Here is a 70534-nt window from a genome sequence, read left to right on the forward strand (position 1 = left end):
AACTCAAACCTGCGCCCAGGGCAAGTTGCAGGCTTTGAGACAGGATTTCCAGTTAGAAAAGGAAGCCCTGGCTAAGCAAGTACCAGTCCTTCAGGGACTTGCCAAAATTTAACTATTTGTGCTCAGTCGTAACAGCAGTGTGTTTGCTACAAGAGGAAATTAAATAATTAAACACCAGTGGGCCATGTGTTTTGCCCAGGTGGCAAGCCTCATAAGGGAGGACTCGGGTAGTCTTGTGTTAAAATGTTTTAGGGAGAAAAAAAGACCAGAAGGGTGGGGGCTAGTTGAGAAGCCAACCCCTTAGTTAAAACTGGCAGTGGAGCAAACTGGTGTCTAGGGAAAGAACGGTTCAGCTAGAAAAGAAGGATCGGGCCCAGGCAGGCAAGCAACAGACGGAGAGATTGGAAAACGGGTTGGAAACTTTTGAGGGTCTAGTGGAAGAAAGGAGTACATAGGTATAAACATGGGGATTTCAAATACCCAGGAGGATACTTGTAATAGTGATTTAAGTTGAGAAAAGTGGTTGTTGGAGAAAACAAGTGAGTGATTTTAAGGCAGTGTGAAAAGTTAACTCTGTAGTTGCTGGAGGGAACAGCAGTTGAACTTTGTAAAAATGCTAAAGAGAAAAATTCTTGGTGTCTTTGAAATGTTTGTAAATAAATTCAGGCAAAGAAATTATTAGATTGCAATCATTTGGTTATGACCCATTTAGTTGAATTATCTAAAAATGTATATAGTGCTATGTAATTGAAATCTTATTAGGTTCTAAAGGCACTATAAGTGGTGATGTTTCTTTCAGTGTTTAAAAGCAGGAATTAAAAGTACAAAGCAAGTCAGGAAGCATCTGTATTGATGCAAGTTATCTAACTGATAAAGTAGAAGTCACTGAGACCTAAGCTGCCTATGAAACATATATATGAAAATATGGGGTAATTCCCCTGTTTTGCCTGAAATCAACTAAGGTACTTGTATATTTTCAGTGATGATTGATTGCCCAGAAAGGGTAGACTTCTGTTTTTGTCTTTCAGATAATCAGAGAAAACTGATGCTAGCTGAACAGCATTCAACATACCATGCCTTTGATGGCACAGTAAAAATTATGTTTTGTGTTTTATGTTCTGTCTTGTCTCGTGGCCAAAATTGTTTTGTTTATGGGATGGTCTGGATTGGAATACAGATACTTGTTTTGTTCAACTTGGAATACAAAGTGCTTGGATAAATTGGGAAAAATGTGATATACTAAAGTCTAATACATCTCCTTAAGTAAGAGAAAGAGAAACTTTATTGGCCAAATCTTTTAATTGAAAATTGTTAGTAAAACTTGCATACTAATAGTTTTTGGAAGCAAGGACATGGAAAGTTAACCCACTCCCCATATTGTATTTGGATCCTTCTGGCTATCTCAGATTTCTAGCCAGAGGGCTGGGGATGGTGGGAAACTATTGGACTAGAGGCTCTATGAAATAAACTCGTCAAAGTGGGTGTGCTTGTCCTAACTTGTTGTCCCAAAGCTCTGGAAAAAGTTATTTTAGTAAAAGGATAGATGTGACAAACTTTAAATAATAAGACTAATGTACTGTATAAAGGCAATGTATATGTGTTCATTGTTAGAAAAAGATGTATAAGTGAAGGCTAAGTTTCCTTTGTAGGTTAAAAGAAGCCAAACAGGACAAAGGAAGAAGAACGAGTTAACTGAGGAAAAATAGCTAACATGCTGAGTTTAAAGATAGGGCATTAGCCCCATTTCAGGACACTGCTCTCAGCTAAGACTTAGCTAACAACCAAGACAAGGGGGGCTTAAATGTGCCCACACAGCTGTAGAGTCTGCAAATCGCTGACAGGCACTAATGAAATGTGTTAGGTATCTTTTTTTCACAGGTAAAACCGCACTACACAAAGACCCTAGGAGGCCTGCCACTTCTTGGAACCAGGAAACTGGATTGATGTAAAGCTCCACCAGCGAAAGACTGTTTTGGCTCTATGCTGGAAAGACCCTTATTAAGTCCTGGTGACCACCAACAGCGTTGTGCAGTGTCAGAATCCAGGATTTCCTGACCAAAAAGGACATTAAGGACTGACCCTGGTGTAGAAACCAAGAATTATACACTGGCAGGAAGAAATCTGTGGGACCCCTGTTTGAGACTGTGGTATTGATTAGATTTTGGGGTTTATTCTACAGGCTGCGCCCTGTGGTTTGGATAAATCCTCCAGCATGTATTGCTCACAAGGGGCTGCCATTAGATTAGCACAACAGAGAGCCTAGGTTGTTTCCTCTGCAAGAAGAGGGAATTGACCAGATCTCTGTGGACTCAGGCCAATAATACAGCAACCATTTAAAATATTTTTAAAAGCTGGGAACATGATAAGAAATTGGGCCACCTAGAAAAAGGCCACTAGCCTTATTTTTAAAGCTCAGCTATCCCAAGGACAGGCTGGAGTTGGAGGGTTACATGTCATTTCCACCCTTAGTTCTATGACCCAGAAGTTGCTGACGGAGATGGTATTGAGAATCACTGAGACTGGGAAGGTATTGCAGTGGGATCTGGTATCTTTAGATGGATCTTGAGCACCAGACTTGGCCCACTGCCCTTACAGACTATCAGGAACCATCTGATCTGTGGTCAGGGGGATGACATACTTGGACACTTTCTGGATGGAAGTATGGACATTCACAGTGCTCCTTCCGGGCATGTGGACCGGTTAGGGTGGGTGTGGGCTTCCACATACCGAATCCTACCGGGTCCATAGGGCGGATGAATGTGGAACTGAATACCCCAGCTCCCTAGAGTTTAATTTTTTTTTGTCTTCAAAGTATGAGAAAACTCAGCCAAATGTTTGTTGAGTATTCTCAAAGGGGGGGACTGTTGGTGCCATTAGGCATATCCCTAGATAACTCAGGAGGGTAGAAAAACAGTGTCTTAATGAAGCTTTTCTGTACCAGGCCTGAATGGACCAAAGTTATTTTATGCTTGTCCAAAGTGCCTCCATGTCTAAACTCTGATTGAACTCCCAGGTTAGAAGTGAGAATGGAATGTGTAACTGCTCCTTATCAGTACAACACGGACAGCAGGAGATAGTAAATAGGGGCCCTACTTGTGTTTAGTTTAGAAAGAGGGGAGGCAAAGTAATAAATTCAGAAGTAAACCAAGGTAACAGCCTTGAAAAGTTACGAGATAAATTGTTTGCTGTCAAGGATGATTTAACCTGTTTGATGTATACACTATATAGGAGTGGGGAGGAGACTAGTGGGGGGTAATGAGGATGCCTTGTTGAAGTGATGTATAAGAAGAGACACACACAGCTTGTATCTGTGTGCAGGATTTGAGATTGTAAATATCTCCCTGGCACCTTACTTGAGCTCAAATAAACTTTTTCTGCATTCTCCACCCTGGTGTGATAATTAGTGCGACGCACACCGGGCAACGAACCACTGTTTGCTGCCTCAGGCCTTTTTGGGCCGGCAACAATATCCTTTCCCCTGATACCATACAAGCCATGCTCTATATGTAAGATCACAATTATATGAAAATGAGGAATATGGGGGTTACAGCCCGCTCCCCCAAAGGTCTAGAATGTCACACTGAGATTCTATTTTCATTTACGTAACCAACTTTGACCTCTCTGCCTAACACTTATAATCACTTACAATCTATCTTTCTGTAGTTAATAAACTTATTTTAATATTTTAAACTTACTTGTGAAATTGTCCAAAGTGCTTGGGAAAGCTGCTCAGATTAAAAAGGCTGGTGCATGTTCACTTTCTTTTTGAGGAAGAGGTGAATTAATTAATGAGCTTGCACTTTTCAAGAGGTTTTGAGCAGTGTAAGACGGTACATTCTGAGGTGCAAGGCTGAGGGCTGGGGAGCTATGCTGGTGTCTCTCTACGTATAATTGAGGAGTGGCTTATAGAGCATTCATGCAACTTAGTTGGGTGCATTGCTGCATGTTGTTGGCTGAGTGATCACAGCACATGGAGGGGGTTTTGCTGCTTGTCACTAGTGCAGCATTGTAAGTCACAGCCCAGGCTGGAGAGATAAGAGGACAGAGCAGTTCCACAGTTTGGGATTGTACCCCGCGGATCCCACCACACAGAGATCCTGCTGTGACCAGCCGTGGTAATACTGTGCTTAGTGCTCTGTCTTGTAGCTTCAACAGCTGCACATGCAAGATGAGTTACAGTGACCTTGACCTTGTTTCCATGTTTATCCAAAGCCTCCTTTTGACAGTTGTCAGCAAAAAGACCCGTTTCTGTTGCAAGCATTTGTATGGCTAGCCAGAGTCGAGCTTCTCCGTTAACAAAAAAGATTGACCAAAAGGGGACAAGAGGAGGCACGTTCAGCAAGGCAGCACTGGATGCTGGATCCTGAATCTGCTCTTTATCCAGCAGCTCTCTTGGCAAGCTCTGCCATGGTGCCACGCTCTGGGACTTCTCCCCTAACTGCTTCATTTTTCATCAACAATAACATGAAAAGTGAAAGGACAGTCATTCTCCATTTCCTGCAAGCCCTGCAGAGAACCCTCTAGAAGGGGCTCTGTGCACAGATATCCCCAGTGAATTGCATGGCCGCACAACACAGGGTCTCCTGTCACAGCAAATTGCAGCGGAAGCAACCTCCTTGCCAATGCCAATAGCCTTTTCATCAACACCAGACTGAGGATTTGATTCTCTCCAATGCTCTGTTGGAAAGAAGCCTTTTCCTTCACAAGCAATTACTTGGATTGTCAAGGGAGGTCTCTTCTGTTTCCTAGGAAGACACAAGATAATGTGAGCAGAGGAGACAAAAGCTATAGAACAAGGCACCATTGGAAGTTGAACCCAGGATCTCCTGTTTACTAGACAGGTGCTTTAGCCTACTAAGCCATGGTGCCTTCCCCAGCAAGCTGTTTGCAACCACTCCACTTGATGGTTCAAGAGCTCACCTTCAAATTCCAAAATAAAAATGTTCCCCATTTCCCTCAAGACTTGCAGACCTTGAGCAGGCTGGCTCAGTGCACAGAAAGCCACAGCTGAGCTGACAGAGGGCTTCTAACATGCACTTCTCCCACAAGCTGCTGTGATCAGATACTGATTAGTGCTCTGTGTTTCAGTCACAGCAGCTTCAGCTCAACTCTGAGTCATGGTAACCTTTCCATCAGCTCCAGATTTACCACTTAACACTTTCCAAGACTTAGCTGCAAGGAAGGGTCTCTGTATCTTGAACAAGCACTTACAAGGATTGTGCAGTGAGGTCTTTTCTTTTCATGAGAAGAAATAAAAGAAAGGAGCCTGACAGACAAGCCAGGTTCTGCAAGGAAGAACTGTCAGGCCAAGCCAGGATCTCCTGGTGAGTAGGACGGCTCTTCAGCCAGTTCTTTCCAAAGATCACTATCCAGAGGCCACTTCCCACAGAGACCGATTATGGTTACAGACCCATCCTGAAATTAGAGCAGGATATTTTAAAGCTTTATCTCATAGTAAAATAACACAATTCAGCCATGTCGGCACAGAGGAGAAAGCACTCTGTCATTTCACAGTTATTGCAACTGATCTCACTGACAAACTTCCTTTTCTCGGGGCTGCTCCCAGCACTTAGGGAGTTTTTACTCTTCTCCCTTCCAGCTGTGGTGACGGGACTGCAGCAGCTCCCCAGGGCCAGCTTTGCTCTTTCACTTACATCCTTCACTGCTTTGGCTGAAGCTGTGTTTGCCACCAGTTTAATCCACAGCTGAGACCACAGGTACCAGCAGCTAGTTACAAAGGCTCAGTTCCCATCACCATCAGTGGGAGGTTCTCCTGGGCTGCCAGGGCTGCAGGATTTGGCCCATGGACAGTCAAGGTACTACAGCAGTTACATTCTTACGTGTTGAGTCCTGCAGCCTATTACCAAACTGCTCTGCCATAGTCTGCAGGGGGCCTGACTTGCTGAGAATCTGGCAGAGGAGAGACCCTGGAGCAGAGAAGGAAAATGTCCTCAGCAGTCACAGCCAGCAAGAGCAGTAAAGACTGAGTATCGGACACACTTTTTCACCAGGACAATAAATGTGCACAACCCCCTGATATATTCTCAATTCAGTCCCCCTTCTCTGAAAACACCCACTCAGTGTGCAACGACAGTCAAAAAAGCAAAGAGAATCTTGAGAATCATTAAGAAAGGGATAGAGAATAAGACAGAAAATATCATATTGCTTATGGCCGACCACATGCATTGGCCTCCCCTCAGGCAGGGGACTTATAGGCCCTTCTGCCAGTTGGCGTTGGCAGCAGCAAGGGCTGGGTTCAATGGCTAGGGGAGGAGAGCAGCAGAGACGCAAGAGGAGAGAGAGTCCCGAGAGGGAAGCAATGAGTGCAGAGTGCAAACCAACCAGCTAAAGGTATCACAGAAGTCCTGAAATAACAGTAACTCCAGGTCCCATCAGGGCCACTGGGGGGGGCGAAGGGTAAGTGAGGCAATTTGCCCTGGGCCGCAGTTCCCTAAGAGTTTCGGGGTTCCTGGAGCGGGGTCCTTCACTAACTCCGGGGGCTCTGTAAAACTCTCGTGGGGCCCAGGCCCCTGGAGATTCTTCCGCTCCGAGTCTTCAGTGGCAATTCGGCGGCGGGGGGTCCTTCATGAATGAAAAGTGACTTCACTGAAGTGTTGAAGTGCCTTAATGGAGAGAAAAGATTGGCTATTAAAGGGCTCTTTAATCGAGCAGAGAAAGGCATAACAAGACCGAATGGCTGGAAGGTGAAAAGAGACAAATTCATATTACAACTAAGGCATAAATATTCAACCGCGACGATGATTCACCACAGGAACAAGCTACCAAGGAAAGTGGTGGATTCTCCATCTCCTGATGTCATTTAATGAAGACTAGATGCCTTTCTGGAATGTGTTTGCCGAAAAGTAGCTCTTGTGTCATACAGGAGGCCTGTGATATGTAGGAGGTCAGACTAGATGCTCTAATGGTCTCTTCTGGCCATAAAGTCGACTAATTTCTGAAAAAACTGAGTGTAGTATTGGGAGCAGTGTCTGATGTTTTCCTGTCTAGCCGGCTTGCTGCCTAGAACGAACGCTCCTTGAGTGGGGTGACCACAGGGAGTAGCTCAAACCTGCAAAGTGCCTGGCCAGGGGCAGGACATTGGCACAGCAAGGGAGGGGTGTGGCAGTGACATCACAAAGGCCTTTTGCAGGACCTCAGACTATTGGCCAAAGGTGGTGGGGAGGTGGTGACCTCACAGAGAGATCCTGACATCAGCCAGGCAGGACAGGGGCGAGGGGCCAGGGAAACCTCAGAGACCCTGTGGCTTTGCTTCAGCAAGTCTCCTTCTCCAGGTCTCTCTTTGAGGACTGAGAGAGTATTCGGGTTCACGGACGTGAGCGCCAGGAGGAACCTCTTTCGAGTTTTCTCCTTCCCTTTTAGTGATTTTACTAGAAAACAGCCGTCCTTGTTTAGAAGGTAAGAGCCTCCTGGAGGGAAGGGGTGTCATGAAGGCATCACAGTTCGGATGCCGGTGAGCAGCAGGCTCAGCTGTCAGAACTTCCCGGAGCTATGAAAGGGGAGGGGCCCATGGCTCTGTAGCAGGAATGCAGGGCAGGCGAGTTCACGGCAGGCATTGTGGGATACTGGAGGAGGCCAGTTATGGTGATATAATGAACAGCAGCGTCTACTCTGTCACTTTAAGTTTGCTGCAAAAAGCTCTAGACCTCTCATTGAAGTCGTTTTATTTTGTCACCAAAACAGGGCAGTTTTGTCGCCAGACGTGGTATTGCAGTGTGTGCACCAGCCACAAGCTGCTGACTGAGGGAGCGTTGTGTGTTTTTCACGCATCTGAGCAATATAATGATGCTGAAGTAACCTTGTAGTGCAGACCTGGCCAAAGATTCTCTCTCTCTCTCTCTCTCTCTCTCTCTCTCTCACACACACACACACACACACACACACACACACACACACAGCTTGCAAGGAAAACCTCACCTGCTCCTCTGCTTTGCAGAATCCAAACACAAGCAAAGCTTGTCAGGCCCCTGTAAAGATGGAGGGAGTCAGGTGTGGGCAGGGCCGGCTCTGCCTTTTTTGCCACCCCAAGCAAAAAAAAAATGGGGTGGGGCCACCGGAGCAATAAAACAGGGGGGAAAAAACGGCGCGGGTGAAGTGGCAAAGCGGGGGGGACACGATGTGGCTGGAGTGGCAAAGTTGGGGGGGACAACACAAAAACGGTGGGGCTGGAGCAGCAGAGCAGGGGGATGAGGGGGAAGAACAACGGCGCGGCCGGCAAAGCAGGGGAAAAACAAAACAAAAAACCCCACAGGGCGGCCGGAGCCAGTGGACTCCCTGTGCTGCACAGTGCGCACCCGGTCTAGTGGGGGGGAAGGGGAGGGAGCGGGGGGGAGAGAGAAGGGGGGCGGCCAGCGCTTCAGCCGGACACTCACCACGCGGCCCCGACCGCCACACTGCCTGGTACCCTCACTCCTTCTCTAGACTAACCAGTCCTGATATACTGTAACATGGTTATATTCCACCTCCTTCACTGGTTACACCCAACAAAATTAATTATACAGCAGACAGAAACAATCACAGACCCAGACAGAGACCATGCAAATAAACATACAAAACAATACAGAAGGGAGGATTTCACAACTACATCTATACAGACATAAGGGTTTTCCAGCTGTGTCTATTGATAAGTGAGTTCTTGCCAGACAGGATGCTACCAAACTAAGTTTCCCTTTCTCTGGAGGTGATGGAATATCAGGGCAGGATTGTATTCCTCACAGCCCAATAGCACCTTATTTCAATGTGACTAGTTGGGAATGTGAGGATGTGACCATACACTTCCCAGCTTATGGCTGCCTTTGCTGCTTAGCCGAAGAACCAGGCCTCAGACTGTCACAGTAAGAGAAGGCCATTACACAGACAGACAGTGATTTTTTATTCTTTCTTTTATATCTTTATAACTAGCTAAGTGATAAAAATACACCTAAATTCTTAAAGTACAGGCCTTTGCAGACAGGCCTGAATCTCTGTATCCTAACAGTCCTTGAGGTCAGGCAGCCTCTGGGTAAGGGGGTGGGGACTCAGATCCTTCCACTGGCCAGTTCCACCAGGGTCATGTATAAACCAGGGAAGTTCCCCACAATAGCCAGACCAGATGCCCCCTTTACACTTGTGCTCTGTCCTCATTGCTTCTCTGTCTCTCTTCCCCTCATCTCTGCTGCTCCCTCAGCACCTGGCCCCACAGCACTTCCTGCCAGCCAGAGACTGCATGTTCTAGGCCTGCTCCTGCGCTATCTGCACCTGCAGATGTGGCCGCTCTCCTGATTGCAAAGGAAAGGAACCTTTCCAGGAAATGGCCACAGCTTCTGGGAATCCCTGTGTGGCTGTAAACAGAGTTTGGCTCCTGGCACAGGAGGCAACTTAAAAGCTGAGCACCCAGACAGGAGCTTGAACCCTGGACCCTCAGATTAAGAGCCTGGTGCTCTACCAACTGAGCTACCTGGACTTGTTAGGAAACATCTTCACCATTCACCACAACAGTGATTATCCCTGTGTTCAGGCAAGAGTGAGCAGGCAGGCAAAAGAGAGGCAAAAAAAGTCCCAGGAACCCCTCCTCTTTTTCTGCACAGCCACTGCCTGTCAGCAGGATTCCTCCTCCTCCTCAGGGAGACTAAATCTCTGTGCCCAGACAGCCGGTCCATCCACTGCACCTCAATCCCCCATGCCCGAGCCTCCCTGCCAAAGCCCTGCACCTGGCCCCATACAGTTAAGTCTCACGTGTCGCTGGGAACTTAACTTCTTGTGCCCAGAGAGTCTCGGCCCCCTCAGCAGATGACCCGAGAAACACAGTGTCCGGCTTTTCCAAAGAAGTGTTTAGACCCCCTCATCATGTGGCCTAAAGGATAAGGCATCTCCCTGTGGATCGGATGATTCAGGATTTGAGTCCCCTCGTGGTTGTGCTCACTTTGTGCTGCAAGTCCTGCTCCCTTCAGGGCTGGAACCTCTTCTTGGCCGCTCAGACCAATGCTCCGGCTTCAGCTAGAGCCCCGGGAAGGAGTTGGGGGGTGGGCGTCACAAAGGCTGGGGCATGAGCCCCAGGTGCTTCCAGTCTCGCCTTTGCCCTTCCTGACTTGCCAAAGAAAATGGGCGGCTCCACTTCCAAAGTCAGCACCATGAGTGGGAACGGTCAGAGGCCCCACCAGGGGGGCTGGCCCTGCTTTCCTACCCTCTTCTGATGTTGGCCACAGAGCATCAGCAGCCGCCCTGCATGCTGGTCTGTGGGTGGCCTTCAGCACAGCAGGGAGCAGGCTGGCCCTGTGGCTGTCTGCTGGCCACACATAGGCATGGTCCTCTCCTCCTCTTGCCCTGGCCTCTGTGGCTTTTAAGCCTTCCCTTGGAGCTATCAGCACCAGCCGCCTCTGCTCCAGGTGCCCAGAGGAGGAGAGGTGCTGGGCTTCCGCCTGCCCAGCCCTGACTATGAAGCCTGGCCCTGGCCCTGCTTCTTTCAAGCGCCAGGTGGGCAAGAGGGAAAGCACAGTGGCAAGTGCCAGACTTGTGGGCACCAGGTGAAGCCGTGAGAATCCCAACCCTCAGGTGCCAGTTCTAGAGCCCTGACCCATCCAGCAGGAGGGGAAAAAATGGCTCTTGCAGAGCTGGAGACAAGGAAGTGGAGCAGTGTGAGCTCCAGGGCTTTACCACAAGGTCCCACTGAGATTTGAACTCAGATTGCAGGACTCAGAGTCCCGAGGGCTACCCATTACACCATGGGACCAGCTCATGTTGTCTTCTCAGGCCATCAGTGACCCTTACGGGGCTGGCTTGTGTAAGGGACTGTTGGCCCCTTACTAAAGCTTAGTGGGGGGTTTGGTTGTCTAGTTCCCAGTCCCAGTAGAAGGGGGAAGGGCCAATGGGAAATCAGGACCCTGAGACTGACAGTCCCCTGGGGCAATGGGGAGAGGCCAAAGCTCCAAGTTAGCCACACTGACAGGCCAGGCAGTGTAATGAGGGAGTCACCAGGCCAGGGGGTCCCATCCTCCCTGGGAGCTGGACCTGCCTGGGGCAGAGTGGGGCGGAGCTAAGGAGAGAGCAGGAGCCCGAGAAGAGCCGGGGAGCAGAGCTGCGCAGGTGTAGTGCCAGAAACTGCTCCCTGTAGGACTTTGCTACCTGCAGCAGTTACTGAGACCTGAGGTTTTTCTTATTTGCTGACTTGTCCAAATTGGTTAAAACTTGACAGTGGTGGGAGATGGAAGCATAAAGGCTTCGTCCTCCAAACGACCCTGCCTGGTGTCCATCTGTATCTATTACCTCTTAACACAGGATAGTAAAAAATAGAGTGAGGTCATTTAAACATCATTTATTTTGCAGCTTCATTTACTGTGCTAACAATGTAGCATCCTGACACCGATACTTCTGCCCATGTGACCTGTGGGTTGGATTCATTTTAGTGGGATGCGGGACATGTGGAGGATAATTTAAACTCTTAATTTCCTTAGAGTTTCCCTGCAATATACTTCTATGCTGGTGCAATTTCTGACCATTGCACGTCTATTGTATTTATTACAATAGCACAAGTAAGTCACACAAGTGACATAGTCTAGGGGCTTGGCTACACTTGCAAGTTAGAGCGCATTAAAGCAGCCCCGGGCGCCCTAATTCCTGAGGTGTCCACACTCGCAAGGCACATGGAGCACCTGGGCTCTGCAGCTGGAGCACTCTTGGTAATCCACCTCCATGAGAAGCATAAAGCTTGCTGAGCCCTGCTGAAATACCCGGGCATCAGTGTGGATGATGTGTTGCATCACTGCACTGTGTTTGGCCTCAGGAAATGTCCCATAATCCCCTGAAGTCAAGTGCCCACTCTGGTCATTGTTCTGAAATCGGCTGCAGGCATGCGGATATCCCCTTTCAAAGCTCCGTTTCTGACAGCCGGCTGCTTATCTGCTCTGGGACAAAGCAACCATTAGTGTGGAATGCTGCTGCTGTGAGTGTGTGTGAGGGGGGGGGTTGCTGCTGTCCGAACACACAAGACAGCATGCTGACACACTCTCAGCCCCCCAAACACACTGTCACTCCCCCCACGTACACACAACACACTCCCTGTCACACTCCACCCCCGCCCCCCATTTGAAAAGCACGTTGCAGCCACTTGCACACTGGGTTAGCTACCACAATGCACTGCTCTCTGTGGCATTGCCAGAGCTGCTAATGTGGCCACTCCAGTGCGCTTGCAGCTGTCAGTGTGAACACACGGCAGTGGTTTCCCTGCTGTGGTTTAACTCCCAGCGCTCTACCTCTGAAAGTGTAGCCAAGCCCTAAATTTCCTAAACCAACCGAACTCAGTAACTGCCCTCCACCACCATGTGCAGTGAGTAGGGGCACAGTGAAGCACAAACCACACTTGCTGGCTCAGCCTTGTGCATGGTGGGGTGGCCGCCTCCCCATTGATGAGACCTGGTCCCACCATCTCCGCGGAGCTCCAGTCTGCCCTGCTGCCATCCCTGTCTGTGTTGTCTTCTCTAGCAGTTGACTGGAAGGTGAGCACTGGCTGCATGCCATGTAGCCATGTTGTCTCGAAGGGCGAAAGCAGGAGGAATGATGCCTTCATAGCCCACCCAATATTCCCTAACATAGTTAAGGAAAATATTTCTCAATGAATTCTCAGTAAAAGATCAGTAGCAGCCACTGTCCGCATCAGTCTACGAGCATTGGTATTTTCTTGAAATTTGTCAGACCAACCTATCTAACACCTAACACACATTTGAAGTTCTTCTTTTCACACTGTTGCTCATTCTCAGGTTCTGCTTTGTCTCCAGACAGATCCATTCTCTTTCAGGACAGCCTTGTTCTTTCTGTCTGTTTCACTCACTGAGGTGTTGGAGTAAACACTCCCCTTCCCTCTAGTCTCAGACAAACACTAGTATTAAGTGTTTGCTACCGATGGGTCTAGAAAGCATTTGTCAAGTGGAAGATGCTGTTTCTGGGGGATTGCTCCCAAGATCCAGTACTTTGGGTTCAAACGTCTCCCAGCTTCCTTGGTGAAAATAACACCAAGGCTTTGTTGCAATATACAAGAAGGAAGGAGTTTTCCACCCCAGATGGGACTTGAACCCACAATCTTTGGCTTAGGAAGCCAATGCCTTATCCATTAGGCCACTGGGGCCCTGAAGAGCAGTAGAAAGAAGGATGGAAATTCGCTCTCAGGATTGCACATTCCTCACATTCACTCAGAAGCCAAATACCCATTTAATGGCCTTACAGAAACGTCTGCATCCCCTGGCAGCGAGGCACCTGGGCAGGTCGCTGACAGAGCTGAGCACCACCTTTCTGCCAGCCATCGTTAGAGAAGAACCCCACCCTGGAGTCACCCCTCCCTCCTTCAGCACCTCCACGGCTGTGGCTCTGAGTGGCAGTAGGATGATTAGGGGGCGAATCCGGGGCTGGAAGGGGGGTAAGGTCGGCCTGTAAGGAGTAACCAGGTGGGGCAGACCCAGGGGGAGGCTGTGGGCTGCTGGTTGGTTGTTGGGATCTGAGCTCTAGATCAAAGCTGCACAGGGACCTGACACCCAGGATTATAGGGCCGACATAGTGACCCCCTTACTGGCCTCGGTGACCCCCAAACCCTTGTTACTAAGGGCATTGAGGAGTCTCTGTCCCTTAATAACTTCTGGGAGCTCCCAGCAGGCTGCGGGCGTCAGCCGCCTCCTGCCTCACAGGTTAGACTCTTGGCACCGTGCCAGCCGCCCCCTCGCTTGCAGGCCCAGTGTAAGAAGAAGGAGGCCTGGTGCTGGCAGAAGAGGGTTTTGATTGATCGACCTCTGTGTGATGGGCACAGGACGCTTCCACTCAGTAGCATAGCTGGGGGGGAGCAAGGGGAGCAGCTAAGGGCGTCGGGTTCCTCCGGTGGGGGTGTGGAGCAGCCGTTCGTTTTCCTGTTCGCACTCCTCTGCGGTGTGAAAATCGGGGAGGGGAGGCAGAAGCCCCACGTCCCTCCAGAAATGACACTCAGTGGGGGAAGCCAGGACAACAGGGTGGGGCGGCAAGTGGTGGCCAGACTCTCACTGCCAGGGTCTAGTCTAGCTCAGGGTCCAGCTCCACTTCCTCCCCGCACCACTGGCCCCCAGTCCCCTTCCACCACCAGGTCAACCCGGGCACTAGGGCAGGAACGGGGTGAGGCAGCAAGTCAAGCTGAGCAAGGCAGGCAAAAGCGAGTCTTGTCTTCATGGGCTGCTCACAATGACGTCCTTTTTGTGTGCAACTGCTGCAAAAACATCCCGGGCAGAGAAGCAACAGGCCAAAATATAACCACATAACTGCCAAAGTAGCTCAGTTGGGAGAGCGTTTGACTGAAGTTCTAAAGGTCCCTGGTTCAATCCCAGGCTTTGGTTGGCTCTTTTATCCCTCTTTGTGCAGTGGTGGCTTGTTTTCTGGGAGCACAGTGGTGCCTGCACCCCAGGTGAGTCCCTGAGCTTGGGCTCTGCAGTAGGAAAAGATATTGTGGGCTTCTGCCCCTAATTGGCTGGCCTGACCTTTAACAATGAGGGACAGGAGCTGTCTCCCTAAGTGAGTTATTGGTGGACCCAATATGGCAGGAAGAGAGTGCTAGAGGGGGTGCTGCGCAGTGACAGGCAGGTAGAGAGGATGGAAACTCTTCTGTGCAGCTGAGCGAGGGCAGTACCAGGGAAGGGGCATCTGTGAAAGTGGCCCTGTGGAAGGGAGTTGGGGGCCCAGGAGGAGGCACTTGATGTTCAGTGTCTTGGAGCAGCTGGACTTGGACATGGTGGGTGTTCAGGAAATGCACATTAACAAGTCTAGGGTAGCTTGATGGTGATTGGTGGAAGGGCCATCTCTCTGGTCCTCCAGGCCAGGGAAGAATGATGGGGCTGGAGTCACATTCGTGGTGCGAGTACAGAAGGTGCTGGAGCTCCAACCAGGGAGGGCATTACTGGTGGGCTTTGTGCTCCATGGCACTGGTTACTGCTATATTAGTGTGTATGGTCCCCAATTAAGGCATGAAAGGAAAGTTCTATGAAGGAACTGGCTCCCTTCTTCTAGACCAGTGGCGGCTCTAGGCACCAGCAAACCAAGCTGTTGCCTAGGGCGGCCAAATCTAGGGGGCGGCAGGCTGGGCCGGTGGACCTGCTGCAGTCATGTCTGCGGGAGGTCCACCGGAGCCGCGGACGACCGGACCTGCCGCAGGCATGACTGCGGAGGGGGCGGTCGTCCCGCGGCTCGGCTGGACCTCCCGCAGGCATGTCTGCGGCAGCTCAAGCGGAGCCGCCGGACCCGCGAACCGTCCGCAGTCATGCCTGCGGCAGGTCTGCTCGTCCCGGGGCTCCGGTGGACCTGCCACGGGAGCTCAACCGGAGCCGCGGGAAGAGGGGACCCGCCGCGGGACCGAGGAAGGGCGGCGCAGCACACCGCGCTGCCTGGGGCAGCCTATTTTCTAGAGCCGCCCCTGTTCTAGACCGCACGGTGTTTGGTGTCGGGGGGGATTTCAATTGTTGCACCGGCCTGAGGACTGCTGGTCCTGTTTTCCCAACCGTCAGAGGAAACTCTTCTAAGATGAGCACTACCTGGCGCAGGTCTGTAGTGAGGTCGGCTTAGAGAACGTGTTTCTGCACAGTGAACCAGTGGAGGGTGGGCAGTAACCTCCTATTCCTCTGACCCGAGCTCACACCAGCCGCAGAGGGGATACACCTTTCTGCGGGGACAGGCCAGGAGTCGCACTGACCGGATTTACGTGAAGGAGAGCACATCGACAGCCCAGTGCAGGGTGGTGCCAATGGACTGTTCGGATCACTCAGCTCTCACCGTGTGCTCAATGTGGGCAATTCCCTGACCCAGGGCAGAGGATACTGGAAGCTGAACATCCAGAGCTTGCAAGATAAAGGAGCAGGGGGGCGAGGCCTGGAGGTGTTGGCAGAACGGGAAAGCATCAGAGGGTTCTGTGGTTACCAGGGGGACTGGTGGGAGTCGGTGAGGAAGGAGTTGGCGGCTTTGTTCCGGCGGCCGGGGAAACACCACAACATTAAAGAAACCAACAGTGCAAAGTCCTGCAGTGTCACCTGTGGGATTTCCACAAGAGCATCCAGGCAGGGGAGCCAGTCAGCCTGTGACTGTACGACCAGATCAAGCGACAGCTGCCCGAGTTCCAGGAGATGAGGCTGCAGTTGGCTGATATGAGCGGGAGCATCGAGTGAAGGGAGGAGCAGACTCCCCTGACATTTTTGCAGCCTGCAGGGAATGGAGACAAAGCAGGGGGATGCAGGGACTCAGGGCAGGACCCATGGATCCGGTAGTGCAGGACCACAGTCGCTGGAGGAGGAGAGAGAGACCTGCGAGAGGAAGCTGATGGTGGGAAGCAATAAGTGCAGAGTGCAAACCAGCCAAGAGTCACAGGGATCTAGAAAATGAGCTAGTAGCAGGTCCCATGGTGTAATGGGCAGCACTCAGGACTTTGAATCCTGGAATCTGAGTTCAAATCTCAGTGGGACCTTGTGGTGACATGCTGCTTTGCTACAAAGCACTGGAGCTCAATGTGTTTGGCTACCTTCTTTCAGGGTCAACTAGAGTGAGGTTTTTCTCTCCTGATGGGTAACTGATGCCCACTGGAGATAGGTCTTTGGTCTGGCTGGTTCAATGGGCTGGCGGCTATCGGTTGGAGGTCCCAGAACTTAACAGTCTGGCTAGAGATTCCTGTGGGTTGACTGGATGGTTGTTTCTCGCTGCTTCACCTGATGTCCACATCTTTGGTCCCTGTACCTGCAGCTGCCACCCTCTTCCTCTTGCCCACATGGCACTTGAAGGAAGGAGGGCCAGGGCCAGGCTTCCCAGTCAGGGCTAGGCAGGAGGGAGGCAGAGTCCCAGGCTGGAGCCCAACACACCTCTCCTCCTCTGGTCACCTGGGGTGCTGTTCCCCCCTGTTCAGGCCCCTCTGGGGCCCTGCACTTCACACAGCTCTCCCTGATTTCAGCTGTTAGTGACGGAGCCTCACTGCTAGCGCAGACTCGGCAGTTTGTTGCATGAGAGACACTGTCCCAAAGCAGGACTAATGCTTAGAGCTGGTTGTCAGTGATTTCAGATCTGTTGGTCTGCAGCAAGACTCTCCATTGAGTCTTAACCAGCTCAGTTATTACACAGGGAAGAACAAAAGGGTCAAATGGGGCCTGGAACCCTTAAGAAGAATCCACCCCACCGAGTACAACACTTGTCGCTACCTGCTCTCAGCCCCACTGAGAATGTTTTGGGGTCACTCCTTGCCTGTATCAACCTAGGAGTCTCAGAGAATCTTAATTAACAGGTGCTCCAGTGGCGCAATTGGTTAGCGCACAGTACTTATAGGGCAGTGCTGAGAGGAGCTATGCTGAGGTTGTGAGTTCAAACCTCACCTAGAGCACTGGTTTTCATTAACAACATGGCATCACCCCCTCATTTGCCCCTGTGGAATGTAGAATTCAAGCCCTGGGTACCCTCAGGAGGGGGCTAATAAAAAATGCCCCCTTCACTTATTACCTCCTCTCCAGGTCAGAATCTACCATCCTTTCTACCCCCCAGCCCCTGTGCCAGGATCCCTCAAGCAGAGCCTGGAGTCCTGCCCCTGGCGTCTGTACTATTGACACAGACTAAGTGACAGGGACAAAACACTCAAATCCCGCCTGGTGCGGGGAGCCAGGTTTGCTCTTCAAATTCTGTCATTGGTACGTTTCCAGGCCTGGGAATGTCCCACAACAGCATTTAATGGGAAGCTGCCTGCAGAACAGTGACACTGCACAGAGCTCCTGTGGAGGAGGGGTGGGAATTAGTAACATTTTGAGGATCGTTTGGGAAATGAGCCTTTGCTGGCAAGGTTTGTCTCTGTTCATATTTCACCTTCAGGTGTTATGTTGAGGGATCTTTAGTGTATTTTTGGGAGGTTAATAACTATCTCCTCAACTTTATTTACTCAACTTAAAAATTGGTGTCACTTGATTTTTGCATCTCCCTGTGAAAATACAACTGACACGTGTGGCTTTCTACAGGGGGTCATGATGTTAAAGTTAAGGAATTCAGTCTCTGTACTTCTGGGGGGAGTGGGTTGCTTTTTTACAGCTGCCTCAGGGCCAGGCACACTGGGCTGTTAGTTGCACCCACTGTCCTTGCCAGGGGCCCCTGCTGAATCCTGGGCGGCTGCACTGCAGTGCTGGGGTGACTCTGCAGGTGGAGAAGCTGCTGTGGAGCAATGTAGAGCAAGTGCAGGAAGGAGACGGGGTCACTATTCACATTCTGAACTGCACAGTTTTCCAAATTTGGGACTAGATTCATAGACTTAAGGTCAGAAGGGACCATTATGATCATCTAGTCTGACCTCCTGCACAATACAGGCCACAGAATCTCACTCACCCAGTCCTGTAACAAACCCCTAACCTATGTCTGAGTTATTGATGTCCTCAAATTGTGGCTTAAAGACCTCAAGGTGCAGGGAATCCTCCAGCAAGTGACCCGAGCCCCATGCCGCAGAGGAAGTCGAATGTCCGAGAACAATTCTGGTGAACGCAGAGCAATGACACTGGAGATGCCCAGACCTCCAATAGGGGCAATGTGGAAATTAATAATGGGAAGATCATTTGTGAAATTAGTCGTCACTGACAAGATTTGTCTCTGTTCCTATTTCACGCTATGAGGAATCAGTACAGATTTTTACTATATTAATTAAACACTTAATTTTATTTAATCAAGCCAAAAACTTAGTATCACTTATTTTTTCTCTGTCCTAGCAAGAATGAATTGAATTTTGTGACTTTCTGGAAAGTGCAGCGAGATTAAATGTGGGAAATTCAGTCTCTGTGTTTGTGAGCTGATGTTTTCCTCTCACAGGTCAGTGCCTGCATTGACATACCCAGAGGGATCTAAGGGCTGGTGTACGCTGGGCACTGAACTGGCAAAGCGACGTCTCCCAGGGGGTGACCCCCCCACAAACCCATAGAGTTAAGGTGACCTAAGCCCGGGTTAGATAGTGCTAAAGAAAAGGAAGAATTGTTCTGTCCATGCAGCTATTACAGGGATGGGAAAATCCCTCCAGTCACTGTCTACTCCAAAGTGCTATAGCAGTGCCACAGCAGCGTTTTAAGTGTAAACAGAGTGAAAGTAGATCTGGCTCCAGTTTGCACTATGGATGCTCAGGCACTAAGACTACAATAATAACAACAGCAGCGCAGCGCTTGCGTAGTTGGCAGGATTCGAACATGCGCAGGGAGACCCCAATGGATTTCTAATCCATCGCCTTAACCACTCAGCCACAACTACTTGATATACATCCATTTCACTGCATGATGATTTTGTTCTCACTGAATTGTCACTTCAAATTGTTTGCTCAGACCAGCTTCCCCGGCTGCGCATCAGTGTAAGTGTGTCCGTGGGTGAACAGCGAGAATTCCTGCCCATTTTCCTTCTGGCTGGAGCAGCATGAGAGTGTGTTTGTGTGAACGACATTGCTGTAGATTGTTGTTCATTCCCCACTCTGACAATTCAGACAGTCCCTTTCCTAGTCAAATCTCCAGCACATCGTTCCAATAGCAGGGGGCAGGATTTCTCTGGGGCACTGAAATTTTTCAGAGGGCTGGTGCATGAACTCAGTGTTGCATTCCATCCCTGATGTTTCATGGACTAACAACAGCAGCAGAAAGAAAGAGCGGAGCCAATATCTCCCTGGCAGGGATGCAGGTGCCACGTCCCCTCTGTCTGACCATCGCCATTGCAGGAGAGAAGGGTTCACTGGCATTGAATGCCCTGGCTCAGACCAGAGACACAGGGAGGTTTGTGCGCCTCCACTTTGCGCGCCCGAGGCAAGTCCCTCACTCGCCTCACCCTTGTTACAGCGCTGCAAACTCCATCCCAGAGCCTGCCCCCCAGAACCCCTCCCCCACCCAAACTCCCTCCCAGAGACCAGCCTCTCACCCCTTCTGCACCCAAACTCCCCAGAGCCTGCACCCCAATCCCCAGCAGGGGTGGAGTGGTGAGGACAGGGATGGGGGAGGAGGAGGGGGGCAGGGTGCTGAGGACAGGGATGGGGGGACGAGCAGGGCGGGGGGGCGAAGGGAAAGGCCGGGCAGAGCGGACAGGGTGGGGAGGGGACGCCGGGGCGGGGCTGGCGGGAGGGTCACAGCGGGGGACGACACTGCGGGGCAGGTGGGGCGCTGAGGGGCCCCGCGGCCCCAGGCTGCCGCTTGTGGGGCTGCTCCCAGGCAGCTCAGCCCCCCCCCAGGCCCAGCTGGGGGGGGGTGAAGCCCTTTCACTCCGCGCTGCCTCTGCCCTGTGCCCCCCCCAGCCCGGATCCCACGCGGGATTCGAATCCCAACGGCCGCAGCGCGCACCGGGGGGGGCAGCGAAGCCTCGGGGCGAGGGAACCGGGGCCTCCTCCCACGCGCCGAGTCTCTTTCCCGCGCTCTCTCCGCCAATCAGGGAGCGGGGAGGGGCGCGGCGAAGTGACGCGTTACGGCCCCTCCTCCAATAGGAGGCCGCGTGTGAGAGAGAGAGAGAGAGAACTACGCTTCCCAGAGTGCACCGGGAGGGGGGCGTTGCCTGAGCAACTGTCCGTCACTTCCGCTCTGAGAAGAGCCAGCAACTACAACTCCCAGCCTGCCCCGGGGCGCCTCCGTCCTCTCGAGCCCAGCTAAGGGCGGGTCCCTGGGTCCACCTGACACCTCCCCCAACAACGGGTCTGGGTCTGTGCGGGGACTGCACCCTAGACCTCCTCCCCCGACCCAAACTCTCTCCAGAGCCTGCACCCCAATCCCCAGCCCCAGCCCAGGGCCTGCACCCTAGACCTCCTCCCCCGACCCAAACTCCCTCCCAGAGCCTTAGGCAGGTGGAGGGTGGAGTTTTGGGGGGCGGGGTCTGGGCGGTATGAGTGACATTATTGGCCCACTGGGAGGACTGGAGGACTGGCCCTGGCCCTAAGGTAAATTGAGGTTGAGACCCTGCTTTAAGGGATTGGAGCAATGCTGGAGAGACTGACGGGCAGGGAGCTGGGGAGCTGTGTGTGCTCCAAGGAGAGTTGTTGTTGTGCTCTGGTGACACAGAGCGGGGGTGGGGAGTTTATAAGCTGTGGTGTTTGTACAGAGATAAAGTTTACTAACCCCCAGGTTAAAAACTGTTCCTGCTCTGGGCAATACAGGACACTCCTTGCTGTGAGTATAGATCAGTCGTTCAATGTTTCCCTGCAGGGTAATGGCTTCCTAGTTCCAATCCAAGTAATTCCCTTTAAAAACTTTTTCGAATGGAAATCAATTTCCAGACCCATCTCCAGTATGTTCAGGAGTTCGCTGAATGGGGGCAGGGGGCTTGAAATGAATTTAAACACTCAGCATTTTCCTGTGCAAATGAATAAAGACCTAGCAGAGCTGTCCAGCAGCTGAAATCAGTTCCAGTCCTCGGCGTCTCTAAGAGGGACACTCTGTATCTGAGGCATGTGGGACACCTCTGTGGTGAGGACAGGTGAAAAAATGCTGGATTCAATGAAAGCTGAGACCATAGGAGGGGAAGGTGAATAGCAGCACCACACAGGGTCATAACACTCAGACACGGGGCTTCGCTGTAACTGCCCCTGTGTTTTCCATTATTTCTATCCTAAGGAACACACCCTCCCCCTCCCCCACACACTGTCACACACAACCTTCTCCCCTTGAGCCCCATACCACCCCAAACCCGCACCCCCCCACACCCCAAGGGACCCAGCCTCTCGGTGACTCACCCAGATGGGGGCTTGTCTCTGCATCTCCCCAACGGAGGGGAAGAGAGCCGAAAGGGCCACAGGAGACCAGTGGAGCTAGGCAGGGATAGAAAAGACTTCCCCTCCCTTCTCTTCCCCTCTCTTCTCTTCTCAAGAGTCTTGTTAATCTCACCCATGGGACGTTCCAGCACCGGGTGGGCTCAAAGCACCAACCTTCCCCTCAGCAACAGAAGGGGGAACCAGATCTATCACATGGAAGGAGGCTCCCCACCTCTGCTGCTGCCATCCTGCAGCCTTTAATATGGATTTGTTTTAGCTAATGCAACCCCCTCAACCCCTAATTCATCCATGAATCAAGGAGAAAAAACTCTTAATCAGGCACCAGAGGTGCAGTGGGTTAGTACACAGAACTCATAATAGTAGTGCTGAGTGGAGTGATGTTGAAGTTGTGAGCTCACCTGGAGCACTAGTTTTCTTTAAGCAAATGGCTTCTGCCAATCATTTTGCCCTGCAGAAAATACAATTGCAGCTCAGAAGACACCAGGGTCCCCTTGCTTTACAGAGAGCAGGGCAGATTCCACAGATCTACCAGGCTCTGCTCTCCACCAGCCGCCTGTGTCAGGAGGGGTCAGGCAGAGCCCAGAGCACTGCCCCCGACTCCCCCTCAGTCTTTGCTCCCCAAACCACCTGTGTGCTCACCCTCTTCGCTGTGAGACTCAAACCCTGCCTGGCTTTCTGTATGTCGGTGTGGTTTTCGTCTGTTGTGTTGATATGCATGTGGGTCCTGTGTGATTTTGGTGGATGCCTGGCATAGTTTTGTGTGCATGGGTGTGTGTATGATTTTTGCATGCAGATTGTTTTTTGCTTAGTATTCTTTTGATATGTGGGTTTTGTGTTTCCTGTTGTTGGCTTTTGCTGTATTTTTGGTGTGGATTTGTTCTTTCTATATTTTGTGTGGTTTTCCTTTTTGTGTATATGGCTCTGTGTGCTGTGCGGGTTTGGTTTTTGTTTATGTCTGTGTGGGTCTGTGCAGTGTGTGATTTTCTCATTCTCTCTGTGTGGGTTTGTCTCTCTGTTTGTATCTTCATGTGTAAATTCACTGGAACTTTTCAAACTCTCCACAGCTTTGCCAATTTTCACCAGGAATTTTTCTCCATTAACAAATTCTCACTTGTTCCCTACCAGTTGGTGACCATTGCCCCAGGGGCCTGTCAGTCTCAGGGTCCTGATTTCCCATTGGCCCTTCCCGCTTCTATTGGGACTGGGAACGAGCCAACCAAAAACCCCACTCAGTTTTAGTAAAGGGCCAACAGTCCCTTACACAAGCTGGGCCTGTGAGGGTTACCACTGTGCAGAGAAAGCAGCATAAGCTGGTCCCATGGTGTAACGGGCAGCACTCAGGACTCTGAATCCTGCAATCTGAGTTCAAATCTCAGTGGTACCTTTGGTTTGTGGTGAAGCCCTGGAGCTCACACTGCTCCACATCCCTGTCTACTGTTGGACAAGAATAAGTCTTTCCTCTCCTGCTGGGTGACTCAGGTGCTGTGGGGGGTCAGGGCTCTATAGCTGGTTAATGGTGCCTGAGGGTTGGGATTTTCATGGCTTCATCTGGTGCCCACAAGTCTGGCACTTGCTGCTGTGCTTCTCCTCTTGCCTACCTAGCCCTTGAAGAGGGCTAGGCAGGCAGGAGCCCACCACTTCTCCTCCTCTAGGCACCTAGAGCAGAGTCAGCTGGTGCTGACAGCTACAAGGGAAGGCTTAAAAGCTGCAGGGCAACAGAGGGCAGGGCAAGAGGTGGGGAGAACCATGCCTATGTGTTGGCCAGCAGACAGCCACAGAGACACCTAGCCAGGCTGCTCCCTGCAATGCTGAACCCCCACTGAAGGCCACCCTCAGGGTGGCTGCTGATGCTTTGTGGCCAACATCAGAAGATGGTAGGAAAGCAGGGCCAGCCCCCCTGGTGGGGCCTCTGACCGTTCCCACTCATGGTGCTGACTTTGGCAGTGGAGCCGCCCAGTTTCTTTGGCAAGTCAGGAAGGGCAAAGACGAGACTGGAAGCACCTGGGGCTCATGCCCCAGCCTTTGTGACACCCACCCCCAACTCCTTCCCGGGGCTCTAGCTGAAGCCGGAGCATTGTCCTGAGCGGCCAAGAAGAGGTTCCAGCCCTGAAGGGAGCAGGACTTGCAGCACAAATTGAGCACAACCATGAGGGGACTCAACTCCTGAATCATCCGATCCACAGGGAGATGCCTTATCCTTTAGGCCACATGATGAGGGGGTCTAAGCTCTTCTTTGGAAAAGCCGGACACTGTGTTTCTCAGGTCATCTGCTGAGGGGGGCTGAGACTCTCTGGGCACAAGAAGTCAAGTTCCCAGCGAGATGTGAGACTTAATTCTCTGGAGCCAGGTGCAGGGCTTTGGCAGGGAGGCTCAGGCATGGGGGATTGGGGTGCAGCGGATGGACCGGCTGTCCAGGTGCGGAGATTTAGTCGCACTGAGGCACAGGAGGGAGGAGGAGGAGGAATCCTGCTGACAGGCAGTGGCTGTGCAGAAAAAGAGGAGGGGTTGCTGGGACTTTTTTTGCCTCTCTTTTGCCTGCCTGCTCACTCTTGAGGTGAACGGTGAAGATGCTTTTCAACAGCGAATATGTCTGGGCGTGGTAAGGGAGGCAAGGGTCTTGGGAAAGGAGGCGCTAAGCGCCATAGGAAGGTGTTGAGGGATAACATCCAGGGTATTACGAAACCCGCTATTCGCCGTTTGGCTCGTCGTGGGGGAGTGAAGCGTATTTCAGGCCTCATTTACGAGGAGACTCGCGGGGTGCTGAAAGTGTTTCTGGAGAACGTGATCCGAGATGCTGTTACTTACACCGAGCATGCGAAGCGGAAGACTGTGACTGCTATGGACGTTGTTTATGCATTGAAGCGTCAGGGTCGGACTCTGTACGGATTTGGAGGCTAAACTGTGCCAGTAATTCTCTTCAAAAACAGCAAATCCAGGTAGCTCAGTTGGTAAAGCATCAGGCTCTTAATTTGAGGGTCCAGGGTTCAAGCCCCTGTCTGGGTGCTCAGCTTTTAAGTTGCCCTGGGTGCCAGGAGCCAAACTCTGTTCACAGCCATGTGCAGATTCCCAGAAGCTGTGGCCATTTCCTGGGAAGGTTCCTTTCCTTTGCAATCAGGAGAGAGGCCACAGCTGCAGGTGCAGATAGCGCAGTCTCTGGCTGGCAGGAAGTGCTGTGGGGCCAGGTGCTGAGAAAGCTCAGAGGGGGAGCAGCAGAGATGAGGGGAAGAGAGACAGAGAAGCAATGAGGACAGAGCACAAGTGTGTAAAGGGGGCATCTGGTCTGGATATTGTGGGGAACTTCCTGCTTTATATACAACCCTGGTGGAATTGGCTAGTGGAAAGATCTGAGTCCCCACCCCCTTACCCAGAGGCTGCCTGACCTCGAGGACTGTTAGGATACAGAGATTCAGGCCTGTCTGCAAAGGCCTGTACTTTAAGAATTTAGGTGTATTTTTATCACTTAGCTAGTTATAAAGATATAAAAGAGAGAATAAAAAATCACTGTCTGTCTGTGTAATGGCCTTCTCTTACTGTGACAGTCTGAGGCCTGGTTCTTCAGCTAAGCAGCAAAGGCAGCCATAAGCTGGGAAGTGTCTGGTCACATTCACACATTCCCAACTAGTCACACTGAAATAAGGTGCTATTGGGCTGTGAGGAATACAATCCTGCCCTGATATTCCATCACCTCCAGAGAAAGGGAAACTTAGTTTGGTAGCATCCTGTCTGGCAAGAACTCACTTATCAATAGACGCAGCTGGAAAACCCTTATGTCTGTATAGATGTAGTTGTGAAATCCTCCCTTCTGTATTGTTTTGTATGTTTATTTGCATGGTCTCTGTCTGGTTCTGTGATTGTTTCTGTCTGCTGTTATAGTTGATTTTGTTGGGTGTAAACCAATGAAGGTGGTGGAATATAATTGGTTAGATAATCATGTTACAGTATGTTAGGATTGGTTAGTTACATTTCAGTAAAATGATTGGTTAAGGAATAGCTAAGCAAAACTCAGGTTTTACTATATATTCTGCAGTCAGTCAGGACGGTTGGGGGGAGGGGGGAAATGGGAACAGGGACTGGGGATGGGGGAATTGGGATCATGTTTTTCTAAAGGGGAAAATGGGAACGGGGATGGGAACAGAAACAGGGATACAGGCAAGGTTCTGTGGTGTCAGAGCTGGGAAGGGGGACACTGAGGAAGGAAACTGGAATCATGCTTGCTGGACGTTCACCCCAATAAACATCGAATTGTTTGCGCCTTTGGACTTTGGGTATTGTTGCTCTCTGTTCATGCGAGAAGGACCAGGGAAGTAAGAGGGTGAAGGAATAAGCCCCCTAACAGTCATTTGTTGCTCTAGGCTCCATTCACATCCCACGTCTGACACCATCACTGTCTTCTATCTGATGACATAGCCTAATTTCAACCTCTCCTGTAACATTACACCACCAACTATTTAGCATTTGTATGAGAGAAGTTGGAGGGCATTCAAACATCTTCAAATGGCAAAACTTCCCCCCCGGCCTGGTCACTGAATCCTATGGTGAGAAACTTTCTGTGCATTTCAGTTTCTTGTATTGTTGGATGGGGCCTGAAGTGCTGGAAGGGAAATGTCCATGGAAAACTTGGACATCCCCACTGTTGTCCAAAAAAAAGCAGGTGTTAGACACAATCGCTTCTCGTATTCCCGTGGAATCCGAGTCTAGCTGAAGAATTTCTGTCTATCCTAGAGAGAATCATTCCATTGTAAATACAAATGAAATGAGATCTTCAGGTCGAGTCAGCGCCTTTTAAAAATATTTACTGAGAAAAAAGCCATTCTTTGCCTTGTTGATAAGGACAAGAAGCCCTCTTTTCCTTTCTATTTCAAATGCAAAATGAATGGAGATTTTTATTGAAAAACTTCTGGTGTTTAGGGGGAATTGAACCCAGGCCATGGCTGCTAAAACACCAGAACTTATTGCTTAAAGTACCAGGGAGGGCTGGTTTTTTTTTGACAGCCAGTGTTGTTTTTCTCAGCCTCCTACTTCACCAATGTCAGACTCTGAGTGCAGTTAAGCTCTGGAATAGGCTCCCAAAGGCGTCTGTGGTGTCTCTGTCCTCAGAGGTTTTTAAGAACAGGTTGAACAAACCTCTGTCGAGGATACTCTGCATATACTTGGTCCCATAGACAACCTGCTCTGGCTCTATCTGCTACCTTCATCGTGTTTGGATGTAAAGGTGAGAAATGATGGGGAAATTGGCCCCTCTTTCAAGTTTAAATGTTGCAACTTCTACATCTAGACCGGGGTGGCCAACCTGAGCCAACGTAACTGCCAAACGTGCACCTTTGTATGCAACTGCTGAGTCAGTTGTGAACCTTGCTACCATTATCATTATCCCTTTGAAATGATGATGGTGATGGACACTTGGCTCTATATCCCAGAGTGCCCTGGACGTCTACAGGCTGCATTAGCCAATCCAACCATTTGGCACTTACAGATGGGCACCTCTGTATTGTGCCTGAGTCTTCTACAGCTATGAATGGCTGGTAGATGCCGATATTTTCCCGTCTTTTTAACCAGCACTAATACCCAGCCAGGCCAGGGCTGGGAAGAGAGAGAGAACAGCAGGTTTCCCCTATTGTGGCCATCTCGCTTTTTCTTGACTAGCTTCACCTCTGCACCAACTTGCACTTTTCACATGTGAGCCTGGCTAGCTCAGTTGGCAGAGCATCAGACTTTTAATCTGAGGGTCCAGGGTTCAAGTCCCTGGTCAAGTAAAAAACTTCTCACTGTGATTATAAAAATCTGTCTTTCTGGAGTCTTGTTCAGTGTTACTCTTTCTTTCTAGGATTTTGCTTTTCCTAAGAAGGGCCTTTCTGTGGGGAGGATTGAAGGAGTAACTCCTTGACATCCCCTCTGTCCTTGCAGGCTGGAGGAATAAAGTCCTCCGGGCATATGGCATGTTCCTCCCCTGCAGACACAAACACACAGAATATTCATAAGGAATTAGAATTAGAATCCACCACTTTCTTTGGGAGCTTGTTCCTGTCGTGAATCATCCTCGCTGTTGAATATTTGTGCCTTAGTTGTAATATGAATTTGTCTCTTTTCACCTTCCAGCCATTGGGTCTTGTTATGCCTTTCTCTGCTCGATTAAAGAGCCCTTTAATACCCCATCTTTTCTCTCCATTAAGGCCCTTCAACACTTCAGTGAAATCACCTTTCAATCTTCTTTTGATAAGCTAAACAGGTTGAGCTCGTTCAATAGCAAAGAGCCACCAAATGTTCTGAGGGCTGGAGAAAAATGTCTTCTAGGGAAAGTGGTGGATTCTCCATCTCCTGATGTCATTTAATGAAGACTAGATGCCTTTCTGGAAAGTGTTTGTCCCAAAAGTAGCTATTGTGTCATACAGGAGGCCTGCGATATGCAGGGGGTCAGATTAGATGCTCTAATGGTCTCTTCTGGCCATAAAGTCGACTAATTTCTGAAAAACTGAGTGTAGCATTGGGAGCAGCGTCTGATGTTTTCCTGTCTAGCCGGCTTGCTGCCTAGAACGAACGCTCCTTGAGTGGGGTGATCCACAGGGAGTAGCTCCAACCTCCAAAGTGCCTGCCAGGGGAAGGACATTAGCCCAGCAAGGGAGGGGTGTGGCAGTGACATCACAAAGGCTTTTGCAGGACCTCAGACTATTGGTCAAAGGTGGTGGGGAGGTGGTGACCTCACAGAAAGATGCTGACATCAGCCAGGCAGGACAGGGGCGAGGGGCCAGGGAAACCTCAGAGACCCCTGTGGCTTTGCTTCAGCAAGTCTCCTTCTCCAGGTCTCTCTTTGAGGACTGAGAGAGTATTTGGGTTCATGCACGTGAGTGCCAGGAGGAACCTCTTTTGAGTTTTCTCCTTCCCTTTTAGTGATTTTACTAGAAAACAGAAGTCCCTGTTTAGAAGGTAAGAGCCTCCTCGAGGGAAGGGGTGTCATGGGTTTGTCTCATTCAGATGCCGGTGCCCCCCCCCCATGTATGGAAGTTCCCGCCACCCTGCTCTGTGTTCGCAGGGTGGGAGAGAGCAGCATCCACGGCAGTGATTTGCTCCTGGCTGCCGGAGCAGAGCAGCAGGCTCAGCTGTCAGAACTTCCCAGAGCGATGAAAGGGGAGGGGTCCATGGCTCTGTAGCAGGAATGCAGGGCAGGCGAGTTCACGGAGGGCATTTTGGGATACTGGGGAAGGCCAGTTATGGTGATATAATGAACAGCAGCGTTTACTCTGTTATTTTAAGTTTGCTGCAAAAAGCTCTAGCCCTCTCATTGAAGTCATTTTATTTTGTCAGCAAAACAGGGCAGTTTTGTCGCCAGACATGGCACTGCAGTGTGTACACCAGCCACAAGCTGCCGACCGAGAGAGCGTTGTGTGTTTTTCACGCACCTGAGCAATATAATTCTGCTGAAACAACTTTGTAGTGCAGACCTGGCCAAAGATTCTCTCTCTCTCTCTCTCTCTCTCTCACACACACACACACACACACACACACACACACACACACACACACACACACACACACACACACACACACACACACACACACACACACACACACACACACACACACACACACACACACACACACACACAGACAGACAGACAGCTTGCAAGGAACACCTCACCTGCTCCTCTGCTTTGCAGAATCCAAAGACGAGCAAAGCTTCTCAGGCCCTGGTGGTGATGTCAGGGAGTCAGGTGTGGGCAGACAGTGTGTTATAGCTACTCACAGGCACCATGTCTTAGCTCGCTAAAGCATCTGTTTTGTAAACAGGAGATCCTGGGTTCAACTCCCAGTGGTGCCTTGTTGACTGGTTGTTGGGGCACCTGGTATTGGCTACTGTCAGAAGACAAGATTCAGAGCTAGATGGGCCTTTGGTCTGGCCCAGTGTGGTTTTTCTTATGGTTTAAATTACACTCACAGGCACTGATAACAGAGTTACTGAACGCTTGGGAGTTAAGAGCTGATAGGTCAGTGGTTCAGTCCCCACACAGATGACCCCCTTCCTCTGGGACAGGGGCAGGTCTGAGCTCTCACCCAAATGCTCATTGTGGCTGCCAGAATCTGTGAGCAGCTCGTTTAGTTTACGGCAAAGGTTGAGTCCTGCTTTGTGCACCGTGTGTGAGAATGAAAATCCTAAACCGCCCTTTGAAATAACGAATGCAGCAGGACGTGTTATTGTCCCTGCCCCCAAGCAGACAGACCAATGGGGAAATGCCATTGAGTCCACGGTAACACTCCCCTGCCATTTTACCTTTTTTGCTTGCTAAACTCCTTCTTATCTGCCCAGCCCAGGCTGTCATCTGCCTCAGCTGCTGCTCCCGGCCTGCTCTAGAGTCAAACACACAGGGCCCCCAGGGGAACAGAGGCTGGGACAGGGCAGCAGCCTGGGCTGGGCTGGGAAGATGCTGGTGGTTCTCGTTCCCTGAGAACTGGCCCGGCTCCCTTCTCAACAGCAAACAAATCAATTCCACGTCCCCTCCCCAGAAAAAACAGCCTGGAGCCAAGGGCAGCAGGGGACGATTCCCTCCAGTTCCCACCGAGGCAGGAGAGAAGCCAGGGTGTTTCTAGCAGAGCTTATGGAACTGACGTGGGGAAACCAGCCTTTAATAACAGGCAGTTCTAGTTTAAGCTCAGTGTTTTTAACAATTTCTACAACATTAAATAACCCTTCAGTCGTAGTGTCACCATCCATAACATTGCTTCAGCCTTACAGGTTCCTAAATGAAAACTAAACATCTCTTCAAATCCAAGGGAGTGGAGATCAGTCAGTGTTCAGAGTCATCCCATATAAAAGAACCAGGTTGTCGTACATACTGGCCCCATCATGTGGCCATCACCTTTCCCTCCTCTCTGTTAAAAGTTTTAGTATTTTGCACAGAAACTTTCTTCCCTCAGGAGAGACCTGGGAACCAGGGCTGCCAGCCAGACAAACACCTTTAAGAGGCGGCGTCATCTGTCAAAAAATGATCTCCCTCTTTCAGTTCAGTGACACCCTGAAATGTTACTTATCAGGGCAGAGCCAGAGGCTTGAAAGCAGCTACATCAAACCCCCGTGTAGCTAACAGGAATGAACACAAACACTCCCTTGTATCTGAAGAGATGTTTAGTTTTACCCTTGGTAAATTACAAGACTAAAGGGCAAGGCAGTGGTGGTGCCAGATATAAAGAATGAAACACGAGACAATCATCATAGTTATGCCCATAGTGACTGCAAATTATTTCTAAATTCTTCTTATTATCATCAGTGTATTATTTTCTCTGGAGTCTAGACATTGACTATATCTTGACCAAGAAATTTAGATCTTGATAAAATAATCGACTATCCCTGGTTAAGGCAATGGACCTGATACCCACTGGGGTGTCCCTACACAGGTTCAAGTACTAACAACAGTGGCTGCCTTTTAGCCATAGATTTTAATCAGGGCAATAAATTTATACGAACTCCAGTAAAATCATTTTCCAGCCCGACTCCTTCACCCACATTTGTTAGGGCATTGGGCCACCATGTGAACATTTCATTTCCCTCCTCAATTTCACACAGAGACACAATTTCCTTTGCACAGATCCATGAACAGCAAAACCTCCCTGTGTCTCTTGTCTGAGCCAGGGCATTCGATTCCATTGAAACCTTCTCTCCTGCAATGGCGATGGTCAGACAGAGGGGACGTGGCCACCTTCACCTCTGACAGTGAGATATTGGCTCAGCTCTTTCTTTATGCTGCTGCTGTTAGTCCATGAAACATCAGGGATGGAATGCAAGGCTGAGTTCAACCCCCTGAAACATTTCAGTGCCCCAGAGAAATCCTGACCCCGGCTGTTGGAATGATATGGTGGAGATTCGAATAGGAAAGGGACTATCTGAATTGTCAGTGTGGGGAATGAACAACCTATAGCAATGTCATTAACCACAAACACACTCTCACCCTGCTCCAGCTGGAAGGGAAATGGGCAGGAACTCTTGCTGTTCAGCCATGGACACACTTACACTAATGCAGCCGTGAGTGTGCTGGGGTTGCTGGTCTGAGCCATTTGAAGTGACAATTCTGTGAGAACAGAATCACGGTGTAGTGAAATAACTGTACATTAAATACTTGTGGCTGAGTGGCTAAGATGATAGACTAGAAATCCATTGGGGTCTCCCCACACAGGTTTGAATCCTGCCAACTATGGAGGCATTAGTATGTTGCTAGTGCCTGAGTGTCCACAGAGCCAGATCTGGTCTCACTGTGAGGCTGGCTATACTTAAAATGCTGCTGTGACACTGCTCTAGCACTGTAGAGTAGACAGCTGCTACAGTAACTAGAGGGGTTTTACATCCCTCTAATAGCTACATTGACAGAACACTCTTTCGTTTAGCACTATCTAACCATGGCTTAGGTCAGCTTAATTATACTGGTTTTGGGGTTTTTCACACCCTGAAAGACCATCATGCTCTACCAACTGAGCTAGCTAGATTTAAAGTCAGTCAACTGCCCAGTCGCAGTGTAGAAGGAGCCTGAGGGTGTTTATTTGTGAGCTGAGGTTCCCTGTCTGACATTTGCCTTCTTTCCTGGTCCGTTATGTCTCCAGCGAGCAAACCAGCCCTGTCACAAGGCTGGTTAGATGCTGCTTTCTAGCCCAGAGAGCTGGGGTTGATTTAGCATGCTGTCGCCATCAGCTGGTCAGAGTAACCAGGGTGGGAGGGTGGAATTTAGGATTCTCCCACCAAGGGGAGGTGCTGTTGGACTCATCTAGTGGGGGAGAGTCTGAGTCTGAGTTCCCCACATGCCACACACACTTTCACAGGGAATCAGGTCCCCTGTGGAAAAACTCAAAAGAAGCCCAGGCCCAGGAGTGTCAGAGAAGGGAATCACTGTTTGCCTTAAGAGGTGGGTGAGGGAAACCTGCAGGTCCTTAGATCCCTCCAGCGCCTGATAGAACCATTTGTGGGGAAGGTCTGGGGAAGCCGAGGAGGACAAGGAGACGGGAAAAGGGCTTGCAGCTGTTGTGCAATCCCCATGCTCCCAGCAGAAGGGTCCGGGGGGCTCAGCACTCAGAACTCACAAGATGGCAAAGCTCAGAGCCCCGTTACACAGAGTCAGAATGTGATCAGCTCACAGCGAGAGGGAGCAACACCCCTCCCTTGGTCTCTATGCCAGAGCTCCTATCAGCTCAGTCCTTCCGGCAAGAGTCGGCTGCTGAGAGGGTTGCAATGGGGTAAATGAAGGCAGAGGAGGATTGTTCCTCATGGGGTTTTTTTGGTGTGTCTCTGTGATCCTGCTGGAGGAAGCATGATTTGAGTTTGTTTCAGTGACTTGGGTTGGGCTGAGGTTGTGACCCTGAGCACAGGGGTTCCTGCACTCTCTGCTCCTAGCCCCTCAGGGAATGGACAATGGAAGAGTTTCAGAAAGTGGATAGAAAGTAGCCTAAGAAAGTGTAACATAAGTGAGAAGAAAAACAGCATTATCACCTACTTGGCGGTCTAGTGGTTAGGATTTGGCACTTTCACTGCTAAGGCCTGGGTTCAATTCCCAGACAGGAAAACATGACTTTAAACCAAGAACATTTCAGTTATTTTTCACTTGCAATGTAAACAAATCCATGGTATTTTCCTGATTCCCCATCTTCCCAGTGTCTCCATGGCAGGACTGGCTCCAGGCACCAGCGCAGCAAGCAGGTCCCTGGGGTGGCCAATAAAAAGGGGAGGCTTCAGCGGCAGTTCGGCTCTCTCAGTGGGAAGGAATTGCCACCGAAAGCAGCAGAGGTAGAGCTGCAGTTGATTGCAGCTTTTTTATTTTTTTTTCTGCCTGGGGTGGCAAAAACACTGGAAGTGGCCCTGCTCCATGGAAGACAATTTGTTAAATCCCAGATGAGTGGAGTTCTATCAGTTCTCAGCCTGAGCCCTTAGGTCTTAATCCTGAGGCTATTGTCCCATCACGGGGCCATTTCCCTCCTCTCTTTCCTAGGGAAGCACAATTTTCCTTGCACAGACACAGGAACAGCAAGATCTTTCTCTGTCCCTTGTGCAAAGCAGGGGGCCAAATTCCATGGAAACAATGGACAAGCAGGGGGCCCTGGGCACATCCAGCCCTGGCCGTGAGATGTTCCCTCCCCTCGTTCTTTATGCCCCTGTTGTTATTTCATGGATTGTCTGGGATGGGGGAAAAGCTGAGTTCACTCCAGGTGGAGGGGGAAAGAACCATGAAAATCTCAGGACCCAATCCCGGCTACCAGGATCACAGAGGTGCTGGGAATCTGCATGGGAAAGGGACTGTGTGAATTGTCAAGGTGGGGAATGAATAACAATCTACCACTAGATCCACCTCATTAACCACTGATACAGGCTAATCCTGTTGCAGATAGAAGGGAAACTGGGAGTGATTCTTTGCTGTTCAGCCATGGAAACAGTGACCCAATTGCACCGCAGTGAATGTGCTGGGGAAAGCTGGACTTCCCAGGCAGGTGGCAATAGCAGATCCTAGAAACACCTGGAGCTCCCCACAGCACTTCTGCCACCAGGGTCAGGTGCTGAGCGACTCACAGTGCCCCTCCCCTCCCATTACCTTCCAGCAGGGGGTGGCAGCACCCCCCACCCAATGCAGGGTTGAGGGCTGAGTGTATCTCTGCACCCTGAGCCCAGGGCACCCACTCTCTCTGCCCCACACATCGAATCTGGCCCTGCTGCAAAGTGACCCCTAAGAACCAGCAACCTCCAGGACAGCAGGTTTGGCCCTCCGAGCAGGGAATGTGTCCCCCATGCTGCTTTGAGGCCACTGGATGCTCTGGAAACAAGAGGGCTCTGAGTGTAACCCAGGGGTCAGCAACCTTTCAGAAGTGCTGTGCCGAGTCTTCATTTATTCACTCTAATTCAAGGTTCCGCATGCCAGTGATACATTTTAATGTTTTAGAAGGTCTCTTTCTATGTGTCTATAATATATAACTAACTATTGTTGTATGTAAAGTAAATAAGGTTTTTTAAAATGTTTAAGAAGCTTCATTTAAAATTAAATTAAAATGCAGAGCCCCCAAGACTGGTGGCCAGGACCTGGGCAGTGTGAGTGCCACTGAAAATCAGCTCATGTGCCACCTTCGGCACACGTGCCATAGGTTACCTACCCCTGGTGTAACCCATAGCAAACAAAGGCTAATTGTGGATGTAGGTCAGTGGTAGAGCACATGCTTTGCATGTATGAGGCCCTGGGTTCAATCTCCAGGTTCCTTTTTCACCCTGCTGCTTTGCTCATGCCCAGAGGGGATATAGCCCAGCAGTCTCCCTGCAGGAGTTTCAACCCTGCTCAGTGAGGGGCAAGTGCCAATTGCATGGAAGGTCTGGGGGGGTTTCTGCTCCTAAGTCACCTCAGTACATGTAAGATTCCCACCTGCTGTGCTGCTTGGGACAAGGGTAGATGAGAAGGGCGAATCCTCCAGCACTGGAGGGAAAGGTCCCATCTGCACAGACTGAGAGGCCAGGAAACAGAGGGGCAGTCAGTGCTCAGGGAGGAGATAGGTCAGTGATTTACACCCAGCAGGGGGCACTGTCTTTTTGAGGCGAGTGCAGCTTGCTTGGGATGGTGCTGCCGATGGATAGAAAAGAGGCTGGAGTCAATGACAGACGAGACCACAGAAGGGGAGGGGAATGGCAGCCCCACAGAAGGTCCTGGGTGCTCAGATGCCCCAGTTATTGCACCCTGGCCTGTCACAGAGGAAGAAAAGACCCAGCGGGACCCAGCCCCCCTACAGTGATCCCATGGACAAGAACCTGGCTGGGAGTGGGGTGAAGGTTCCCTCTGGGAAAATGGGAGCTGAAATCCCTCAGTGTCCTGGAATTTAAGCAATGGAAGCTTCAAACCCTGCAGGGGTGTGGGCTGAGGTGCGTCAGCAGAAGGTTGGGCTGGACGGGGCGGCAGGTTTGTATAATTTTTGGTGGTGCCCAGAATGGGACCAAGTCCTGCCCCACCCCCACCCCAGCTTTAGGCCGATTCTCCTGATTCCCCTGAATTGGGCCCCACCCCTAAGAGGGCCCCGTGCCCAAGCCCTGGTACTGCGTACTGGCAAGAGCTGGTGCGCTGTACCAGGGTGGCCCAGCTTCCTCAGGGGGCAATTTAAAGGGCCTGGGGCTCCCAGCAGGGGCTGGGATAGGGCTGGGGTAGGGCTGCGGGGCGCTGGGGGCTATTTTAAAAGTCCAGGGTTCCCGTTGCTTCTACCGCCCCAGCCCTTTAAATAGCCCCCAGAGCCCCCCCGCTTCCCCAGGGCTCCCTCAGCTATTTACAGGCCGGGGCGGTAGAAGCAGGGGAGCCCCGGGCCATTTAAATAGCCCCCAAGCCCCGGGCTGCTGCTGCTACCCCGGTGCTGACGGAGGGAGGAGGGGGCACTTACCGTACAGGGTGGGCTGTACCCCCTGTATCCGCACCCCCTGCCTGCACCCAGCCCCTCACCCCCTGCCCTGCCTACACCTGCCCCTGCCTCCAGCCAGCCCCGCACCCCCTGCCCTGTCTGCACCTGCCCCTGCCTCCAGCCAGCCCCACACCCCCTGCCTGCACCCCGCCCCGCACCCCCTGCCCTGCCTGCACCTGCCCCTGCCTCCAGCCAGCCCCACACCCCCTGCCCTGCCTGCACCTGCCCCTGCCTCCAGCCAGCCCCACCCCCTGCCCTGCCTGCACCAGCCCCTGCCTCCAGCCAGCCCCTCACCCCCTGCCCGCAGCCAGCCCTGCACCCCCTGCCCTGCCTGCACCAGCCCCTGTCTCCAGCCAGCTCTGCACCTCCTGCTCACAGCCAGCCCCTGCTGCACCCCCTGCCTGCACCAGCCCCACACCCCCTGCAGCCAGCCCTGCACCCCATGCCCTGTCTCCAGCCAACCCCTGTCGTACCCCCTGCGGCTCTGCCTGAAGCCAGCCAGCTCCCCACACCCCCCTGCCCGCACCAGCCCTACACCATCGGCCCCGCACCTCCTGCCCTGCCTGCAGCCAGCCCCGCACCTCCTGCCCTGTCTCCAACCAACGCCTGCTGCACCACCCTGCCTGAAGCCTGCCAGTCCCGCACACCCCGTCTCCAGCCAGCCCCGCACCCCTTGCCCTGCCTGCAGCCAGACCCTACCTCCAGTCAGCCCCTGCCCTGCCTCCAGCCAGCCCCATGGCCACTGGTGCCTGCAGTTCCCAGGGCAGTAACCCTGCACACTTGTTTCAATGAGGGGGGCAGGGAGCAGCTGGGACCCACACATGTGCACACCCTAGGGTGACCAGACAGCAAGTGTGAAAAATCGGGACGGGGGTGGGGGTTATTAGGATCCTATATAAGAAAAAGTCCCAAAAATTGGGACTGTGCCTATAAAATCAGGACATCTGGTCACCCTAGCACACCCCCCAGGGCGTGGCAGGGACCCACACATGTAAAACGGAGCTCGTTTCTAGTTCAGGCCCATCTTTTTAAAAAAGAACTTTAGGTAGGGTTAACATACACCCGTAGTTTCCTGGACATGTCAGGCTTTTTAGTTCTTAAATCACTGTCTGGGAGGAATTTTTTAAATTTAAAAATTTAAAAATTCCTCCTGGGAAAATACGGACGCATGGTAACACTATTGGTACAAAAAATACATACTGTGGCACATCCCTTAAATCAGAACTTTTTATAGGGTACCGGTTCCTAAGGAATGAAAGTCTTATATATATATATATATATATATATATATATATATATATATATATATATATATATATATATATATATATATATATATATATATATATATATATATATATAAATTTGTAGTTATCCCTGCCGGGGCCCGGCTGAAAATGACTGCCCAGAGTTCGAGAACTGTCCCTGTTCTCATTGGACAGATGGGGAGAAGCCTGAAGTACAAAGAAGGGACGTGACCTTCCCAAGGGCCTACACAGCAAGGTGGTGACAGAGCCAGAAAGAGAAGCCAACAGTCCTGACTCCTGTTCTAATGGACAAAGAAAACCCAGAGGCAGGGATAGAGCCCAGGAATCGAGATGGTGGGGAAATTTCATTGAAACCATTTCTGTCAGAAAATCCCCTCAGACTAAACCAGTTTGTTTCTCAAAATCAAAACAAGTGGGATGAAAGTTCTTTGCAAAAATATTTTGTTGCAAAACAAAAGCATCTCCTGTTTGTCACAGTGTGTTAAACTGTCTCGTCGCACACAAAGAGGAGACACTTAGATCTAAAATATTAGATAAGATGCTTCAGTCTGAGCTAAGTAGTTGCTGCTCTTAACAATTTCAAAATAAAAAATACAAATCAAATAGACTATTTCAGCTATTCTATTATGTCATAATCTGCTGTGAGTAAATGTGATAGGACACCACATATTATGCACTACTCCTAGTGACACTCTCCAATGGATCCCCATCCACCGTGAGGTAGGTAGGAGCGGATCATTATTATCCCTACTTGAAAGAGGAAGAAGCTAAGGCAGGAGAATTGACTTGTCTTAGGTCACAAAGCCAACCAGTGGCAGAGTTGGGAATAGGACCCAAGAGCCCTGATTTTCAAACTAACCATCAGATCTTGAATTTCAGACACTGAATGACCTGAATAAAGTGCTCTCAGATGAGCTCCAGACCAACAACAGTGCACAATAAATATTCAGCAAGTATTTGAGGAGAACTGCATTGTTAGAGAGAATCATGAACTGCTCAGACACAATTAATGCAGAGGAGCAGCAAAATTCATCAAACATATGACTGGTTCTGACTTATTTCCTTGGGCTTAAAAGAGAACAACAAGGACCTGAATCTCCTCCCTGTCAATAACCCCCTGCTCAGCCAATCAGGGTAGAGACTGAGGACGGGAGGCTGAGGGTTCTCGCCCAAAGGATGGCCCAGGTCACCGGTGGGGATCACTGCCTGAGCACTATTTCAGCCCCACATTTTTGGGTGGACCTCCCACAGTGGGAGCTGCCGAGCACTCCCCTGAGACACATACACACACCCCTCCTGGTGTTGGGAGGGGAACAGGAGAAAGGACAAAAGAAGCAAGAGACAAAGAGAAAGGAGGGAAGGATGGATGGAGGAAAAGGTGAAACCAAAACGACAAACCCTAATGATCCCAGTGATTCAAAGGGACAAAATCCCAGGTGCGCAATAAAATTCTGCCTCCTTAAGCTCATGTTTTCCATGCCTAGAATTCAACGGTCACCAGATGGATCAGACTGAACAGGTTTCAAATCTCAAGGAGGCTCTTACCTTCTAAACAGGGACGGCTGTTTTCTAGTAAAATCAGGAAAAGGGAAGGAGAAAACTCAAAAGAGGTTCCTCCTGGCGCTCATACGAGTATATGTGAACCCGAATACTCTCTCAGTCCTCAAAGAGAGACCTGGAGAAGGAGACTTGCTGAAGCAAAGCCACAGGGGTCTCTGAGGTTTCTCTGGCCCCTCGCCCCTGTCCTGCCTGGCTGATGTCAGCATCTCTCTGTGAGGTCACCACCTCCTCACCACCTTTGACCAATAGTCTTAGGTCCTGCAAAAGGCCTTTGTGATGTCACTGCCACACCCCTCCCTTGCTGTGCTAATGTCCTGCCCCTGGCCAGGCACTTTGGAGGTTTGAGCTACTCCCTGTGGTTCACCCCACTCAAGGAGCGTTTGTTCTAGGAAGCAAGCCGGCTAGACAGGAAAACATCAGACGCTGCTCCCAATGCTACACTCAGTTTTTCAGAAATTAGTCGACTTTATGGCCAGAAGAGACCATTAGAGCATCTAATCTGACCCCCTGCATATCACAGGCCTCCTGTCTGACACAATAGCTACTTTGGGGGCAAACACATTCCAGAAAGGCATCTAGTCTCCATTAGATGACATCAGGAGATGGCAAATCCACCACTTTCCTTGGTAGCTTGTTCCTGTGGTGAATCATCCTCGCTGTTGAATATTTGTGTCATTTCTATTATGAATTTCTCTCTTTTCACCTTCCAGCCATTGGGTCTTGTTGTGCCTTTCTCTGCTAGACTAAAAAGCCCTTTAATACCCAATCTTTTGTCTCCATTAAGGCCCTTCAACACTTCAATGAAGTCACCTTTCAATCTTCTTTTGATAAGCTAAACAGGTTGAGCTCGTTCAATAGCTCACTAAAAAGCATTTTTCTCCAGCCCTCAGAACACTTCGTGGCTCTTTGGTCATCAGACTCCTGAACTGCAGCTGGATGTGGTTCTTGTTCTTCTGCACAACATAGCTCCTGGAGAAGAGGGATCTGCAAATGTACATTCATATGACAACTTTGTTTAACTGATGAAAACATAAACTAGACACTTAGAGGATTGGAACTGATTTCAGCAGATGGACAGCTTTGCTAGGTTTTTATGCATTTGGAGAGCGAAATGTTGAGTGTTTACATTGATATCAAGCACTCCTGTATAGAGGAGCCCCTGAACATAATGGAGAATGGAAATGAAAATGTTTTCCTTTTTTTTTAAAGAAAGAAAGAGGGTTATAAGAGAACACGCAGGTTTGAACTAAGGACTACTTGAACTGTAGTCAAGCACTGTAACACTGAGCTATACCCCCATGACAACAGGACTATGGAATCTTGATGTCCAGCACTTTGAAGGACAGACCCTGCTTCATCGAGGTCCTTTGCCATTCCCAGACCACAGGTGGTTTTAAAAATGGGGTTTGATTAAACTTCTTAAATGTGGCAAACACCACAGCTTGCACACCCACCGATATAGCTTCTCCCACTGACATAGCTGCCACCTCTTGGGAAGTGGATTAACTGCACCCACAGGAAAACTCTCTCCCCTCAGTATAGAGGAGTGGTTCTCACACTGTGTCAGGACCCCAAAGTGGGTCATAACCCTGTTTTAATGGGGTCACCAGGGCTGCCATTAGACTTGTTGGTGCCTGGGGCTGAAACCAAAAGTCTGAGCCCCACCACCCAGGGCTGAATCCCTCAAGCTCTGGTTTTGCCCTCCCCTAACTGGGGCAGGGCTCAGGCTTTGTCTCCTCTGCCTGTGCTCAGTGTAGAGGGGCTTGGTGCGTCTTTCTAGGGTCATGTAGTAAGGTTGTTTTTTTTTTGTTTTTTTTTTTGCAAAAAGGGGTTGTAGTGAAAGGAAGTTTGAGAAACCCTGGCATAGAGCCTCTGAATATGTCTAGACTTGGCTCCCTGTGGCAGATCAGACACTGAAAGTACAGCCATGGAGACACCACACTCCAGCCTTACCTAGCAGGCAAGAATCAAACCTCCACAGAAAGACACCCATTGTTTTTTAACCCATCTCCCTAAGCCCTCAGCCACCACCACTTAACAAAGGGGCTTTTCTACACTATGGTTCTGGTCTCACTGAAGGGTCATTTCCAATTGTTTGCTCAGACCAGCATTAGGGGAAATGGTGCCTTGGGCAAAGCTTGTACTTTGGCACTTCCCCACTGCCCCTGGACGATCCCCACTCCCCCTTTACTGCTAGCTCCTGCACTCCCAGACCTTGCACCTCCTTCACCCCTAACTCCTGCCCCCTCCTGTGCCCCCTTTGCCCTTACCTCCCTGGGCCACCAGCCATTGCACCTCTCCTGCAGCCCCTTCACATGGCTCCAGTGCTGGGGGCCCCGCACTTGTTCTCCCTTTCCCTGGGCTTTGGCATCACTAGCCCCTGATTACCGAGTAGGGTTCAGTGGTCCCCAAAATGTGGGGCATGACTCCTAGGGGGACACAGAGGAACATTCATGGAGTCAATGAAATCAATTGAGTTTCTTCAGTCTCTCGCTGGAGACATTTCCCTTGTTTTTAAAGGCAAAAATCCTGATCTTTCCAACGGGAGCTGCTGCTTCAATGTTTAATTTGGGGAGGGATTTGGCTGCACTCAGAGATCTGCCCGCGGGTTACAATCCGTGATCCGAAGGGTCGAACGCAAACAGCGTTTAGATGGGACCGTTAGTGCCGCCCCCGTGTGGCCAAAGATCAGAACTGACCAGCGGAGTTTACAGCTGGAGCCTGGGACGCTCCTGAGCAAACTGGGCACAAAGCCTCTCGCGTGGGATCCTCGCTGTGCAGCAGGAGGCGGAGGGAAGCTGATTGTCAGGGCTCAGGGCTGCACCCTGCCATGCTGAGCCGGTGTCTGTGCTAAGCTCGGCATCGATCAGGTGATTCTGGGAAGTTCGGGTTCCCCGGGCTCCCACAGGAGGGTGAAGCAGGTCACCCCTGGAGCAGGTTAAAGCTGCAGGGTGACACTGGGGTTGCTGCCCCTGTGAACAGCTGCTGTAGCACCACCTGGGCAGGACAGGGAGAGCCAGTTATACCCCCCCCCCAGCCTGTATCGGGGGATGGGAGCACTCACACCCTGGGGACCCACCCACCAGAGATCTACGGGGGGGAGAGTGGCACCCACACACCCAGGATCTTGTAGGGGGGGACAAGGGCATCCACAGTCCGGGATCCTCTGCAGAGGGACGGACACCCACACACCCAGGATCTTGTGGGGGGGGGCAAGGGCATCCACACTCCGGGATCCTCTGCAGAGGGACGGACACCCCCACACCCAGGATTCTGTATGGGGGGCAGAGGTCCCCGGACACCTGGGCGGGGGAAGGGGGCACCGAAACATCCGGGATCTTACCTGGCAGGACAGTGGCGCCTGCAGCTCGACATGAGACGGGGGCAGGGGGAGCAGGAGCATTTCCCAGTTCCAGGCTGTCCCCGTCTGGCCAAGGCACAGAGCTCACAAGCAGAGTTTAAAGCTCCAGCTGCCAGGCTACAAAACAAGCCGGGCTCCGTGGCTGGTGCCTGTGATCCCAGCGCCTGGGGAGGCTGAGGCTGGCGGATCGCTTGAGCTCAGGAGTTCTGGGCTTCAGGGGGTTGTGCCGATCAGGTGTCCGCACTAAGTTCAGCATCAATATGGTGATCCTGGGGAAGCTTGGGGTCCCCAGGTTGCCTAAGGACGGGTGAACCAGCCCAGGTTGGAAATGGAGCAGGTCAAAACTCCTGTGCTAATCAGTAGTGGGATCGCACCTGTGAATAGCCCCTGCAGAATAGCCTGGGCAAAACAGTGAGACACGGTCTCTTTTTAGACCTCCCTCCCCCCCCGCAGAGTCTGGATGGGGGGATGGGAGCACCCACACGCTGGGGATTCTGACTTGGGGGGAGGGACGCCCCCCTGCCACACAGATCTTGAAAAGAGGAACAGCGACACCCACACACCACAGAGCCTGGATGGGGGCAGGGGAACCACACATGGGAGCTAGTTCATGGGGTGGGGGACACACCCATATGCTCCATTGCACCATTCTTAATGAGAAGAACGGGGGCATCCACACAACATGGATCCTTAATGGGCTGGGGGACACCCACACACCCCACTATTAACCAGGAGGGACAGGGACACCAGACACCCCCAGCAGCGTGGAGAACACCCACATCCACCGGATCCCTCATGGGGGTAAGACAGAGGGGATTGTAATGGGGCCCAGCGCACCCATGCACCAGGGATTGTTAAGGGTTGAAGGGACAGGGACACCCACACACACTGAGATCACGGCCTTGGAGGAACGCAAACCCTCCACAGAAGGACCTGGTCTGTTCCATGATGGCAGCCCAGCCTGGGTGAGTCAAAGTCTCTTTGCCCCAGAGATCCTGACTAGGGCAGAGAGACACCCACCCACCAGAGATCCTTAATGGTCTAGGGTGCACCCACACACCAGGGATTCTTATGGGTGGGAGGAATGGAGACAGCCAGACACACTGAGATCACTTCCTCCCAGAAGCCGGGCCAGACAGGGAGACACAGTCCCCCTTTACAGATCTGCCAGACAACCTGCCTCCCACTCCCTCCACACAATGTTCTTATTTGGAGGTGAAGCCAGGGAAACCACATGGAGGATTCTTATCTGGGGAACTGGGGGGACCCACTTACCACCAGGGATTCTTAAGGGCAGGAGGAACAGGGACTCCCACCTCTGTAGCATGGGGGTGGGTCGCCTGCTGGGATCATCTTGGCATATTTCACCTCGACAGCTCCTGCCATTGCCTTGGGGCCCCTTGTTCGCTGCCTCTGGTACCCAGTTTAGCCTCCTTCCTGAGGGCTGAGACGCTTTGATCTGTCTAAGGTCTGTGGGATCAATACGTGTCATGGTGTAATTCTGTGTTATTCGGGGTCAGACTAGCTGAGCTAATGGCCCCTTCTGCCCTTAAAGGCCATGAAAACATTTCCCTGGTTTCCCCTTGTGCCTGACAGACACCATGGTGAGGGGCCCGATAGAAGATCCCGCACACAGCGCTCTGGCTCTTACTTTACTTGGGGACGTCAGCGCTTTCCTAGCAAAGCTGCTGCTAAAGCGCTGGATTTGGGGAACGGTTCGGCTCCGATTCAGAGATCTGCCTGCGGGTGTGAACCTGCCACGAGGAGCGGGAAACGCAACCAGCAACGGGAGGCGTTGGCTGAGCTCCAGGCTGCCCCCGTGTGGCCAAAGCTTAGAACTGAGCAGCGGAGTTTAAAGCTGGCGCTGGGAGGGACCTGAACACACGGGGCACGAAGGCTCCTGCGTGTGACGCTTGTTGGGTGGGCAGGCAAGGGCAGCACCTCCCCGCAGGATCACAGACCCCACCTGCTCCTCCTGCTTTCTCCTGACACCAGCACCACCCTTCCCGGCACCGCCTCATGGCAGCATCTGCTGCCGGACTCGCACCAGAAATGGGAAGTCTGGGCCGGGCCTGGCAGCGGCTGTCAGGAAATGGAAGCAGGAGACACGACCACTCCCATGGTGCTGTGGGGCCTGTCCTGGCTGGTGGGAGATGGAGGCAGTGGACACTACCACTCCCATGGTGCCGTAGGGTTTTCAGGTGGGGTGATCCCCCGCCAGGGTTGGGCTCCAGGGGAGGTTTGGCATCTTAAGGGACTGGGGGGGGGGTTGCTTGGAGGAGGTTTGAGGACCAACAGCGAAGGGGAAGTTGGACACTGGCCAGAATACCAGGGAGACAAGGCAGGTGAGGTGATACCTGTTACTGGACCAGCTTTGGAGCCACACAGGGTCTTCTTCATGCAGGGGAAAGGTGCTCAGAGCACCTGGGGGGGGGCAGCGAAGCCTCGGGGCGAGGGAACCGGCGCCTCCCCCCACGCGCCGAGTCTCTGTCCCGCGCTCTCTCCGCCAATCAGGGAGCGGGGAGGGGCGCGGCGAAGTGACGAGTTACGGCCCCTCCTCCAATAGGAGGCCGCGTGTGAGAGAGAGAGAGAGAGAACTACGCTTCCCAGAGTGCACTGGGAGGGGGCGCGTTGTCTGAGCAACCGGATCGTCACTTCCGCTCTGAGACGAGCCAGGAACTACAACTCCCAGCCTGCCCTGGGGCGCCTCCGTCCTCTCCAGCCCAGGTGAGGGCGGGTCCCTGGGTCAACCTGACACCTCCCCCCCCAACGCAACTCCTCGCCCCGCCCCCCAGAGAGCCCCGGCCCCGCCCCTCTCCGGCTCCTGACGGGAACTTGCGTGTCTCGGGTCTCGGCCCTGCCTCCCCACCCCCCGCAGCGCAGTGCCCCCAGCGCCCTCCCCCCACCTGCTTCTCCCCTTGGCCTCGTCTCTCCCCACCGGGGGGCGGGGCTGTTGGATGGAGCCATATGGAAATAGGGGGAGGGTCAGGGCTGGGAGCCAGGACTCCTGGGTTCTCCCCCAGCTCTGGGAGGGAGGCGAGGGGGGCAGAGTGGGGGAGGGGTTGGGGGGGTGCCTGCTGCCCTCGCAGCGACCAGCAGAGCCCCCTGCAGCTTGTCCCCCAACCAGGCGCTGGGTGTGCTGGTGCCTGGAGCCGCCCCTGGTTCCAGCCCCTCTGCCCAGGCAGCTCCCCCAGCCTGACACACACACACACAGCCCCTGCACCCGCCCCACCCCAGGGCTCCTCAGCCCCCGGGGGAGCCCCCCGGCTGAGTGGGGAATCAGAACCCCCCGAAATTACCCTGGGACCAGCATGATCTGCCTCCGCCCTGCCCTGCTCCACATGTATTCGGAGTGAGTCAGTTTCCCTGTCCCAAGGTGTGTCCTGCCCTGTGTCTCTTCTCCTCCCCAGTTCCCTCCAAACCAGCCCATTTCCCTGCACCCCGCGCTGGGTCTCTGCCAACCCCCCTTCTCCCCTCCTGCCTCCAATATCTCCCTGCCCCTACAGGTCTATAGGGCTGGATCCCTCCCTCCCCCCATCTCCCCTCATTTCCTGTCTATGGAGATGGGTGTCTTCTCATTCATCCCCTCTCCTACCCCGCCCCATATCGCGCTGCCTCTAGGGGTCTATGAGGCTGGGTCTCTCCCCCGTCCCCTGCCCCCAATATCCCTCTGGGGCTCTGTGGGGCTGGGGCTCTCCCTGCCCCTGTGCTCCCCTGCACAGCATGTCCTGGGAGTGACTCAGTTTCCCTGGACCAACATTTCACACACCCCACCCCACCCGACATGTCTCCCTCCACCCCACCCCATTTCCCCTGCACCCCAGGCTGGGTCTCTGCCAATCCCCCTTCTCCCCTCCTGACCCCAATATCTCCCTGCCTCTAGGGGTCTATGGGGGTGGGTCTCTCCTCCCCTTCTCCCCCCATCCCCTCATCCCTTCCCCCAATATCTCCCTGCCCCAGTCTGTCTATGGGGCGGGGTCTCTCCCTGAAGCCCCGCCCCCAGCATGGGGCTCACAGACAATCCCCGCCCGGCGGCTGTGACGTGCGCTGGGGCTGTGACGTGCGCTGACGTGTTCACTCCCCGCGGGCAACTCATTCGCTTGAGACCAAAACGACAGAAGGTGTCACGTGTCCATGGGCGGGGCTATGCAGATGAGCAGTGTCTGGCGGCAGGACGGAGAGCAGCAAGAGGAACCGAAGGAGCCCGGCGGAGAGAATTCTCTGTGTGTGGACAGAATCCGGTGTGGGGAGTTCGTGCTGTGGGTGCCTGCACCGGAGTCACGTTAGGGCAGTGATTAACACCGAGCTACATATTGACCAAAGGCGTGTGAATGGGGTGTGGTGCCTGGCTGGGAGCAGCTCACGGTGACAAGTAAACAGGTGGGAGCAGCAGATCCTGTCCTAGCAGTGGTTTGTGGGGCTGTGGGGGTTTCTTTGCAACCATGAGTGGGATTGTTGTGGGTGCAACTAGACCCCCCCCTTCTCTGGTGGGGCGGGGCTTCTGCTGTCTGCCTGGGGGAGGGAGGGGTCCATGATGCAGCAAAGAATCCTGTGGCACCTTATAGACTAACAGATGTTTTGCAGTACCCCTCTGATACTTGAGGTCCATGATGTCACAGCCCATGGGGGGGGGGGGTTGAATCATGTTTCTGAACTGCGACAGCAACTTCCCCCGCTCCCACTCACTCTCCACTAGGGGGCTGGGCTGGGATCTCTAGGGAGGGGAGCACAGGAAAAAACAGTCTCCCCTATGGAACCCAGGAGTCCTGGCTCCCAGTCCCCCTACTCTAGATCCCCTCCACTCCCAGGGCCAGGGGTAGAACCCAGGGGTCCTGGTGCCCAGCCCCCTCCCTGCTCTGACCACTCAACCCCACTCCCCTCCCAGGGTGGTGCAGGGCCACTGGGTCTGTGTCCCAGCTCTGCTAAGGGCCTTGGCTGATTTTCTCAAAGTGCTTCCTTCTGAATCCAGCACATCTGCCCCCCACTCTGCCCGGTCACTGCCCACCCCCATGTGGGGGCACCAGCACTGTGCTGGGTCGTGAAGGGAAATTGTCCAAACTGGCCCAGGAGAGACGTGTGTGTCCCTGCTGCTCCCTGCTGGTGGGGCTGAGCCCTGCTCTGTGTGTGTGTGTGTGTGTGTGTGTGGTGGCTTTGCAGGATTTTGTATCCTGCAGCAAGTGACACACACACACACACATTGACGCACAAGGGACTCACACAGTCCCAAGAAAACTTACACACAACACACCCAGAGGGGCATGCTAGCTCCACCCGCAAAGAGAGAAACAATCACACCCCCAGCCACACTCACAATCTCACACACACTGGAATATTCGCAATTGTGCTCAGAGACACAACCGCATACAGTTCACTCCCACTGCTCCCAACACAAGGACCTCCTGCCCCACACAGCGTGTGCCGAGGCCTGTGGAACTCACTGCCACTGGACAGCTACCAATGAGAATGGACCTTTCCAGGAGACCAATAGACATAGCCGTGGCGACAGAGGGGGCTGGGCTCCCAGGGTCTGACCCGGGCTGAGACTGGTTCTGACCTAGAGGGGGTCTATCCAGCCAGGGGCAGCGTGACCCACACACAAACCCACCAGAAGCGCCTTTCTTAGCGGGTCTCCCAGGCCATCCCCCACCCTGCCCTGGGTTGGGTAAGAAAGAGAGAGCACAGGACTCTAGGCTGTGTCACAACCCAGCTCCTCGCTCCCACAAGCTGGCGAGTTGAGTAACTGCCGAGGGATTGCACGAGAGAGTCAGAGCCAGGGAGAGAACCCAGGAGTCCTGGCTCCCCTGACACACACTCTAACCACTGGACCCCACTCCCCTCCCAGAGCTGGAGATAGAACCCAGGAATTCTGACCAGCAACCCCACCCCCCGCTCTGACCACTAGACCCCACACTCCCCTTTTAGATTTTAGACCCGCTGCCTCTTCTATCCACCCACCCCACCTGTCCATCCCTTTGCTGCAGGTTTTTGGGGTGTCACCCCTGCTCTGCACTTCCCCAGTGCAGCCCAAGGCTTTTCCTCCCCCCAAGCACACATCCTCTCCCCCTCGTGCTGGATCATCTGCTTGGCCCCCTGTCCCCTCTCGGGGTGCGCTGTGCGGCGTGGCTGGGGATTGTGCAATGGCCCAGAACCAGACACCACAGGCCCTGCCCTGCCTCACCTGAGCTGCTCTCCAGGTGCATCGCAGCCCAGTGCCCCGCACCTTGGCACTGCTGCCCCACAGGGGGTGAGCTGCAGCCCCCGCCACACTCTGCAGAGGGGAGAAGGGTCAGGCCAGCCAGCCCTTGTAACATGGGGAAATCACCACCGGGGTCAACGGTATGGGGGCTGTGACATACAGAGAAACAGTTGTTGTACCGAAAGAGGGCAGCAGAGCATGCACACATACACACACACACAATTGCAAACATACACAAACACATGCATGAATCCAGCCACACACATACACAATTGCTAATATACACAAACACCCGCACAAATCCAGCCAACATCAATACAACTGCTAACAGATGCAAACACATGCACAAATCCAGCCACATGAAAACACACACTTGCACAGCCACAAACACAACACCCACAACTGTAATACACCCCCCCCACACACAAAACCCTTGCAGAAAACCACACATACACAAACACATGCAGAAATCCATCCATCCACCCCCACACGCACACCACATCCCCATTCTGGGCACACACCTTGGGTCACTGCAACACTGAATACTTCAATTGGATGGGGGGCCCAGCACCATGGCTATTCCCTGCCCCCCAGGGCTCACAGGGGGTGGATTGGGGGGGCACAGGGGGCATGATCCAGTGCCAGCCAAGGGGGGATCAGAGGTGGGGATGGGGCCACCCGGTTCCTGGCACAGGCTCCTTCCAGGATTTGCATTTCTTGGTAGTTTTTAACCCCATCACCGCTTCCTGCCCAGCTCCCTCCTGCTGTGCAAGGTGGTTCAGGGGGGGATGGGAAGAACCCAGGAGTCCTGGCTCCCAGCCCCACCTGTGCTAACGTACGAGACTCCACTCTAACCCCAGTGCTGGGACTGGAACCTAGGAGTCCTGACACCCATCTTCCTTTCCTCTAACCACTAGACCCCACTCCCGCCCTTTTGGGGAGCCAGGACTCCTGGGTTCTGTCCCCAACTCTGGGAGCAGAGTGGGGTCTAGTGGTTAGAGCAGGAGGAGCCAGGACTCCTGGGTTTTATTCTCAGTGCTGCTGTGTGATACTGGGCCTCTGTTTCTCCTCCCACTTTTTGGGTGTGGAGCCTGTAAACTCTCTGGGGCATGGCCTGTCTCTCGCTGTGTCTGGGAAGTGCCAGTCTCTGAAGGTGCTGCTGTTGTACAGATAAATAGTCATGATACTAAAAGGTGTGGCAGTGCGTGAGTGCACCACCATTACCGTGCAAGGGCTAAATGTGATTCTTATCCCTGTGACCTCCCGTGCACCCTTCCCCCCGACCGATTCTCCACCCTGAGCCCCTTGTGCCGCTGCCCTCGACAACGGCAGCGCAGGAAGCCACCCAGCCCTAGCCCTAAAACAAGAAGATGAGGAAAAAAAAAAAAAAAGCTCACACCAACAGGAAACCACCCCCAGCAGTTTGTGACTTCACTTCCTAAAATTAGATACACACACACACCCCTGCTCAAACCGCCCCCTTTGCCAATGCACCACCTCACCTCGTCCAGGGAGGTCTAGGTGGGAAGCTCCATGTGGGAGCGGTGATGGACGGCACCATCAAGGTAGGTTCTGGAGATGGTCCTCCAGGTATGGGCGTCTCGGCTCCAACTGGCACTGGGCTCATGCTGGGCTGCGTTCAGTTCCTCTCTCTGGTGTGCGCCCCGGCTCCACAAACGACCCCACCCCCTGCTCTTTCCTTCTGGTACAAAAAATATCCTCTTCCTTCGCCCCAGGGAGAGACACCCACGGTGCTGCTCAGCACACACCTTCCCCCTCTTCCCCCATTCCCAGGAGCGTGCAGGAAGGGAGTCATGATTGGGGAGGGGCGGGTATGGGGGGGCTTGCCCCCTCCTCAGAGCATGGGGGTGCCAATAGGCACCTATGGATGGTCCCCCCAAGCAGGGCCAGGATGGAAATGGGAGGCCTGTTCCCCCAACATGAAGAATCTGGGGTGCAACCTTACTTAACAGGTCAGTCTGTCCTTTCTCTGACTGTCCCATTCCAGCTTCAACTAGCGCTTGTGGTTCATTCGTTCTTTTTCATTCCTTTCCTTCTCTAGCTTGTATGTTCTTGCTTTCTTTTTTCCCCTCTACCTTTCACGCTCTTCCTTTCTTTCCTTCTTTTTCTAATGTTTTTTCTCTCCCTTTATTTCTTTCTCTGCCTTTCACGTTCTTTTCGCTTGCTCTGTCACAAGTTATTTTGTTCACTTGCTCTTTTTCCTCGCTCCTTCCGAGCCAAGTGGGTTCTCCTCACACACAGATTTTGACAGGTTTTCCTCCTGATCAGCAAGTGGATTAAGCACGTCTTCAGTGGGGGTTTGGCATAGCAAGGAGCAGGCTGGCTGGGTGTCTTTGTGGCCTTCTGCTGGCCACACACAGGCATGGTCCTCTCCTCCTCTGGCCCCACCCTCAGTTGCTCTGTAGCTTTTAAGCCTTCCCTTGGAGCTGTCAGCACCAGCCGCCTCTGCTCCAGGTGCCCAGAGGAGGAGAGGTGCTGGGCTCCAGTCTCTGCCTCCCTCCTGCCTAGCCCTGACTATGAAGCCTGGCCCTGGCCCTCCTTCCTTCAAGCGCCAGGTGGACAAGAGGTAACATGTGTCTGCAAGCAAAATGGACAAACTTGTGGGCCTCATGTGAATCAGCAAGAATCCCAAGCACCTGGTCAAACCAGAGGCATCAGGGTAACAAGTTCTAGAGTCCCAACCAATTTTGGCCATCACAACCCAAGACCTGGCTCCAGTGGGTGAGTCACCCAGCAGGAGGGGAAAGATTTGCTCTTGCACAGCTGGAGACAGGGAAGTTAAGCACTGTGAGTTCTAGGGCTTTACCACAAACCAACACAAGGGCCCACTGAGATTTGAACTCAGATTGCAGGATTCAGAGTCCTGAGTGCTGCCGGTTACACCATGGGACCAGCTCATGCTGCTTTCTCTGCACATCAGTGACCCTCACGGGGCTGGCTCATGTAAGGGACTGTTGGCCCCTTACTAAAACTTAGTGGGGGTTTGATTGGCTAGTTCCCAGCACCAATAGAAGGGGGAAGGGCCAATGGGAAATCAGGCCCCTGAGACTGACAGTCCCCTGGGAAATGGGGAGAGGCCAAAGCTCCAAGTTAGCTGCACTGACAGGCCAGGCAGTGTAATGAGGGAGTCACCAGGCCAGGGGTTCCCATCCTCCGTGGGAGCTGGAACTGCCTGGGCCAGAGTGGGGCAGAGCTAAGGAGAGAGCAGGAGCCCGAGAAGAGCCGGGGAGCAGAGCTGCACCAGCCGGGGAGAACCAGAGCAGATCTGTGCTGGGAGCCGAGCTGCAGCAGCACGAGCCGTAGAAGCCGCCCAGGGAGCAGATCTGTGCTGGGAGAAGAGCTGCAGCAAGCGGAGCCAGACTATTGGTCAAAGGTGGTGGGGAGGTGGTGACCTCACAGAGAGATGCTGACATCAGCCAGGCAGGACAGGGGCTAGGGGCCAGGGAAACCTCAGAGACCCCTGTGGCTTTGCTTCAGCAAGTCTCCTTCTCCAGGTCTCTCTTTGAGGACTGAGAGAGTATTTGGGTTCATGGACGTGAGTGCCAGGAGGAACCTCTTTCGAGTTTTCTCCTTCCCTTTTCTTGATTTTGAAATTAACCATCAGATCTTGAATTTCACACATTGAATGACCTGAATAAAGTGCTCTCACATGAGCTCCAGACCAACAGCAGTGCACAGTTTCAGCAAGTATTTGAGGAGAACTGCAATGTTAGAGAGAATCATGAACTGCTCAGTGACAATTAATGCAGAGAAGCAGCAAAATTAATCAAACATATGACTGGTTCTGACTTATTTACTTGGTCTTAAAAGAGAACAACAAGGACCTGAGTCTCCTCCCTGTCAATAACCCGCTGCTCAGCCAATCAGGGTAGAGACTGAGGATGGGAGGCTGAGGGTTCTCACCAGAGAGCCCAAAGGATGGCCCAGGTCACTGGTGGGGATCACTGCCCGAGCACTATTTCAGCCCCACATTTTTGGTGGACCTCCCACAGTGGGAGCTGCCGAGAACTCCCCTGCCACACACACACACACACACACACACACACACACACACACACACACACACACACACACACACACACACACACACACACACACACACACACACACACACACACACACACACACACACCCCTCTCCTGGTGTTGGGAGGGGAACTGGTGAAAGGACAAAAGAAGCAAGAGACAAAGAGAAAGGAGAGAGGGATGGATGGAGGAAAAGGTGAAACAAAAAGGACAAACCCTAAAGTCCCCAGTGATTCTGAGGGACAAAATCCCAGGTGCGGAATAAAATTCTGCCTCCTTAAGCTCGTGTTTTCCATGCCTAGAATTCAAGTGTCACGTGATGGATCAGACTGAACAGGTTTCAAACCTCGAGGAGGCTCTTACCTTCTAAACAGGGACGGCTGTTTTCTAGTAAAATCACTAAAATGGAAGGAGAAAACTCGAAAGAGGTTCCTCCTGGCGCTCATGTCCATGAACCCGAATACTCTCTCAGTCCTCAAAGAGAGACCTGGAGAAGGAGACTTGCTGGAGCAAAGCCACAGGGGTCTCTGAGGTGTCCCTGGCCCCTTGCCCTGTCCTGCCTGGCTGATGTCAGCATCTCTCTGTGAGGTCACCACCTCCCCCCCCCCGCTTTGACCAATAGTCTGAGGTCCTGCAAAAGGCCTTTGTGATGTCACTGCCACACCCCTCCCTTGCTGGGCCAATGTCCTGCCCCTGGCCAGGCACTTTGGAGGTTTGAGCTACTCCCTCAAGAACAAATGGATATAAATTCGCAGTCGGGAAGTTTAGTCTTGAAATTAGACGAAGGTTTCTAACCATCAGGGGAGTGAAATTCTGGAACAGCCTACCGAGGGAAACAGTGGGGGCGAAGGACCTCTCTGGCTTTAAGATTAAGCTTGATAAGTTTATGGAGGGAATGGTTTGATAGGAGAACGTGATTTAGTCAATAGGTCAATAACGTGCAACCACTGGTAATTAGTACCGAGGGTCAATGTTGGGATATTGAAAGTCTTTTTCCTGAGTGTCTGGCTGGAGAGTCTTGCCCGCATGCTCGGGGTTCAGCTGATCGCCATATTTGGGGTCGGGAAGGAATTTTCCTCCAGGGTAGATTGGCAGAGACCCTGGAGGTTTTTTGCCTTCCTCCGCAGCATGGGGCAGGGGTCGCTTGCTGGAGGATTATCTGCTACTTGAAGTCTTTAAATCAGGATTTGGGGCTTCAACAGCTGAGTCAAGGGAGAGAATTATTTCAGGAGTGGGTAGGTCAGCTTTTGTGGCCTGCATCTTGCGGGAGGTCAGACTAGACGATCATAATGGTTCCTTCTGATCTTAAGTTCTATGATTCTATGATTCCCTGTGGATCACCCCATTCAAGGAGCGTTCGTTCTAGGCAGCAAGCCGGTAGTTTTGGATCATCTGCAAATTTTGTCAGCTCACTGTTTAGCAGGTTGTTTATGAATATGTTGACTAATACTGGAAACTAGTTACCTGTTTCCATCCTGAAAACTGACCATTTATTCCTACCCTTTGTTTCTTGTCTTTTAACCGGTTATTGATCCATGTGAGGACCTTCCGGAGGTGAAAGTAAGCCGGTATGTTCCGGTATGGGGTACCGGCAAGAGACGGTATGCTGTGCCAGCCCGGCCCGGCTACCCCAGGCTGGTGATTTAAAGGGCCCAGGGCTCCCTGTAGCGGCCGGAGCCCCTGGCACTTTAAATCACCTCCCGAGCCCCCCTGCCGGAGCCCCAGGGAGCAAATCACTGCCGTGGGTGCTGCTCTCCGCTCTGCCAACACAGAGCAGGGGCGGCAGAAGCTTCCTTACAGTGGGGCACCGTTGTCCGAACTGTGGCACCCCATGACACCCCTTCCCTAAGGACCCCACTCACACCACCTCTCCCCGAGGCCACACCCACAGACGCCTCTTCCCCAAGACTGCACCCTCCCCCCCATCATTTGTCCTAACAGCCAGTAAAGAGTGGTGGGACCATGGCCCTCTAAACCCCCTGTTCCAGCACCCCTGACACCGAGCTAAGCAGGCAGCACTGTGTGTGTGACAGAGAGTGCTGTGCTGAGCTGAGCCAGTGAGAGAAGGGGGCTGATGTCGGGGCTGTCCCCTGCCTCAGGACTGGTCGCTTCCAGCAGCTGTCTGAACTTAGAGACAGTGTGCGACACACTCACTCTTCCGCAACGCACACACTGTCTCCCCCCCACACACACACACGCTCTCTACCCCACCACACACATGCAGTTGAAAAGCAGCTGGCAATCTAGTAGGATGCCCATGGAACAATGGGATAGAAACCTGCATCATGTGATGCTGTACCAGCCCGTGAGGCATTGCAAACCCTTCCCAAAGCACCCTGCAGCCAGCTGCACAGTGGGATGGCTACCCACAGTGCACTGCTCTCTGTGGCCATCCAAGAGATGCTAGCATGGATGTGCTCTGGTGACACAGGGGAATAGGGTGGACATGCAACAGCTGTTCAATTAAAACACTTTAACCTAAGCCACATTATTCTTTCATGTAGACATAACTGAAGAGTGAGACAAGACCCAGCTCCATTGAAACTAAAGAACCACAACTTCCTGCGTAGTTGGCAGGATTTGAACCTGCGCAGGGAGACCCCAATGGATTTCTAGTCCATCGCCTTAACCACTCGGCCACAACTACTTGCTTGATATGTGGCTTTCACTGCACTCTAGTTCTGTTCTCACTGAGTGATCCATTCCAGTTGTTTCCTCAGACCAGCTTCCACAACACACCCACTGCTGTGCCCTTGTGTAAGTGTGTCCATGGCTGAATAGCAAGAATTCCTGCTCCTTTCTCTTCTGGCTGGAGCATGAGGAGAGTGCGTTTGTGGCTAACGACGTTGCTGTAGCTTGTTGTCCATTTCCTGCCTTGATCATTCAGACAGTCCCTTTCCTGTCGTATCCCCAGTACATCAGTGATTGTGATAGTAGGGGGCAGGTTTTCTCTGGGGCACTGAGCTTTGCCAGGGGGTTGGTGGCTCCTTTCTTTCCTCACCCTGGAGAAAAATCAGCTTTTTATTTCATCCTTGATGTTTCAAGGAATAATAACAGATGACCAAAGAAAGAGGTGGACAGGGCGGTTCTCAGGGGAGGGGGCAGAGAGGTGTGAGCGGTGGGCAGGGCAGGAGAGGGGCAGAGAGGTGTGAGCGGTGGGCAGGGCTGGTCTCAGGGGAGGGGGCAGAGAGGGGGGGCAGCAGGCAGACCTTGGGGTAGGGAGTGGAGAGGCGCGAGGAGGCCTTGGGGGAGGAGAGGAGCAAGCAAAAACTGGATGCAAGGCTCCAGATGTGGCCTCACCAGTGCTGAATAGAGGGGAATAATCACTTCCCTCCATCTGCTGGCAACGATCCTACTAATCCAGCCCAATATGACCAGTTACCCATATTGAATGCAGACACAGCAATATCTGATACATTGGTTCCTGTCCATTCAGGAGGTTATTTCCCACCTATTCATAAATAATGAAGCTGCTCTAAGCGGAGGGGAGAGAGCTGTCCTGTCCGTGCAGTTAACCCATCTCCCCGAGAGTAACAGTAATAGTAATAAATAGTAATAATTGGAGATATACCAATCTCCTAAAATTGGAAGGAACCTTGAAAAGTCATCCAGTCCAGCCCCCTGCCTTCACTAGCAGGACCAATTTTGGCCCCTGATTCCTAAGTGGCCTCCTCAAGTATTGAACTCAGAACCCTGGGTTTAGCAGGCCAATGCTCAAACCACTGAGCTGTCTTTTCTGAGTGGTAGCTATGTCACTGGTGGAAGCTATGTTGATGGGTGTGCAAGCTGTGGTGTCTACATGTATATGTAAAATTTAATTAACCCCCATTTTTAAAACCCATGAGGGTGACACATCGGGAATGCAAAGCAACAGGTTCCTGGTTTGCACATGGATGGTGACAAGGGATTGAACTCAACTCCCCTCTTTTCACAGACACATTTGTTTTATTCTCTGAGGTCAAACATAAGTTTAAATGTTGTACTTAGTCCTCTGCCTTGTAGCTTCAACAGCCATAGATGCAAGATGAGTTACTGCAGCCTAGACCTTGTGTCCGTGTTTAGGTGGTTTTCACATAAACATTCAAGCAGCTCACAGTAATGTCCCGAGCTCCCCAAGTGCCACTGACAGCTGAGCTCTTCCTGCCCACTGAGCCCAGCCCAGACAGTGGGTGGGGGATGAGTTTGTACCCAAATAACTGACAGAGCCAAGCAAGGAGCAAAGAAATGTTTGCTCCGGTCACTAGGTCTCTGTTTCTATTGCTCCTTTGCTCTCTCCCCTTCCCTGATAAGGAGCAACGGTAAGAGAGGAAGAGGTTAAAACATGTGCTAGGTGGTGGCTGGGTTTGGATGACAAATTTAAAACCATCACAGCGCCCTCTAGTATGACACTGACACCATCAGATTCTCACCTTTCACTCACACTTCATTAATAACAGTTTCCCTGAACTACTTTGCTATGATTATTTCAATGGTTCCTACACCGATACCTGCTGCCCCTTCTGGCTGGTTAATTGCACTATTTGGAACCTGCTCCTAAAATTTCACCCTTCCTGGGAGCAAGATTCAGAACTGCCCAAGGAAACCCCATTGGGTTTCAAGTGCAGCCCAGGCAGGGTGGCAAGGGGACAGCCCAGGGGTCTCAGAGCTTCTTCTTCCTCACAGAGAGAAGGTTAAGGGGGGCCACTAGTTATGACTCCTGGGTTTTAGTCCTGGCTGTGGGAGGAAAGGGGTGTTTAGTGGATTAGAGTTGGGGGCTTAGGAATCAAAGAGGAAACATCTCCTTTTTCAGCTTCAGTGCACATTGAACAAGAACATGGCTTCTCATCTCTTAGGTTTCAGAGGAGCAGCCATGTTAGTCTGTATCCTCAAAAAGAACAGGAGTATGTGTGGCACCTTAGAGACTAACACGTTTCTTAGGTTCTGTTGCCATCATGTGGCCATTTCATTTCACTTCTTATTGTTAAAAGGTCTGGGTACTTTGCACAGAAACATCATTTCCTTGGCAGAGACGGAGAAGTGGAAGCTGCATTGATTTAATCCTCTGAAAAATAGATAAGGATTAAAATATTCCCCAGACAGCTCAGTCCCAGCCGTCCTCCCTCACCGCTGCCAGTGAAGCTCAGTTCTGTCCCACGGCCCCAAGAATTGCTGGGTGCAAGTCCTGGGCCTGATGTGAAGTCAATGTAGGGGTGACTCTGCCTGCCTAGATTGTTCTGTAGAAAAATTCAGACACACACCATGTCTGGTGAAGGAGAGACAGATGTGTTGTTTGATTGTTTTTCTCATTCTAAATTTACTTGATCAATTTGATGGCAAAAATATTTGTATGAGACCATGAAAAAAAGAAGAAACCACGAAAATACCCATGGGAGAAAGGGGGTTTCTGAGAGCCGGGGTAGATATGGAGATTTTTATGAAAGGGGGAGAGGCCAAATTAGGGCCTTTAGCTGGAGCAAAGGAGGAGGGTTTTTTGTGCAGTTTCATTTTAATCAGCCTCACATCCTGTAGTCCCTGCTTCACCACCCCACCAACATGTGACCTAGCGCCTCCCCACTGGCAAAGCCACCTCTGACTCCTGAGACCACCCTACTGGACTCGCCCTCCAGATCCCCCAGCACTCCCTCTCCTAGCTGGATCCCCTGGCAGCCAGAGCTCTCCGCAGAACTGCCGTGGTTTCTCCCCTGGGTCTCTGGTCAAGGACGGCTACTGGCTTCTCCTGAGAATGCAGCTGAGAAATGACTTGTCCTTCTCTAGATTCTTGCCTGTGGTCTCTGAGAAGCAGGATGGGCCCTGTATGATAAAGTCCATGTAACATTCCCCTCACATCCCAGCCCTGGTATGTCGCCAGTAGCTGCTGTCCCTGAGGAGCAGCCAAGGATGTTTCCCACCATTCAGGAGACCCCAGCCTGGGACTAAAGTCAGCTTCAGGCTTCTCCTCTCTCCCTTCTTGGAATCAGGTTCATGTTTTTGCCAAGAGTTAAAGCAGCCCGAACCCCCAGAGTCTGGATCAATGTCACAAGTTCCCAGTGTCTCCGTGGAAGAGAATTTGTTAAATCCCAGGTGATTGGGGTTAAATCAGTTCTCAGCCTGAGTCCTTAGGTCTCAATCCTGAGGATATTGTCCCTCCATGGGGCCATTTCCCGCCTCTCTTTCCTAGGGAAGCACAATTTTCCTTGCACAGACACAGGAGCAGCAAGATCTTTCTCTGTCCCTTGTGCAAAGCAGGGGGCCAAATTCCATGGAAACAATGGACAAGCCGGGGGCCCTGGGCACATCCAGCCCTGGCCGTGAGATGTTCCCTCCCCTCTTTCTTTATGCCCCTGTTGTTATTTCATGGATTGTCTGGGATGGGGGAAAAGCTGACATCACTGCAGGTGGAGGGGGAAAGAACCGTGAAAGTCTCAGGACCCAACCCCTGCTACCAGGATCACTGAGGTGCTGGGAATCTGCATGGGAAAGGGACGGTGTGAATTGTCAAGGTGGGGAATGAATAACAATCTACAACTAGATCCACCTCATTAACCACTGACACAGGCTAATCCTGCTGCAGCTAGAAGGGAAACTGGGAGTGATTCTTTGCTGTCAGCCATGGAAACAGTGACCCAATTGCACCGCAGTGAATGTGCTGGGGAAAGCTGGACTTCACAGGCAGGTGGAAAGAGCAGATCCTAGAAACACCTGGAGCTCCCCACAGCATTTCTGCTACCAGGGTCAGGTGTTGAGTGACTCACAGTGCCCCCCCCCGACACATTTCCTTCCAGCACGGGGTGCAGCACCCTCACCCAATGCTGGGGAGAGGGCTGAGTGTATCTCTGCAACCTGAGCCCAGGGCACCCACTCTCTCTGCCCCACACATAGAATCTGGCCCTGCTGCAAAGTGACCCCTAAGAACCAGCAGCCTGCAGGACAGCAGGTTTGGCCTCAGAGCAGGGAATGTGTCCCCCATGCTGCCTTTAGGCCACTAGGTGCTCTGGAAACAGGAGGGCTCTGAGTATAACCTATAGCATACATGACCCTCCAGGGGATGTAGCTCAGTGGTAAAGCACATGCTTTGCATGTATGAGGTCCTGGGTTCAATCCCTAGTATTTCCAAGTTCTTTTCACCCTGCTGCTTTGCTCATGACCAGAGGGGATGTGGCCCAGCAGTCTCCCTGCAGGAATTTCAGTCCTGCTCAGTGAGGGGCAAGTGCCAATTGCGTGGAAGTTCTGGGGGGGTTTCTGCTCCCAAGTCTCCTCTGTACATTTAAGATTCCCACCAGCTGTGCTGCTTGGGACAAGGGTAGATGAGAAGGGAGAATCCTCCAGCACTGGAGGGAAAGGTCCCATCTGCACAGACTGAGAGGCAAAGACTAGACTTATTTTTTGTCTGGGCCCAATCTTTTCACCTGGTATAGCCCTTGTTCCAGCTCAGGTGATAGCTAGGGGATGTCTCGTGACTGCTTGTTTGTTCAGTTCCACCCTCTTATACAGCTTTGGTACAAGGCAGGAATTTTTTCTCTCTCTCCTGAGGAAGAGCCCCAGGTTTAAGATGGATTCCTGTACCAGGGGACATGGTCACATGTCCCGTGAGACCCCCAAGCCTTCATTCTTCCTGGCCTGACTCACAGATGGTGCAGGACAGAGCCATCTCCAGTCAATTGTCCTGGTTAATGGGAGCCATCAAGAGTCCAAACCACTGTTAATGGCCCACACTTTGCATCATTACAACAGGACCTCAGAGTTATAGTTCATATTTCTAGTTTCAGATCCAAGAATGATCGGTTCATACAAATAGGATGAACACACACAGTAGATTATAAGCTTTGTAATGATACCTTACAAGAGACCTTTTGCATGAAGAATAGTCCACTCACTTCATATTCACACTCATTAGCATATTTTCATAAAATCCTATGGAGTGCAACGTCACAGCAGGGAAAGGGTTTTCCTGCGGCACCTGGGAGCAGTTGAGTTTCATGTTCAGGCTGTGGTATGAGTTCGTCCAGGTTTCTCGTAAGCACACAGGGACCTTGGCGGGTGCTCTCGATACAGGAATGGCCCCGACACGATAAAGTGATGGGAATTGCATTTTGCTTTTTTATTTCTGTATTTCCAATGACATTTCTGTTTGTGATTTCGTTTTGCTTTGTATAACTGTGTTTTCTCCTGGATTTGATATTTAATGAAAAAAACAATAAGGCCTCAGGGCACCGGATGGAGGAGCAGGCTGGGGCTAGGACTGCTAAGAGAGCGAGAGTAGCAGGTTTTCCATAGTTTCCTGCCCTCATTTTTCTTGACTAGTTTCTCTTCTGCATGAAATTTGCCACTTTTCAAATGTGAGCCTGGCTAGCTCAGTTGACAGAGCATCAGACTTTTAATCTGAGGGTCCAGGGTTCAAGTCCCTGGTCAGGCAAAGAAATGCTTTCTTCCTGTAACTTCCCCAAAGGGTTTTAGAAGGACTCTCCTTGACTTTAGTTTTTCCTCTTCAGGACATGGCCTTTCCTAGGAAGGGCCCTTTACTGCCTGGGACTCAAGGTGCTATTGCCTCACCTGTCCACTGGCCTCACAGTCTGGAGGAAGAAAGGCCTCTGGCCTGCAGCAAAGTGCTGTGTGCTGACTTTTTGAACAAATGCAGGGCTGGCCAGAGAGGCATGTTCCCACTGAATCCTTCCTGCCAGAAAAAATTGTCCCCACAGACAGGGGCGGCTCCAGGCCCCAGCACGCCAAGTGCGTGCTTGGGACAGCAAGCCGCGGGGGGTGCTCTGCCGGTCGCCACGAGGGCGGCAGGCAGGCTGCCTTCAGCGGCATGCCTGCGAAGGGTCCGCTGGTCCTGCGACTTCGGCGGACCTCCCGCAGGCAAGCCGCCGAAGGCAACCTGCCTGCCGTGCTTGGGGCGGCAAAATGCCTAGAGCCGCCCCTGCCCACAGAGTCCTCCCTGCTGGAAGTCTACAGTAATCAACAGGTGCTCTGCTGGTCCCATGGTGTAAGGGCCAGCACTCACGACTTTGAATCCTGCAATCTGAGTTGAAGTCTCAGTAGAATCTGAAAACAATTCCTGTGCCACAAACCCTGCTGGGTCTTCCAAGGCTCTGTCTTGCTTTCTCAAAGGCCATGAAAGCCACTACACTACACATTTTTAGCACCTACAAAGGATAAATTCAACAAAACTCCACTTCTATTTCCTCAATATCTGCATCATGAAGGGCAGCATCTCCAATACAATAAGATTAGCTAGGAAAGATCTTCTGTAGGGCCTGGGTTACAAAGGCTTTGGAACCAAATACATGGGCATTGTGCCTAGTTCAAAATCACTTACCATGGAATTCTCTCCCCAGATCATCTGGGACAATATTGACTTAAACAATTGAACTACACTGTGATCATATGCACTTCCTTCAGTTAGTTGGGGTTTCGCTGTTATTCACCATTTCTAAGTGGAGATTTTAAATCACTGCTGTTTCTTTGTTAGCCTGTCCAGGAAATTGAAGAGTTCTCTAATGCAGACAGAACTGCACTTCAACCTTCTCCATGACATCGTGCAGGGATGGGGAAAAAGCAAAGCTGAAGTGAGAAATGATGACTTTAGCAAATAGTCATTTGTCTTAAATTTCTCCAATAAATCTGAGCTACATCCTATCAAACTGAACTAATATCCAATTGAGTGACCAAACAGCCTTCAGGAAAGATAGAAACCCACATCACAGAGAGCTAGAATACACGGCAATGAAAGTGTGAAGTGAAATTCCAGAGCAGGTTACATCTGATTATTCAGAATCAGGACAAGAGATTTTCCCATCACATTCTCCTCTGATCCATTCAAACATACTTCACTCAGCACTGTCTCAATAGCCAGTTATGTTATTTACAAATTTTTTAGTATCCGAGCATTGCCTTAATGGGGGACAAAACCACTCACCTTGCCAGAAGTGGCTTTACCAAGAGATGGAACCTGCGATTTAAACTCCCAATGAGCACACTGCGTTTGGGATCCATTTGAATTCCCCTTCCAGGTCTTTGACACTTTCATCTCCAGTCAGAGCGACTCTGACATAAGATTAAAGAAGTCAAAGCATCATCTTCAAGCACAGACAGCTGAGAACTGTTCCTCACAGGACACTTTGAGAAGTGGATGGATAGAATGTGATGATGATAACCTCTGCATGGCTCAGACAAAAGGTAACAGTTCTGCAGTGATGGGGAAGGAGGGAATCTCTGAGTTTCCCCATCTCCTTCCAGTGTCACAGAGGCTGAAATTACACTTTTTTTCCTGCCCCTGCTCCTCTTCATTTAAATATAATTTGAAAAATTCCCATTATATCTGCTCTTCAGGACAACCCAGAGCAACATGAGAACAAGTGGCAATGATACAATCTGTATCACTGGTGACTAACAATAATTTTGAAATAGGAGGAATAGTATAAATGTGATGCTCCCTGGTTCCTGATAGGAAGGGCACACTAGAATTACTCATGGGATAATGGAGTTGATAGAAAGGACAAATGGGTCCACCTCAAAACAGGGCAAACTGCAAAAGGCAAAAATGGGCCACTCATCTGGTCAAACTGAAGGATAACCATGTTGCAAACAGCTCAATCAGCTTTAAAAGTTACTATGTGGGAATCAGGAAAATTATTAAAGAAAAAAAGTATTGATAGCCCTAGAGGTGTTTATGTTGTTGATCTCCCTTGCAGATTCTCTGATGACTAACATGGGCGAAGTGCCCACAGAAGGTTTTCCCGCACTCACTGCATTCATAGGGCCTCTTTCCGGTGTGGATTCTGTGATGTCTAATAAGGTTTGAGCTGCGACTGAAGGTTTTCCCACACTCACTGCATTCAAAGGGCCTCTCCCCTGTGTGGATTCTCTGGTGTTTAGAAAGGTCTGAGCTGCTAGTGAAGCTTTTCCCACACTCACTGCATTCATAGGGTCTCTCCCCTGTGTGGATTCTCCGATGTCTAATAAGGTGTGAACTGCGACTGAAGGTTTTCCCGCACTCACTGCATTCATAGGGCCTCTCCCCTGTGTGGATTCTGTGATGCTTTATAAGGATGGAGTAATCACATACGTTTTCCCCAAACTCACTGCATGTATTTTTTCTCTTTCTGCTGAGGATTCCCTGTTGTGTTGTGGTTTCCTTGAGGTCCTTCTGAGTTTCCTGACAGGAAATACATTTACCCACTTTCTCCCCTGGCTGGTTTCCCTGCTCTCCTTCTGGTCTGTGCTGAATGTCATAGGATTTTTCCTGCTCATGACTCCAGGACACATTCCTTTTCGATCTTTGTGATAATGCTCTGTGTTTATCCACTTGCTCAACATTTTCCTGCTGAGAATTCTGCTCCTCTTTCTCACATACCATTGCGTCACTTGCTGTGATAGAGACAGAAACCTCAGACAGGGATGGAAAGGGGAAGGCCAAACCAATACAAGTACTGGAGAGAGGTCAAATAAAAACCAGGAACTGAACTCCCCCAAGTTCTTCCCCAAACAGGAGAGAGGAGGAGATCAATTCAGGCTTCACATCCCATCCAAATTCACAGGGGGAAGGGAGGAAGCTACTGCCTGGTGTCTGCTAGTGTCTACAGGAAGCCATGAGCTATATTTACCCTAAGGATACGACCCCTGCTAGGGACAATACTCAACTGAGAGACCTTCCAAGGGCATTGTAGGGCATCCCAGATGTTTCCTTCAGGCACTTACAGATTCTGAGTTGGTTTAATATTTCCTCACCTGTGCAGGGAGCTCTCAGGATCTCTCTTTCCTCTGAACCCTGGAGGTCTGGGACCCATGGCTCTTCCCCTTGTTCCAGCTGGGAGATCACATCAGGTTGGGAAATTGGAAACCCTGCTCAGATGAAAGAAAACAAAGGAGGTCACTTGATTTCATAACTTTGTCATAAAAAACATTCTATTAATTTAACTTCAGTGCTTAGTGTGACGGGTGTGCCTGGGGCAGTCCACACTGAAAATGCCAGGGTCAGGGCAGGATGAAAAAGGGAGAGCAGATGCTCCCAAAACTGGTGGTTAACACTGAAGTTGAGTTTAACGACCAGTCACAAACTGTGCTTCTGATCCCACACACGGGTTATCGAGAAGCTGAAAAAAGAAATCACACGGCCCCCTTTATTGCAGTCCAGTACAGTGAGAGTTATTTAAAAACTCTGCTCATATACAAAATGTTTTTCTGACCCCAAAAGGTCAGCCACATTACAAGATCACTATAGGTTTGGATCTTACCCAAAAGACCACACTGCCAGCCAATCCTTTAGCATGGAAAGACAAGACAGGACACGACACAAAAAAAGTTGTTAAATGGAAAAGCAGTGAGATGCATTCCAAAATCTATATATCAGGTTATTAGCAGTATTGTTGAGCTGCTGGCTTGAAAGTCCGTCTGGAACACATCCACAAGTTCGATGGGTCTTTCAGTCCTTTGTTTCAGGCTTCAATTTGTAGAGAAGTTGCTCCAGAGGTAGGAAGAGGGATTGAAGACAAAATGGAGATGATGCAGCTGCCCTTTATATTCCTTTTGCCATGTGGCTTGTACTACCTGTGTCCCAAACACAAGCTTCACAGCACAGGGCATGGAAAAGCCTCGGAGGTCTCAGCACACAGACATACCCCTGCATGTCTTGCTGACTCAATAGGTTTATGCCCTTGATCAGGGATGGGCAAATTACGGCCCACGGGCCACATCCAGCCGACAGGACCATCCTGCCCAGTGCCTGAGCTCCCGGCTGGGGAGGCTAGCCCCTCCCCCACAGCCACACCACCGTGCGGGCAGCGCTCCTGCGGGGCGGGGCTGTGCGCTCCTGCTGGGCAGTGTGTCTGGCTCTGCGTGGTCCAAGTGGCTGCCAGACACGCTGCTCTGAGCGGCATGGTAAGGAGGTGGGGGCGTTGGATAAGGGGCAGGGAGTCCCAGGGGGCAGTCAGGGGACAGTTGGATGGGCTGGAGGTTCTGGGGGGACGGGGGCTGGATAGGTGTGGGAGTCCCAAGGGTCTGTCAGTGGGCAGCGGGGTGGATAGAGGTCAGGGCAGTCAAGGGACAGATAGCAGCGGGGTTGGGTAGGGGGTGGGGTCCTGGATATGAACCCATATCCACACCCCCGCCCCCTTACAGACCCCGGGACTCCTACGCCTATCCAACCCCCCAGTTCTCCATCCCCTGACCGCCCGCCCAACCATCCCCTGCTCCCTGACTGCCCCCCAGGGCTCTCTGCCCCTTATCCAACCCCCTGGCTCTGGCCCCCTTACCACAGCCACGCGGCCTGCTGCAGCTAGACACGGGGTCCCTCAGGAGTGCGCAGACCAGCCCCCTTACCATGCCACTCAGAACAGTAGGAGCTTGCAGCCCCACCGCTGCAGCACTGCCCAGGAGTGGTGGGCCAGAGCGCTAGTGGCGCGGCATGTTGAGGCTGCAGGCGGACAGCGGGGGCAAGGGGACAGCAGGGGAGAGGAGAGGGGAGCCTCCCCGGCCGGGAGCTCAGGGGCCGAGCAGGCTGGGCCCGCGCGCCAGATGTGGCCTGTGGGCCGTAGTTTACCCACCCCTGACTTACACGTTAGTTTGTAAAAAGAACAGGAGTACTTGTGGCACCTTAGAGACTAAACAAATTTATTTGTGGTTTATCTGCATTTCTTTTGTAAATAATTCTGACTTTTATGACTTGTTACCTGTAGTCACTTAAAATCTTTTTTTTTTTTGGTAATTAACAATCTTGTTTTATTGTTTTATCCAACTAGCGTGTTTGGATTAAAGTGTGTTGGAAACTGCATTTGGGATGTAGCGGGGTGGATCCCCGCTCCTGCCCTGAAGGGTTAAAAGCAGCCCTGGGATGGGGCTGTGGCTGGAGAAAGCAGCTTTTAGGCTGGGCTGATTGGGGGAAGTGGCTGCAGCTGGGGCCACGCCCCAAACAGACTCAGCTGCCCTATAAAGGCAGAGAAGCCAGGGGCAGATAGAATCTCTCTGTTTGTAGAGGGAGATGGGCCCAACTGCAGGGAGCTAGACACAGGGTACCTGAGTGGAGCAGGCTGTGGCCTAGCAGAAGGCAATAGGTACTGGGGGGTTGCAGAGGGCAGCCCAGCGGCAGGCAAAGGCAGCAGGTCCAAACTCTCCTTGCCAGTGATGAGTGGCTGATACTGCAGCCTGCCCCAGGGTGTGGGGCTAGACGATGACTGGCCTTATACTGAGCCGAGGCGGGAATAGTGGGTGGGAGTTCCCTGGGGAGGGGAGACCCTAAGACTGAGGGGTTACTGCCAGAGGGCAGCACCCCAGGTAAAAGGGGCACCAGGTCCAGGGAGGGACATGGGGGTCAGAGGACAGGCGGATCACCGGCCTGCAGAGGGTGCGCTGGAGCTGGAAGGAGCTAATTCCCAGAAGTCACCAGCAGGGGGTGCCGCAGGGGTGAGTCCACTCATCTACATGGGATAACAAGGCTGGTGCATGTCATTTTCCACTGATGAAATGACAGACGTCATATGAGCTTGCCTTGTTCAGTACTGTGCTGGACAGGGAAAGATGCACATTTCTGGGGGAGGTCTGGGAACAGAGACTTTTCTGGGGTTTTCCTGTGCTGCACTGTAACTCCTGAGTCGCTGACTAGCAGCACTCAATACTGTGTAGCTGGGAGCGAGTTACATGCTGGAGACTGTGTGTTAACTGCCCAGGAGTGGCTGCTCTCACAGTAAAACAGTGTAAAAGTCACCCCAGCCTGGGGAACTGAGGGGACACAGCTGTTCAACACTCCAGATTGCACTGTAGTTAATGTCACAGACACTCAATTTCAAAGAGGCTCCCAAAACACAGAGAAAGTAAATCCATGTCCCAGAAATCCAAGACTCCAGAGAGAGGGCAAGTCTCCCTGCCACTGCTTCTTGCTGACGGAGAGGTCCAGAGACAATGAGAGAGTCCTGGGGAAGCTGGGGACAGTAACCATGGGCTGGTGGGGTTCAGTGGAGAAAGGGAACAGGAAGGGCAGGGATAGTACTGAATGCAGGATCTCAGCAGTACTAGATGTCAGGATAGCACATAGTGCAGCCCATTGGAAAACATAATCCCAACTATACATACAAAATGATGAGGTCTAAATTAGCTGTTTCCACTCAAGAGAGAGATCTTGGAGTCATGGATAGTTCTCTGAAAACATCCACTCAATGTGCAGCGGCAGTCAAAAAGCGAACGGAATGCTGGGAATCATTAAGCAAGGGATAGAAAAGACAGAAAATATCATATTGCCTGTATATAAATCTATGGTGCACCCACATCTCGAATACGGCTGTAGGAGCTGGATTTTATAATGTACTGTGAGAATTTAATGTATGATTTGATTTCATCCTGTCAGCCACCCTGTTTGAATAGCAGAAAGGAATGACAGACCAGAACAATCCTTCTGACTGATTATGGTCATCTTTTGTTTTAGGATAAGTTACACTGTCTACTATGGTTTCCTCTATGTATTACAAATTAGGCACTCTAGTTAAATCTACATGTCCTTGTTTTAAGGTTTAGTAAATAAGAGACAGGATTCTCTATTGTGTCTATGTTAAGTAGATTAGAGAAACATTGAAGGCAAGGTTTCATTTGCAATGCCTTTTTGCTCGATATAAAACACTACTGTTTGTATTCTCAGTGGGTCTGTGTGAATGAGGATGTATGCATCAGGAAAAGAGAAGGTGTAAAGGCCATTGTTATAGCCAGAGTCAAGGAAGAAGGAGTCAAGAGACTTAAAGGACATCAAAGAATCATCAACGCGCATTCATAACGAAGGGCAGATTGATGACCCTGAGGTCAAGGCTGGCACCCCTGAGGACAATTGATTAAATCAGAACAAAGGACAGGCTGACCCTCTCGGAGGTGCACTGGAATGTTTACACCAGTTAAGAAGTAACCGATCACAAACTGATACAGCAAAATCCATAGACTTCAACAAAGGAAAAAACCCTATAAGAACCAGGGTGCTTGGCCATGGGAGTTTGGATTCATCTTGCCACACTCCCGGAGCATTGGATTGCGACCGACAAGAGCCCAGCCCCACACGTGCTCAATCTAACTGGCCATTAGATTGACTTCAGCTACAACAGACCAGTAACTATGGAGAGAGAGAGAGAGAGACAGAGAGAGTGTGTAAAAAGCATATGCTAACTGTTATATTCTCAATAAATGCTGTGTATTTACCTTCCTCTATAAAGATCCCGTGTGCTTTGTAGGAGCATAACACTGCGTTCAGATGTGGTCGCCCCATCTCAAAGAAGTTTACTTATGCAAACAGGAGATATTTGACACTGTGCAATACTGTTCCTGTGTTCTGCAGCAGGGGAGGGTCTGTGGCAGTGTGTGGGTCACTGGCATATTGGGGTGATGCAGAAACAGGGCAGAGCAGAGGTGGCATTGTGGGACTGGCATGAACCGTATCTCTTCATTTCCCCTTCCAAGAACTGAGGGGACAGGAATCCTTACCCAGCGAGGTCACATTCTCATAGTTCTCCTGCATGACGTCTCTGTAGAGGGCTCTCTGAGCAGGGTCCAGCAGAGCCCACTCTTCCCTGGAGAAATACACAGCCACCTCCTTGAAGGTCACTGGCCCCTGAAAGAGCAAGAGTCCAACACTCAGTACCTGCTGCCTCACTCACAGCCCCACTATTTGTGGGGGAGAGGAGTCAATCAAATGCAAGCTCTGGGTGGATCACAGTCAGAGTCCCACCTCCACCCCACTCAGAGCATCCTGGAAACACCAGGTTAAGGGGACGAATAGAGAGCCCCTTTTCTCTCCCAGCAGATCCATCACACTCCTACTAGCCACAGATGGATAAAGGAGATGGAGCCCCTAGCAGGGACCAGGGAGAGATCCCTGGTAGGAAGCCCAACACCCTCCTCATTGTGAGGAGCTGGATATGAAGGGAGGGGAATCTCCCCTAAACCTCACTGATGGGTGCCCCCTTCATATTTCACAGCGGCTGGTCAGTCAGGACAGGCTCCAGCACTGGGAGTCTGGTCAGTTTTCCTAGCCCCATGTAGGAGGGTTATTTTCTGTTTCACAAATTGGGGTATTTCCACCTCCTAATCTCATGGGTCTGTTCCTAGAATCTAGGCCACTTATTAAACTCCCCCCAGCAGGAATGTCAGAAGCTGTCCTCCTCCCTTCCCCACCTTGTGCATTTCCTGCCCGGCTCCAAACCAGACTGTGCAAATATTTTTTTCTTTCTTTTTTATAGTTGGAGATGTACCAATCTCCTAGAACTGGAAGGGACCTTAAAAGGTCATTGAGTCCAGCCCCCTGCCTTCACCAGGAGGACCAATTTTTGCCCCTGATCCCTAAGTGGCCCCCCTCAAGGATTGAACTTACAACCTGTGGTTTAAGCAGGCCAGTGCTCAAACCACTGAGCTATCCCTCCCCCCTCAAACAACTCTTCCCATCTCCGCTGTATTTGCTGTCCCTCTCCCTCCTGCAGGAACCCACCAGCAACCCCCCGATAATCCCTACCTGAACAGGCTCCTCTGCAGCCATTTCTCTCCCCTGTCCCATGGCAGGATGGGATGAGCTGGAGTGAAACATGGATGTCATTCTGCAGCCTGGGAAGGTGAGAAGGGCAGTTGTGGGGGTTACAGAACAGGCTTTAGTTAATTTCACAGGACGATTCCCCCAGGCCCTTTCCCTGCAGACAGACATCCTAGACTCTGCCATCCTGGGAAAATGCTCAATCTCTTTATTACAGTGTGGAGCTGGCCCCTCCTGCCAGGCTAAGCCCACAGAGAGATTTTTAACCTCCCTTCTCCGTCCCTCCATCTCATAGCAAAGTATCTGAACACAAGGCTAGAAAAGAGCAGAACCCAAGGAGTCACTGTGGGGGATTTCCCTCGGACACTGACCCCCCGGCAGTCACACCCCAGCAGGGGGAATATGGAGTCAAGAACCAGCTTTTCCTCTGTCTGATCCTTTTCTTGATCACTGGAAAGTGGTTCTGCCCAGGGATGCTGCAATACATGTGTCTGGGTGCACTAGAGAGCTGGAAATCTCTCCCCACACTC

General features: G+C 51.6%; 1 protein-coding gene and 7 non-coding genes across 8 annotated transcripts; 5 read left to right on the forward strand and 3 right to left on the reverse strand.

Annotated features, from left to right (window-relative positions):
• Positions 1 to 13041: 13041 nt before the first annotated feature.
• TRNAR-CCU lies at positions 13042 to 13114 on the reverse strand. Its single transcript has one exon. It is a non-coding gene; the product is annotated as a tRNA-Arg (tRNA).
• A 3264-nt stretch (positions 13115 to 16378) lies between these two features.
• Positions 16379 to 16450, forward strand: TRNAQ-UUG. Its single transcript has one exon. It is a non-coding gene; the product is annotated as a tRNA-Gln (tRNA).
• An 806-nt stretch (positions 16451 to 17256) lies between these two features.
• Positions 17257 to 17350, forward strand: TRNAI-UAU. The gene is made up of 2 exons: positions 17257 to 17294; positions 17315 to 17350. It is a non-coding gene; the product is annotated as a tRNA-Ile (tRNA).
• Positions 17351 to 19154: 1804 nt separating this feature from the next.
• On the reverse strand, positions 19155 to 19236 carry TRNAS-AGA. The gene has a single exon. It is a non-coding gene; the product is annotated as a tRNA-Ser (tRNA).
• Positions 19237 to 24304: 5068 nt separating this feature from the next.
• Positions 24305 to 24619, forward strand: LOC120389360 (histone H4). Its single transcript, XM_039511883.1, has one exon. The coding sequence runs from the start codon at positions 24308 to 24310 to the stop codon at positions 24617 to 24619; it is 312 nt and encodes a 103-aa protein (XP_039367817.1). The 5' UTR covers positions 24305 to 24307.
• Positions 24620 to 55102: 30483 nt separating this feature from the next.
• Positions 55103 to 55184, reverse strand: TRNAS-AGA. The gene has a single exon. It is a non-coding gene; the product is annotated as a tRNA-Ser (tRNA).
• A 4373-nt stretch (positions 55185 to 59557) lies between these two features.
• TRNAA-UGC lies at positions 59558 to 59629 on the forward strand. Its single transcript has one exon. It is a non-coding gene; the product is annotated as a tRNA-Ala (tRNA).
• Positions 59630 to 60856: 1227 nt separating this feature from the next.
• On the forward strand, positions 60857 to 60929 carry TRNAK-UUU. The gene has a single exon. It is a non-coding gene; the product is annotated as a tRNA-Lys (tRNA).
• Positions 60930 to 70534: the final 9605 nt, after the last annotated feature.

Source organism: Mauremys reevesii, linkage group 23 (assembly GCF_016161935.1).
Source record: "Mauremys reevesii isolate NIE-2019 linkage group 23, ASM1616193v1, whole genome shotgun sequence".
NCBI lineage: Eukaryota > Metazoa > Chordata > Testudines > Geoemydidae > Mauremys > Mauremys reevesii.

Coding starts and splice junctions, on each gene's coding strand:
- LOC120389360 (XM_039511883.1), top strand. CDS start 24,308: ATGTCTGGGCGTGGTAAGGGAGGCAAGGGTCTTGGGAAAGGAGGCGCT.